The sequence below is a fragment of the Malus sylvestris genome, chromosome 11 (genome assembly GCF_916048215.2).
Source record: "Malus sylvestris chromosome 11, drMalSylv7.2, whole genome shotgun sequence".
In the NCBI taxonomy this organism is placed as follows: Eukaryota; Viridiplantae; Streptophyta; class Magnoliopsida; order Rosales; family Rosaceae; genus Malus; species Malus sylvestris.
The window spans coordinates 12,986,435-13,058,523 of record NC_062270.1 but is presented as its reverse complement, the minus strand read 5'-3'; the positions used below and the strand labels follow the sequence as shown (position 1 = coordinate 13,058,523).

General features: G+C 39.9%; 1 protein-coding gene, 1 long non-coding RNA gene and 1 pseudogene across 2 annotated transcripts; 2 read left to right on the top strand and 1 right to left on the bottom strand.

Annotated features, from left to right (window-relative positions):
* Positions 1-36,556: 36,556 nt before the first annotated feature.
* On the top strand, positions 36,557-39,996 carry LOC126590782 (uncharacterized; annotated as a pseudogene).
* Positions 39,997-58,541: 18,545 nt separating this feature from the next.
* Positions 58,542-59,967, bottom strand: LOC126589816 (uncharacterized). Its single transcript, XR_007611950.1, has 3 exons — positions 59,344-59,967; positions 59,189-59,272; positions 58,542-59,047 (listed from the first exon to the last, which is right to left on the bottom strand). It is a non-coding gene; the product is annotated as an uncharacterized LOC126589816 (long non-coding RNA).
* A 6,577-nt stretch (positions 59,968-66,544) lies between these two features.
* On the top strand, positions 66,545-68,557 carry LOC126589815 (heavy metal-associated isoprenylated plant protein 3-like). Its single transcript, XM_050255228.1, has 5 exons — positions 66,545-66,711; positions 66,807-66,993; positions 67,344-67,555; positions 67,675-67,762; positions 67,860-68,557. Exons 1-5 carry the CDS (start codon positions 66,703-66,705, stop codon positions 68,267-68,269), a joined length of 906 nt encoding a protein of 301 aa, XP_050111185.1. The 5' UTR covers positions 66,545-66,702; the 3' UTR covers positions 68,270-68,557.
* The last annotated feature ends 3,532 nt before the right edge of the window (positions 68,558-72,089 follow it).

The following is a 72,089-nucleotide window of genomic DNA, read 5'->3' as shown; positions in this document are numbered from 1 at the left end:
CATTCACTACTGACAAGGGACTATATTGCTATAAAGTCATGCCCTTCAGCCTAAAGAATGCAGGAGCAACTTATCAAAGACTGGTTAATTCAATATTCTCCGAACAGATTGGGAAGAGCATGGAAGTTTACGTTGATGATATGCTAGTCAAGAGCAAACATGCTGACCAACACATTACCAACCTATCTAAAACTTTCACCATTTTGAAGAGGTATCGAATGAGGTTGAACCCTAACAAATGTGCCTTCGACGTATGCTCTGGCAAATTCTTAGGCTTCATGATAAGCCAATGAGGCATTAAGGCTAACTCTGAGAAGATCAAAGCAATCCTCGACATGAAGGAATCGGTAACTTCAAAAGACATCCAAAGCCTTACAGGCAAGGTGGCAACCTTAACTAGGTTCATCTCTAAGGCCACAGATAGATGTGCTCCTTTCTTCAAAGCACTTAAGGGAAGTAAGAAGTATATTACATGGATTGATGAATGTGCTGAGGTATTCAAGAACCTCAAAGACTACATGAGTAAAGCCCCTCTGCTCTCCAAACCTAAAGTTGGTGACACTATCATTATCTATCTGTCGGTATCGACTTCAGCAGTAAGTTCTGTTCTCATTCGAAAGGATGGTAATGTCAAACAGCCTATCTACTACGCTAGTAAGGCCTTACAAGATGCAGAGACACGATACTCCAACATTGAGAAATTGGCTCTAGCATTGGTCATGTCTGCTCGAAAACTTCGCCCTTATTTCCAAGCACACTCCATCATCATGCTTACCAATCATCCTCTTCGACAGATACTCTAAAGTTCTGACACTTCCGGGTGAATGATCAAATGGGCGATAGCATTGGGTGAGTTTGACATCTCCTACCAACCAAAGCCAGCTGAGAAGGGCCAAGCAGTGGCATACTTCATCGCCTAAAGAAGTGGTTTCATTACCCTCGGAAGCTCAGAAAATAGAACTAATAGCCCCAACATAGAGTCTATATGTTGATGGCTCGTCCAACCAATAGGGTTGTGGAGCAAGACTAGTCTTTACGACCCCTGACAAAGTGGCGATGGAGTATGCTCTTCGTTTCAAATTCAAGGCATCCAACAATGAGGCCGAATATGAAGCCCTCCTGGCAGGCTTACGTTTAGCCAAACACCTTGGGGTTAAACGAATTGATATCTTCAGTGACTCCCAATTGGTGGTTAACCAGGTCACCAACAACTTTGACGCTAAGGATAGCTCCATGGCAACCTATTTGGCACAAACACAATTGTTGCTCAAGCACTTCCACTACCAGATCACCCAAATTCCTCGAGCGAAAAACAGTCATGCATATGCTTTAGCTCGCCTCGCCTCAGTAATGGAAGACAAGATTGGGAGAAAAATTTAGGTCAAATTGTTGGCAGCACCAAGCACCATGGCTGCGGAAGTATGCAACTTACAATAGGGGGATAGTTGGATTACCCCGATTTATAGATACCTTGCTCATGGCACTCTTCCAAATGACAAAGTCCAAGCTAAGCAGATTCGATACAAGGTTACCCATTACTTGATCATTAATGACCAACTCTACAAACGGGGTTTTAACCTACCATACCTAAGATGCCTTACGCCCGCAGAGGCGGAAACTGTCCTTTCTGGAAATACATGAAGGAGTCTGCGGAGATCATGCTGGATCTCGATCCCTAGCACACAAGGCTTTTCGCCAAGGATATTATCGGCCAACACTCCACCAAGATGTCATCAGAATATCCCGCTCATGTTATAAGTGTCAACGTTACGCAATTATTCCTCACTCCCCTCCCGAACCTCTCACTCTTATGATTAGCCCTTGGCTCTTCGCCCAATGAGGACTTGATTTTATCGGCCCAATGCCTGTAAGGAAGGGCAAGGTCCGCTATGCAATCGTTGTAGTTGATTATTTTACAAAGCGGGCCGAAGTAGAACCCTTGGCAACCATTACTGAGGTAAAAATAGAAGACTTCGTATGGAAGAACATCCTTTGCAAATTCGGCATTCCCAATACGATAGTCACTGACAACGGGTGACAGTTCGATAATAATAAGTTCAGGATGTTTTGCTCTAAGTTCAATATCAACTTATGTTTTGCCTTTCCAGCTCATCCCCAGTCTAATGGACAAGTTGAAGCCATCAACAAAATAATCAAGCGAACTTTGAAAACCAGCTTGGACAAGGCTAAAGGTTGTTGGCCAGAATTTCTACCCTAAGTTCTTTGGTCATACCGCACTTCGTATCGGACATCAACAGGAGAAACCCCATTCTCACTTGCCTTTGGTACAGAAGAAGTTGTCCCAGTTGAGCTTGAGCAAGCAACGTCCTGAGTCCAGAACTACGTGCAAAGGGAAAATGACAAATAACTTACCCTCAACTTAGATCTAGTCGAGGAACACAGAAACCAGGCTCACTTAAGAAATGTCGCCTACAAGCAGCGCATCTCTAACTACTACGACTTAAGGGTCAAACCTCGTTCTTTCAAAGTGGGGCTTTGGGTATTGAAGAAAAGATTACTCTGTGACAGAGTCCCGAGTGAATGAACACTTAGTCCAAACTGGGATGGACCGTTTGAAGTTGTTGGCATCACCATGGTTCCTACAAGCTTAGAAGCTCCGATGGCAAAACCATTGGCCATCCATGGAACGTTGATCACTTGAAGTACTATTACAAGTAAACTCACATTGTACAAGTGTTAAGCTTCAGCCGTTTGGCATCCTATGTAACGAAGACTATTTGGCATGAATTCAATAAATAGGTGATTTAGACAACTTGATCCTAATCCTTTTACATTCCTAGCAATGAAACACTCGGGTTCAAAGCTTCAACATGAATACTTCCAACATGAAACAAAGTCTTAGTATATGTCAACAAGACTATAATAATAAATGAATAGCTTCACAGTATATTCGTTCAATCATACATTCCAACATATTCATACATAAGTCAACTGTGTTTTGAAAGGGTTCAACATATTTTGTGTCATTTGACACTTGCTACAATGTGCCTAGACACCTTGCCCTTATTCTCACCAACCAGGTGATGAAATGTGAAGAAGGAACTCATCTTCATACCACCAACCAGGTGATGAAATGTACAACTCATACTCTCCTTCATGCCACAAACCAGGTGATGAAATGTACAACCCGTACTCTAATATCATTTGGCAACTTACCACTCATGCCACCAACCAGGTGAAGAATGAGCTCATCTTTATGCCACTAACCAAGTGATGAAATGTATAACCCGTACTCTCCTTCATGCCACCAACCAGGTGATGAAATGTATAACCCGTACTCTAATATCATTTGGCAACTTGCCATTCATGCCACCAACCAGGTGATGAAATGTACAACCTGTACTCTCCTTCATGCCACCAACCAGGTGAAGAATGAACTCATCTTTATGCCACCAACCATGTGATGAAATGTACAACCTGTACTCTCCTTCATGCCACCAACCAGGTGATGAAATGTACAACCCGTACTCCAATATCATTTGGCAACTTGCCATTCATGCCACCAACCAGGGGATGCCACCAACCAGGGGAAGAAGGAACTCACCTTCGTACCACCAACTAAGTGATGAAAGCAACTCACCATTCATTCTACCTACCAGACGACGAGTGGTAAAACTTGTACATGTGAACTCCTAGCATTCACAAATAATAAAAAACCCTCAAGCTTGACAACTCAACTAGGGGAGCACTTATACCCAACAAGAGTTATAGGCACCAACAAAGTCTTATTGCAAGCCAACATTAACTTCAGTGCATGGCATACGAAGATCAAGCTATTCAGCTTTCTTCCATCTGCTTCAAACATTTCCCCTCTGTAACAATGCAAACACCACAATTCTCAAAAGCTTCACACACTCTTGATCAAGACAATGTGAAGCAAAATCAATTTATGGTGACAACAAGAGCTTCATCAATGGAGGGCAACCACAATTCTCAAAAGCTTCACACACTCTTGATCAAGACAGTCTGAAGCAAAACCAATTTATGGTGCCAACAAGAGCTTCATCAAAGGAGGGAAACAATTCTCAAAAGCTTCACACACTCTTGATCAAGGCAGTGTGAAGCAAAACCAATTTATGGTGCCAACAAGAGCTTCATCAATAGAGGGCAACCATAATTCTCAAAAGCTTCACACACTCTTGATCAAGACAGTGTGAAGCAAAACCAATTTATGGTGCCAACTAGAGCTTTATCAATGGAAAGCAACCATAATTCTCAAAAGCTTCACACTCTTGATCAAGACAGTGTGAAACAAAACCAATTTATGGTGCCAACAAGAGCTTCATCAATGGAGGGTAACCACAATTCTCAAAAGCTTCACACACTCTTGATCAAGACAGTGTGAAGCAAAACCAATTTATGGTTCCAACAAAAGCTTCATCAATGGAGGGCAACTACAATTCTCAAACCTTCGAAGCAAATTCAAGACTGTTCGAAGCAAATTCAATTTATATGGTTCATCCAAACCTTCGACTACTACAAGGTATGGCTTGCATCACAATCTCTTGCTCAACAGTGTGGAAGCAAAATTTGTATATGTTGTCTCTCCCACATTTTCAAATTTCTAGATTCCCCAAAAAAAAAAAAGGGGAAATTCAACAAAAGCTTCAACTCCAAAGCTTCACCAACAAAAGCTTTATCAATGGAGGACAACTACAAATTCTCAAAAGCTTCACACTATCTTGATCAAGATAGTGTGAAGCAAAATCAATTCATGATACCCAACAAAAGCTTCACCCATAAAAGTTTCACCAACAAAAGCTTCAACTCCAAAGCTTCACCAACAAAAGCTTCATCAATGGAGGACAACTACAAATTCTCAAAAACTTCACACTATCTTGATCATGATTGTGTGAAGCAAAATCAATTCATGGTACCCAACAAAAGCTTCAACTCCAAAGCTTGACCCACAAAAGCTTCACCTACAAAGCTTCAAAACAAAAGCTTCACACTATCTTGATCAAGATAGTGTGAAGCAAAATCAATTCATGGTGCCCAACAAAGCTTCAACCTCAAAGCTTCACCTACAAAGCTTCAACACCAAAGCTTCACCTACAAAGCTTTAAAAAAAAAAAATATATATATATATATATATAATTTTTTTTTTTGAAAATTCAAAAATTCAAAAATTTGAAAATTCGAAAATTCAAAAATTCGAAAAATCGAAAAAAAATTCAAAAAAAAAATTGCTTAGGCTTCATCTTCTTTGGGCCTAACAACTTTCATAACAAATATATATGAAGAAGGAGTTTTGGGCTATCACTTAGAAAGGAAGTGCCTCATTTGTCAACTCCCTCAACCGGAGATTTGGGGGACTCCTATCATATGCTACTGTGCCTTGATACTCGGAAGTCTCACGACCACTCAGTGACTTGGATTTTTCAAGTCTCCAAACGAGAAGTTTTCCTCACTCGAGAAATTAAGGGATCACTACCTCAACCTACATGCTTCACTCACAAAGCTTCAACATACAAGCTTTAACAAAAGGGAAAATTCAAATAACTTAGTGAAGAAGGCCTTGGTGTATTTAACACAATACGTTGAAATGAAGCAAGGCTTGTTTATTGATATCTCCGATAAGTTACAAATATGTGCATATACATGAATCAAAATAAACAAACAAGAGGGAGCCTTCACAAAGGTTGCTCAGAAGAAGTCTCAGCAGTCCGCAAAGCCTCAGAAAGAAAAGGCACTAGAGGGTGATTATTCGGAGCCTCAGTACTAGGCAGACACCTAGAAAGATGAGGCACCGAAGGTTGATCATTTGGAGCTTCATTACGCAATACAACCCCAGAAGACGAAGGCAATAAATGCCTTTGGAACAAACCCACAAACCTCTGATGATTAAGTAAAATATGACCATCAGATTCCTGCAGCTGGTCGAGCTTCCTCTTCATGTTTGTAGCATAGTCATGTGCGAGCCTGTGTAACTGTTTATTCTCATGCTTGAGCCCTTTGATCTCCTATTTGAGACTTATCACTTCAGCCGTCAATGATTCAACTTGGCGGGTTCGAACAAATAGGTGTTGGGCCATATTAGACACAGAACCTGCACATTGAACACTGAGAGCCAGAGAATCCTTAACAGCCAACTCATCAACTGTTTGGAAAGTAGTCTGTTATCTTTGGGAGTGAGAATGTTCCTGGCCACCACCGCAGCGGTCATATCATTCTTCATCACAAAGTCCCCAACGATAAGAGGACCAGTAGGGGATAAGAAGGATAGGCGCCATATGTTGTCTTGAGAATGCATGAAGTTTAAGTCCAAACGACGGTCGGATGGGCCGGACATTATCAGAAATGATGAAGGAGAAATGAGGTGTAATAAATTAAGGGGAAAATTCCTACAAGCAATAACTCTCTGAATGTACTTCTTGCACACAATTGGTGCCCTTATAAAAGAAAGGGCAACAGGGTCGTTGGTTCAAAAATCGAAGATGCACCACTCTCCGGATTCCGAAAAGGCACCACTTTCCACATGCAACATCAGCTCCTCGGGTACCACAGATAACTTTGCCAAAGATCTTTGACAAAGTTTAGATACATAAATTTTGAAGATGCAGCTACCCTATTATTACCCACAAGGGTAAAGGAACAGCACCACTGCTTGATAACTAAAAAGTCTCAATGTGTGTCAACCTCCATGCTCCGTGGCAAGGTAGACTGGCAAAAATGCCCAACCTTTACTCACATTCGAGAAAACACTCCCAACAAGATTGCTTGCTCAAAAATCGAAGAAGAACCACTCTCCGAATCTCGAGAGTCAAACTCCCAACAAGATTACTTTCTCAAAAATCGAAGAGACACTGCTCTCCGAATCTCAAGAGTCAGACTCCCAACAGGATTGCTTTCTCAAAAATCGAAAATGCGCCGTTCTCTGAATCTCAAGAACCAGATCCCGATAGGATTGCTTGTTCGAAAACCGAAGAGGCACCGCTCTCCGAACTTCGAGAGCCAGATTTCCTTGGATAAAGCTTATCTGCAATCTTCACACGCAACATCAGCTTTCTTGATACCACAGACCACTTTTTCAAAGCGCTCTGACAATGTTAAAACATGTGAAGCTTGCAACTCCCACTACATTGCTATGACCAAAAAGGGTAAAGGAATAACATTATTACTTGCTCAAAAATCGAAGAGGCATCGCCCTCCGAATCTCAAGAGCCAGACTCCCAACAGAATTACTTTCTCAAAAATTGAAGAGGCACCGCTCTCCGAATCTCAAGAGCCAAACACCCAACAGGATTGCTTTCTCAAAAATCAAAGAGGCACCGTTCACCGAATCTCAAGAGCCAGATCCCGACAGGATTGCTTGTTTGAAAACCGAAGAAGCATTGCTCTCCGAACTTTGAGAGCCAGATTTTCTTAGATAAAGCTTGTCTGAAATCTTCACACGCAACATCAGCTTTCCAGATACCACATACCACTTTTTCAAATTGCTTTGACAAAGTTAAAACACGTGAAGCTTGCAGCTCCCACTACATTGCTACAACCAAGAAGGGTAAAGGAATAGCATTACTACTTATTGTTAGGGAGACTCCTATATATGTCGATCTCCATCCTACACGGACAGGCAGACCGGTAAAAATGCTCAACCCTTCCTCATATTTGAGAGGGCACTCACAACGAAGCCTCTCGAAATACTCAGCTTTCGTCCCCCCCCAATAATACCTATGCAAACCAGCCACACCAGAGCAAGAGTATCTCATATCATAAGGGTCAAAAGCAAGAGTATCCCATATCATGCTTTTTCCCTGTCTTTTCCTTTTCCTTTGTTCTTACCTGCAAGACAAGGAGAAAGAGAGCAATCAGTCAGCACTTAGAATCAAGCTTCCAATCAGGAGCTAACTGCCTGGAACCCCTTGCCTGATTACTTACCTGGCATTGCTCTCGAGTACTCATCTTCAACATCTTATGCTTCCAGAAAAGATACCACATCTGCCTGAGGAATAAATAGGGCAAGTGAGAAGGATACAAGGAAGCATGTGGAGACAAGCACAACATAACACGTGCCAATTCATCTATTACTTCGTCAACAACAAAAGTATCCCATATCATCAAGGTCGAACGCACTCTTGATTTGATGGACTTGTTTTGACCTTCAAATTCTTGAGTCAGCCTTATACTCTGGAGGAAACCAGAAAACCCTCCAGCCCAGTTCAAGAATAAGCCTGTAGTAAGTTATTTCTTCAAAAGCAAAAGTATCTCATATTATCTCTTCTCCATTTGCTTCTCCTTATCCTTGTTGCTATTTACGACACAAGGAGAATGAGAACAATCAACCGGAAGCCGAAGTCGAACCTCCGATCCAAGTTGCTTGCTTGGAAGTCTGATTGCTTACCTTGTCTGTTACCTCTTTCGGCAAATCTCCTAACTCGGTGACTTGGGGGACTCCTACTATAGGGTTTTGTATCGCACTTGACCAAGCCCGAAACTACAAGTAAGCTTCAAGTGAAATTGATACATTACCTTGTGCATCTTCATCGGTTAAAGATACCACCCCTGGATGGAGGAAAAGTACTTCTAGAGAAGATGCCACATCTACGTATGAGACAGATAAGGTAAGTGAAAATGATACCACACTTCGGTACTTAGAAGTTTCGTGATTACTCAATGGCTTAGATCTTGCAAGTCCACAACCGATGAGCTTCCCTCACTCGGGAACTTAGGGGAGCACTGTTTGTACCATACTTGACCAATTTGAAAACTACTGAGCACTGGCCAACGTTATACCGTCAAGGACTCAGAAGAGTTTCCCTCCAACCAGGAGGCCAATCACAGCGCGACACGTGTCGACATCAGAAGCCAATCATAGCGCAACATATGTCAACATCAGAAGCCAATCACAACACGACACGTGTCAATCTTCTATAAATAAAGATCATTCTCTCACAATATTTCCTAATGTTATTTGTACTAAATCATTCACCAGTACTCACTAAAGGAGAGCTTGAACCTATGTATTTGTGTAAACCTTTCACAATTAATGAGAACTCCTCTACTCCGTGGACGTAGCCAATCTGGGTGAACCACGTACATCTTATGTTTGCTACCCTGTCCCTATCCATTTACATACTTTTCCACACTAGTGACCGGAGCAATCTAGCGAAGGTCATAAACTTAACACTTTCTGTTGTACCAAAGTCCTCGCTGATTTTGTGCATCAACAAGGACAATGTTTGGTTTAAGTGTAGCAGGTAAACAAAGTGTTTTTCATTGATTTTCGTGGGATTTTACCACCTAGCACCTCTAGAGTTGTTTCTCATTGTTTTTAAGTGTTTTTAGTGTGTTTTGAAAGAAAAATAAAAAAATTTGAAAAAAAAAATTAGAAAATGTTTTGAAAAACCTAAACAGAGTCGTTTTAGAATCGTTTTTGTGTGTTTGTGTCTTAGGGTACCTTCTAACACAATAATGAGGATTTGGTTTTTAATTACATGACTGTTAAAGAAAGTTACAAACATGGGTGGAAGTTTGATGTGCTCTTTGGTTAATACTTGGTTGTAGTTGACGTTTACGAATTTACATGTAATCACAAAGAAAAAAAATTAGTTTTTGTAACATGCATGAAGGAAGGAACTCAAACTAACGCTACAACCCTAAGAGACTTGAGCCTAAACTTTGTTTGGAGAGTTATTAATCTGTGATTTCTTGTTTTCTAAGGTCGTTGCATGATCTCATTGTTTCTTTGCTTGGTTGCTACTTAGAATGCGTTTTCATCATTATAGTTCCAAATACTAGAACTCATGCCCCTTTCATTCAAAGCTTAAAATTGAGTGCATAACATATAACAAGATGAAGTTGTTTAGTAGTTACCACCAGAGCCAAAAAACCTTAATCCCTTGCATATGTTTTGTAGGTTTAACCCCTTTGAGCCTTATTTAGCCTATTTTCTTTGTTAGCCACATTATCCCTACCTAGCCTAGAATAGGACTATCCATAACCTTGTTCTTAAAGTATAGTAGAGCATGACTTAGAGGGAATTCCTTTTGAGCGACATTATTGCAGAAAACAAGTGTGGGGGAAGGTTATTTCCAACGAAAGAAGAAAAAAAGAAAAAAATCGTGACAAAGAAAAGAAAAAGAAAGGAAAAGAGTTCAAAATAAGTGAGAATGAACTCACACGTATTGGTTGTTGAAGAAAGGGTCCAAAGTGTGAATCTGGCCCTAAGTGTTTTGTGAATCTTCCCTTTGTATTTAAAGTGAATTTTTGCATTCAAAAGTGAATTCTAATTGTCAATTTCATTACTTTGCTTACTATCGCTTTAAGAACCTTTGATTATCCTAAATCTTTCTTTGTTAGCCAATACCCTAGCCTCGTTACAACCCTTAGACTTCAATCTTGATGGTTGTGTGTTCAATAATGTGGAGGCTAGGATTGGTATGAGCATATGGAATCCTTGGTTCTTGCTTCTAAGTAGTACCATTCCGTTCATGAGATCATAAATAGATGTATTAATAATTCCAAAAATTGCCTTCTTTGTTTAAAACATATGTGAGTACTAGTCTACATGTTTACATCAATCTTCTCACATATACTTAGTGTAGGGAGTGTAATCAGAAAATCTGTGTGAAAATAGAGAGTATATCCGGTGAGGAATTGATGGAATTTTTTAAGGCATGTTACTCCTTTCAAAATGTTGTTTTAATTGATTAAATGTGAGCTAGTGAATGGTGACTATAATTAAGTGTGTGCTCAAGGGTAAGGATGGCTAAAATCTATGTGAGTAGTGATTTTTAATGTGTCATGTTTCATTGGAAATCCCTGAGGCGAATGTTGGAAGGTTTAGGTTATGTTTTGCTTGTTTTATTTTGCTAGAGGACTAGCAAAAGCTAAGTGTGGGGGAATTTGATCGGAGCATATTTATACGACTTAGTTAGCTTGTTTTCTTGCATCTATATTGTTAGTTCCTAGTTATTTTAGTATTTTAAGCTATTTTCGTGTGTATGTAGCTCCAAAGGGCTAAAGTAGTAAGAAAGTGCATTTTGGAGCAGTTTTGGGCTTACAAAGGATAGCACATGCTTGGAGCAAGGTGGATGGACGAATTTGAAGATCAAAAGAGGCTAGGAATGTGCTAAAGAGATTAAGGAAATAAATTCAAAACAAGGAAGATAAGGAAGCTCAGCAAGAAAGAAGGAATGTTAACCAAGTTACCTTATTTTGTCCTAATCCTTTCCTAATCCTACACCACCTAATTTCTAGCTGCAAGGAGGATCTCTAAATATATTAGGACACTTAATTACACAGTTCTAGAAAGACAATCCCAGTCAAAGAAGGTTGCCACACCTATCCCTTTAAATTTTCTTCCTTGCCGCACAAGGAAGCACATTACCTTTCCCTTTAGGAGCTGCCGCATATCCTTTCTCTTTATTCCTAGGATTCTGACATTTATTTCTCCTTTTCCTTGTGGATTTGGGATAAAACATGTTCACCAAATTAAGTAAGGGCTTGTTTTTCTTAAACCTATAAATAAAGGCCCTTGCCGCAGCCTTTAATATCATCCATTGACTACTATTGATACTTTCAGCCATTTTTTCATACAATTCATCACTCAAACCTTCACCCACACCTTGTGCCGCAACAAAGAAGAAGAAGGATGACCCTTAGACGTGCTTGCCATTCAAGCTTGGATTGCTAGAACATTCTTAGGTGTAATCCATCTTTTGTTTTCAATGTTTAAGTTTAATTATCTTTGTTTTATGAACATGAGGAGCTAAACTCGTTTTAGCTAGAGGAGAATTCAAAAACATGAACATATTTGCAATATGAATGGATTACTTCCAGTTGTGATTTCATAAATCGTGAATGCAATTTACTTAATTACTTGATTCATAACTTATTCTTGTTTGTTGATTAAGGATGCATACTTAGTTTGCATGCATGAATTTGATGCTAGAATATAAGGGAGTTTCACCTAATTGTTATGAACTTATATTCATAAGTAGTGGAGGTTGCTAGTCACAATCGTGTTAAGTAAAGTCCTGACAGGAGTATCATGATGTTCATAGTTATGAATGCCTTGTCAATAATTATGATTTTCACAAAGCTTAATGATCTTTGATTGTATCTCTATTTGTTGTTCATGTAAGGAACTATTGAAGAATAATCTGGTTGCCGATGCGTTATCCATCCAATTCAATGACTTAAGGAAAATCTGAAGGTTAATTAGTGTTGTTCACAGTTAATCTGGGGGCGTTGAGGTTCATGGTTTATTGGAAAAGCAACTAGAAATCGATTTGTATGCAAGTGTGTCATGTGTGGAGAAGGACCCTCTAGCTAGCCAATCACCCATAATTTCCCCCAATTTCGTGCCAAACTTGTTTAAGTCATTAATCTACTTGTCTTTACTTTAAATTCGTCAAAAACCCAATCCCCTTTACTTTGTTGTGTCAAATTAGTTAGAATTTGTCCAAACTTGTGTTTTTAAATGTTTTGAGTCAAGTTAAAATTAATTTTCGTCCAAATCACCCTTTAGTGTCTAGTTTGAGTCTATTTGATTATTTTGTGTTGTTTTGAGTCTCTTTAGTTTGTTTTGAGTTCTTTAAGTGTTTTCAAGCCTAGTTTTGTGTTTTTGAGTCAGTTTTAAGTAGATTAGCAATCCCTCCTAATCCCCGGCCTGGAATGATCCTTACTTACATATTTACTACAATTGTCAATAAGAGGGTTTAATTTGAGTGCTAGTTTATAACACATCAATGCTGCATATGGAGTCTACTACTAAGGTGACCCCTAGGGTAAATCTCTATGGTAAGGCTCATTGTAATATTTAGGGTAATGGTATGTAAATCACCTTTCCCTTAATTTAAGGGAGGAGACTGATTGGGGTAATGTCTTAGGTAAGCAACACGCCTTCTTCTTTCTTGTCGGTTGCTTGATGCAGCCATCCTTTCCATCTTTTTTCCCTCTCTCTTCTCATATATACCCGAACTCACTCTTGTACAAACATACATGAAATATACATCGAAACTTTAAACCATAAAATCTACAAAAAGGGTTAGAAGTCAAGCAACCAAGTACCAACCTGTAATTGAAAATTAATACATAAAAAATGAATTAACCAAAAATTTAGAAAGATCCAAATGTAGAAGCCCAAAAACACAAAAAAAAAGATAAAAAAAAATATTGAATTGTATTACAAACTATGGATTAGATAGTGATCCTAAAACCCAAATATAACCAATAAGCATAAGTTCTATCATTAGTAAAAACCGATCGATTCATTGATTTTCAAATGAGTGATACAAGTATTGGTATACATAAGCAACATGAGGAGATAAGCCTCCAGGACGTGTAGGATTATAATGCAGAGAAACTAAAAGATAAACATTACAATTGAGAGCATTAATATCCTAATATCCAATAAACAGTAGCTTATGTTTTTAATTTTTAACACTACTCAAGTACAAAGCACTCACTGCTCTGGATTCAAAGAGAACCTCAATCACTTCTCCATAAAACATAAATTATAGCTCTTGGAATTGACTGTAGAGTATAAAGTGGTAGCTTAAACAATTATGTATGGTTCAATTTCAAAGCATCTACAAAGCCTAAAATTACTAAACCTTCTTTTCTTATTAACTTGTATAAGCAACAAGCCAGAAAGATTTTACCTTTAAACAGCAAGAAAAACAGAAGCATCCCAGAAAAATAATTTCATCCTACAAATTCACAGCAAAAAGAAATACTGAAAAATAAAAAGCAAATAGAAAACTAATTAAAAAAATCCTCCATATGTAATAAAAAATCAAGTTAAAGAATCCCCAATCACAGAATAATAAAGCCAGGCACAAATACATATAGATTTAGAAAAATCAAACCCAAATTGGAGGCTGCGGAGTGCGAATCTGTAGGTGGATGGGCTGCTGGAGAAAAGTACATCTAAATTCAAAATCAAATTTATATAAAAATAAAATAAAATTTTGAAAAAAAAAAACTTCAACCTTAGAACATTGGGAGAAAAACGGTGGTCTCGTGTGTCTGGGAGAGGAAGATTTAGGTGTCGATTTGAGTTTTGGCGGAATGGATCTCCTGGGTTCTTGAATTTTCGGTGGTGGACAGCAAGCGACGTGGAGATGAGGCCATGGACCGCGACAAAGCGATGACGAGAGGGGTTTGTTGTTTGGGTAAATAAATATGGGTATCCTGTTGGGTCATAGTGGTGTGAAAGAAACGAGCAATCTGAAAGGCAGAGAGAAAGAAAGGGGAAAGTGAAGTGGAATGATCTAGAATTTCACTTGTTTGATATTTCATTTTGGCGCTATAATTTCCCACGCATTTTTTGTTAGGTGCAGAGTGGGAAAGTTTAGGCGCGAAACTAGAAACTATTATTTACAACATATCATTCGTGCCATAAAAGGTAGGGACCCAAATATAAAAAAAAAAGTCACTTTACGACATAATGTAATGCCTTCAAAGAGAAGGAAAGTATGTTGTGTAAATTGTCAAATATGACACACAACGGTTACGCTGTAAATATTTTTATTTAACGACTTGCACAAAAGTGATGCCGTGAATGCTAGATTATGTGCAAGTATTACAACTTGAACTTTACGAATGTCGTGAATAATATCACTTCGCCAGTACCATACGCCGTATATTTCAAGTCGTAAAAGACCCAAATTGTTCTAGTGATTAGAGGACAACTAATACTAATTAGGTCGTAATTACGCGTATATAGTGGTTCACCTATAATTAGCCTACAACCACTATGGTTGTATTTGTATTGAGTATTGGAGGAGCTATTATATTTATATAGGCTTAGCAGCTTAGCAGCCATTACATAGAGAGAACGAGGAAGAGAGCTTATGGGAGTGACCTCACCGACCCCTTCAATGTGAAAGGCTTCCTTTTATAAACCCTCAAACCTTCGTAGCAAGTTCACCATGTGGCAATCCTCCTTTTGGGGCCTAAAGCACGGCCGAGCCCCTTAATTGTAGAAATTGGTGGCCCTCTCTAAGTCACCATCTCTCCATCCAGCGTTGATGGAGCTACAAGTCAATGGGTCCTCCATCAAACGGTGATCAAGTACAGGGTCAACAAATCTTCCTTCGTTAGTGACGTGGACAAAGTTGACTATTCTTCGTTAATTTATGTGCATATATGTAGCATCTACAAGCCCCCAAGTATTCGGGCAAGAGCTGCTGCATTTGTGCAAGTTAATTTATCTGAGCATTTCTGATTGGCCGACCTGATTTTGGAGGACTACCTGTGAGTATTTTGGTCGAGTGTTCGAGTTCAAATTGGTTTAGATTCTTTAGAAAAAAAGGATTACTTGTCCTAATTTATATGGAATTCAACTTATAGTATAAACTAATTTTTACCTCTTATATTTTGATAACCAGACTATATTAAGATTATAATAGGAGATTAATCATATGGATTAATTGACTATTGTTTGGGCCCAAAATATTGGTTTGGGCCGAGTTTGGAATTGTTCTCGGCCCGGAAGCGTTGCTCAGGGGCCGGCCGTGTTCTATCAGGATGGGGTAGTTGAATCCTGATACATCAAGGAGTCTTGGCAGGATGAGGATGCTAAAATTTGGGAATAAATACGGCCTAATACGGGGTTGAGTTCAAAGTCCTAATAGGAGTAGGACTGACTGAGATAAGATTGGATCAGGGCAAGGGGTCCTAATCCGAGTATAGGTTTCATTCGATCAAAAGCAGGTTTGCTACTATAAATAGAGGGAGGGGTGCATCATTCAAGCCCCTTCCAATTCAACACACAAAATTGCCCTGCGCAAACTCTCTCAATAACCTTGAGATTTTTATTTTCTTTTTCCGCCAACACATCTTCAGTTTGGATAAACAGCACTGTGAAGGCAACCAGTGATACCTTCAGTTTGGATAAACAGCACTATCGCCGTAGAACCAACCGACCGCAAAACACTTTCAATTTAGATAAACAGCACTGCGTCGAGTCTGACTGGTTATTTATCCAAGTCTCGGTCGAGAAAGACTTTTGAGTCTTTATTGGCAGAAGTCATCTCATTAGCCTTTTCGGCAAGGTGAGGTGTTACAGTCTACTAAGGCTTGGCACATTGAACGCCGAGTTGTTTTATGATTGGATACTCACAGGTAAGCTTTAGAGTTCGGCATTCTAACGGCCGAACCACATTTACCATCAAGACATTTATCTGTTTTGAGTATATGTGCCCCTATACTCTGGTGTTGATCTGGCATGCTTATACCCTTACAAATATAATCACTGAGACCGAATTCGGTGCCGACGATTTATGAACTTCGTAGAACTAGCAGCCTTGTCTTCAGGCTCTAGAACCCAAAGGCCAAGAGTGTTCCTTCCTAGGCCGTAGTCGCAAGATCAAGAAGTCAGCCGCACACTCAACGCAACATCAACACATTTTACTCCTCGACCGAGCTTGGCCGATGAGTTGGCACGCCGCGCATCAACTGTATGACGTAGTTAGCTCATTAGTTACTCGGCCTGCGTGCCACGTAGGCTTGTTAGTTTTTAGAGTCAATATTTTGGCACGCCCGGTGGGACCAAGTGTTAAAACTACGAAGTTCATGACCATCGAGATACGATCGATTAAAAAGAAAACAATCATGGGAAAATTGATGACCGATTTGCCAGTTCAAAGTTCGGGACAAAAAGTGTCACATGTGCAAAATCCCCTCGTTGCTGTGACCCATGATATAAGTGTGACACACCAAGAAAATGAATTTTATCTCGGCACCCAGCCCTGAACTACAGAAGTACCCAACCGAACCGCAGGCGTTTTCATTGAAGGGATAGTGGAAGACTGTGGTGAAGGCTTTGACCCTCCAACTACGTTATTTTTTCGAAGACGACTTGACGAGCAATCTCGGCAGGTTGAACAGACAGTTATCCAAAAAATGAACAGTTTGCTCGAGGTAATATGAAATAATGGTGAGACACACACCCAATTGCTCGAATTATTAGTTAACAGAGTCTTTGCAGGGGACCTACTAATTAGTCTTGACAATTTTCACTCAAAAATAATCTGTTATAGGCCGAAGTAGGATCTACTCGGCTCAAAACAATTGACTTGGAGAAAAAATGAGGATTAGGTAGTAGGTCAGATGGATCCAACCAGAGAGTGGAAGTAACATCCGTAGATATGATCGAGGTCTAAAAAATGATTGATTCAGCCATGAAAAAGGGGCCTAAGTTCCCGAAATTCATTCATCCATATCCAGCTTATGTGGAAAAATTCGATTATCCTAAAGGCTTCAAGATTCCAGATTTTAGCTTTTTTGCTGGAGAATCGTCTTTGTCCTCGTCGGAACATGTGGCCCGGTTCACTGCGTAATGTGGAGACATCAATAGTGATTTCCATAAATTGTGATTGTTTAACTTTTCGTTGGTGGGCTCTGAAGGGAAATAATGAGATTTATATAGGATTTCTAATGACTAGCATGCATATGCAATTCAAAATTTATATACATTTGCAACGGAAGCATGTTATCACATAATATCAAAGCTATAGTCTTGCAAATCCCCTTCAAGAAGCATAGGTTTATGTGAGATGCATCAAAACATTTTATTGAAGAACAAAGTGAAGGTGTAGTTTTATACCTCTTGATCTTGACTTGAGACCAAGGATTGACCACCTCCAAGCTCTTTGTTCTTGGAACTCCTTGAGCCTAGCTTCCCTCCTTGCTTCCTCCACCTTGCTAGAATGAGTGCTCCTTGGTTCTCCTTTAGTCTCCAAGGCTGAAGACCTCTAAAGATCCACACCCACTAGTGTAGTGAGATGGATGGAGGAATGACCAAAAGGAGAAAAGATGATTAGCTAAAATCTCCTCTTGGTGGCCAGCCTTGCAAGTTGAGAGAGAGATTGTGTTTTCTCTATTTTTGGTGAAAGTAAACTCACAAAAACCCTAATGAAACCTTTCACTAAAAGTTCCTTTTATATCTCAAAGAAAGTTAGCCAACTCCTTGACTCCCTCTCTCTCCCTTTCCCTTTATTTGGCCGGCCCCTATGTGTTGTTTGGGCTTTTGGGCTTTTATCATTTCAAGTCATCCTATGCTTGAATAAAAGGACCCAATGGGTTTGGGCCCAATGGGCCCAAATGAACCCGAACTTTTCTTTAAGCCCAAAACGATCTTTTATCGCTTTTATGATTTCTTTAGACTTTCTAATTAATCACAACACTTAATTAATCCAATTAATTATTTCCATCATCCATTAGTTGTCTCACTACAAGAGTGTATCGATGTACAATCATTTTAGGTTCTAATTAGCAAGGCAGTGAGGTGATTAGCGCCAATCCAATTGATTATATTTAATCCAATCACTTAGTGAATTAAAACTTACTTTTAATTCTCCTTCTTCTTTGACGACTACTTATTTAATCATCTAGAAAAACTCACAAGCCATGAGTGACATCTAACCATATATCATGGCTACCCAAGCTAATGTAGAGTTTGTTCGGAGATCCTATTCAGTTGGAATTACAATGTAATTCGATCCTTCTCTAAAACAATACTCTCAATCACATTATTAGGGTATGGATATATTATGTCAAACCCTTAATGTGATTATTCCATGTTATATGATTCAATTGAGTCATATAGGAACGTTTTCCATCATTACGCTGGATACTTCGGCCGAAGATTCCCGAATCATATCTTAGAGTGTTCATCCTCTCATAACGAGGATTAGAGATCCCTTGTTGATCATTCACATGCCTCTGAGAATAAATCACTGACCCCAACAATGCATAGAACACACTCAAGATGAGGTGTGGTCACGTCTCATTATCAAAATGATCAGTAACGTATCCCCAAGACAACTATGATGTCTCAGGTCAAAGGATTACTTACACTATTCCAACCATTAGAGTTACTTGTTTGATATGTGAGTAGACCTCCATGCAAGTACTCTCGTTCGATTGTGTTCAGTGAACTCATTCCCTTAATGAGCACCTACATACCTGTCTTAGTGTCACTACACGAATAGGATGAGACTTTCCATCCTTCCAATTGAAGGGGACATAGTAAGTACTGGTCTATGCAGTGTCTGTATCCCTTTGACAATCCTATGACCAGGAACCTTTTGGACATGATGGCTATGTGAAAACGGTCTATGTAGTCTAACATCATTAGATTACTTCTTCCATTGAACCAGGAACCCTTAGGACATATATCGTTTATTGAGATAGTCCTAATTAGTATCTTTGCCTTTTTTTATGTATAAGAGTCATCTATACACACATTCATTGTCCTGAAAGGTTTCTTCCAAAGATTGACTTTCAGGGCATATCTCCAACAGGCTCAGTATTCACTTGGTATATCAACCTCCCACCTAATTCCATCCAAAGTTGGGAGGAGCTAGTCGAGAAATTTCACAAGCAATTCTATCGGTCGATGATGGAAATGTCAGTTTCTTCATTGGCCAGGATGGCCCAAGCATCTGATGAGTCACCAATTGACTATCTTACAAGGTTTAAATTGGCCCGAAATTGGTACCGAGTGCCTCTACCCGAAGTCAAATTTGTTCGACTTGCTCTAAATGGGCTAGACGTGGAGTACAAAAAGAAATTCCTGGGGACAAACTTCTGAGATATGTATGAATTAGCCCAACATGTCGAGCAATATGATTATTTGCTCCGAGAGGAAAAGATCTCGAAGTCCCCATTCCGAGGGATGATATACGAAAATCCCACGGTTAGCTACGTATCGACAAAAGGCGAAGATTCCTAATACGTCAGTGTGGACGCGGTCGAGATAGTAATAAATAAACCATATGTCTGCAAGGCATTGACTCAAATTAATTCCAAGGATGCCAAAACCCACTCGGCTACTGAAGAGACGGTGAAAACATCAAAAGTTTACACTTTTGATATCACTAAGGCCGATGCAATTTTCGACCAGTTGTTAGCAAAGATTATCAAACTTTAACCAAGACATAACATTCCCAAGGCCGAAGAACTTAAAGGAAAGATGTATTGCAAGTACCATAATTCGACTAGGCATACCACGAACAACTGTGTCGTATTCCGTGCTGATATTCAAAGCTGGATTGACAAGGGCAAGCTAAACTTTCCCGAAAAATGAATGACGGTTGACGTTGATCCATTCCCTTAGGTAACAGTTGGCATGGTAGACGCTCATTTACCTAAGAACAAAGGGAAAGGGAATGGATCAACGTCAACCGTGTTGTACTGGGATAAACTCAACCTTCCCTTTCCCTTTATCAGATTCCAGTGCAGAAGAAATTGATGGGCCGATGGTTTTGTGCAGCAATTGTAGGGCACGAGTCATATTAACCGAACCAAAGTAAAAACCAACACTACGATAACCATCCAAGTATGCAGCGATACCTCCGAAGGAACTTGGTAAAGGCCAGCGCTATAAAGTGTTCGATAGGCTTGACCCTAAGGAACGGACAGACGGTCCTACCTCAAGCAGACGGCGTCTTAATTTCAACAAGCCATTTTATAACGAGGATTATTACTCGCATAATTCTAGCAGCTCGAGTTCATCGGTGAATCAAAAAAAATTCAAGCCTCCTAAGCCATGCGACCAACGTTGGTACAATTACAACTCTCCCATTGGTATGTATACTGCACTATCCAAAATTCAAAAACATCGACACCAACGGATAGATTGCATGGCTCGATGACAGGCAGCACAGGCTATTCCGGCCACTAAATGGCAGTCGAAAGAGGCAATAGGAAGCGAAGTTGATCGACAAACCCCGACCATCATGGCTGAATTACTTCAAGAGAAAAAGGCAGTTGATCGTGACTTTGAAACCACCATTGAAGAGTTCGAGAAACGCATCAAACTCCTTCTTCAGCTTGGAGAGATGAAAGCTCATTTTGATAATTTCAGAAAACAAGCCGAAAGCAAGCTTCCCCCATTACCTTCGCAAGAGCCATTAATAAAGGTTCGGCGGAACCTACACCTTCCATTCCTCAGTAAATCCTTGGAGTACATGCATAAATTTCACAAGGAACATTCTGCTAATGACATGTATGGTCTGCCTAAGGGATGGTTTGGGAGTGAGGTGCTTAAAAAAAAACACCCATGAAAAAAAGCTGTGAGGGTTTTAGGTGTTTGGTAAACTGAAAAAAATGGCTTATTTTGGAAGCTGCTGTGAGAATAAGCTGAACTCAAAGGAAAAAGCTGAAACTGCTATTTGCAGCTTTGGAAAATTGGCTTTTTTTCAAAGCACACGAAGCTACAGTGCTCCTTTAATGAAAATACCTAATATTAAACTGCTTTTTTTTCTTTTCTAAAAGCACTTTTACAAAAAAAGTTTACCAAACACTCTGCTGATTTATTTCACAGCCGCTTATTCTCACAGCACAGCCGCTTATTCTCACAACAGCTTTTTTTCAAAACACAGCAATACCAAACCAGCCCTAAGGCATGTCAAGAAGCCCTCGACCTAGAAATAACTTTCCCTGATGCTGAACAGATTATCCAGAAAACCACAGATCCAGCAATGAAAGCCAGGTTCCAGCACATACGAGAAGCTAGGGTCCTTGGCTTCAAGGTCGACCCATACACGGACATTGATATGGCCGATCTTCTTTTTTATCTTGAAGACCTTCAATATTTACGACACCACTTTAAAGTCTTTTCGGTCGTGTCTCTCTTTGATCTTACGGCTGATGAAAAAGATCAGGTGGCACATCTGCACGCCTACCTAGACACAAGGGACGCCCAAATCACCTATGAAGAACGAGCTCGTAAAGCACTGCAGGGGCAAAGTCAGACACCAAAAATGAACAGGCTCGAAGACAACAGTCAGAAGGAAGCAAGGACGGGTCACATGGCACAATAGCAAGTACCTGTTGAGGCACACGATAATTAGGCTGAGGATGTTCTAACGCACGATGCCGCAGTCCTCAATAACCTAAAAGACAACGATCAGGATCCGATGGGCCTTTCAGTCCTTGAGAACATGGAAATCAGCATGGTTCATGTTCTACCTGTTGAGTTCCAGCCAGCTAAACACTAACCAAATTTCTTGGATGGTGATGTGTTGGCTGAGGAAGCAACACAAGTTGATTTCGTCGTCACCGTCGAAGATGGGCAAACAAATAACAACGACAAACTTAAATTGGCCATATTGTTTCCCCGCTCATCCTCGGCTAAACTTCAACATTTAAAGTCGTTGTATGTCATGGCCCACATAGAAGGTTATCCAATCTCCAAAATTTTCATCGATTGTGGAACGATGGTCAACATCATGCCCAATTCCATCATGAAAGTATTACGACTATCTAACGACAAACTCATCCCATCAGGAATAACCATGAGCAGCTTCGTCGGTGACAAATCTCAAACCAAAGGAATGCTCCCTTTAGAGGTAAACATTGCAGGTCGCAATCACACAACTGCATTTTTTATCATCGACACCAAGACCGAATATAATGCTTTGCTCAGTCGGGATTGGATTTATCAAATGAATTGCATTCCTTCTTCTTTATACCAAGTTCTCATTTTTTGGGACATCAAATTGGTTGTGGTCCACCCAGCCGATAATCAGCCATTCGAAACTAACATGATTCAGGCCCGCTATTATGACGATCACGTCAGCTACATTACCCTGTAGGGTTTTAATGAAGATGGACAACCAACTTGGATCTCAGTCCAGAAAGCCATCGAGGTAGGCGATGAGACTGTACACCAGGATTCGGCAAGACTCGGCTTGGCTAGCTTAATTACCAACACTGATGACTGACGCTAAAAGAGAAAGGCGTCAGGCTACGGTTTCATCCACTATGGAACGTCTGCTGGCTCATTGGTATGTTATTTCTAAGCATCCACATTCGAGCATAAACTTAATCGAATTTTTGGCCGAGGAAGATAACGGCCCAATACTATCGTTAGATAAAGTTCAGGCAGCACCGGCCGAACTCAAAGATAGTCGGCCCCAAGTTAAGGACCCATTAGAAGAAATAAATGTTGGAACTACTGATGACCCTCGGCCGTTATTTATTAGTGCATTGTTACCCCACTCCATGAAAGTCGAACTCTGTAAATTACTCAACGAGTTTAAAGATTGTGTTGCTTGGAGTTACCATGAGATGCCGGGTCTTGATCGAACCCTTGTTGAACATGAATTACGCATCAAAGCTGGTTGTAAGCCTTTCCGCCAGCCCCCTCGTCGATTCTCGACCAAAGTACAGCTCGGCATAAAAGACTAACTAGTTCGACTTTTAAAAGTCAGGTTTATTTGAACCGCTCGATACGTCGAGTGGCTGGCTAATATAGTCCCGGTGCTAAAGAAAAATGGCGTCCTACGCATCTGTATCGATTTTTGTAATTTGAATCTGGCAACTCCTAAAGTGGAATACCATATGCCGATCTTCGATTTATTAATTGACGTCGCAGCACACCACGAGACCTTATCCTTTATGGATGGACATGCTAGTTATAACCAGATTTTCATCGCCGAAGCTGATGTCCATAAAATCGCTTTTCGTTGCCCCAGGGCACTCGACACATACGAATGGGTCATCATGCCCTTCGACCTCAAGAACTCCAGTGCCACATACCGACGAGCCATGAACACTATTTTCCATGATTTATTTGGTACCATCGTCAAAGTCTACATCGACGACGTGGTAATCAATCAGCACATCGGCAGACACATTTGGATGACATCCGTCAGGTGTTCCTGCCCATGCGCCAGCATAATCTTAAGATGAATCATGTCAAATGTGCTTTCGGCGTATGAGCCATAAATTTTTTAGGATTCCTCGTACATCATCGTGGTATTGAGGTGGACGACAACAAGGCTCATGTAATCATCAATGCTTCATCCTCAATGACTAAGAAACAACTACAATCGTTGCTCGGCAGGATTAACTTTCTCCGTCGATTTATTGATAATTCGGGCGGAAAAATGAAAGCCTTCTCCACACTTTTGAAACTTAAGAACTCCGACACCTTCGAATGGCGTGCAGAACACCAAGAGGCATTTACGCAGATCAAGGTCTCCTTAACAACTCCACCCATCCTCATCCCCTCACGACATGGTAGACCTCTTAAGCTATATATCTCGGGGGCCGAAGAATCCATCGAATGCCTTTTTGCATAAGACAATGACGCTGAGCGAAAACCGACCATTTTTTACCTTAGCCGAAATCTCAACCCACCAGAGATTAATTACTCCGGTGTTGAGAAGCTTTGTCTCGCCTTATTTTTCATTGCGTCAAAACTCAGACATTATATGCTCTCGTCAGTCACTTAGGTCATCACCTAGACCGATGTCATTCGTTACATGCTCACTCGGCCGATCATAAAGGGTCAAATTGACAAGTGAACGATGGTCCTTTCTGAGTTCAGCTTGCAATATGTGCCCCACAAAGCTGTCAAAGGTCAAGCGTTGGCTGATTTTTTGGCCCAGCACCCTTCCTCGTATGATTTCGGGGGCAACGATGTTAACATCGGCATGGTAGAAACACGTGATAATTACTGGACGATGTACTTTGATGGTTATAGTACTTCAGTCTCGGCTAACGTTGGGATTGTTATTCAATCCCCCACTCATAATCGTTGGTATTTTTCTCTTAAGCTCGATTTTGATTGTACGAATAATCAGGCCGAATACAAAGCCCTTGCCATCGGCCTCAGTGTACTACACGATTTATGGGCAACTCGTGTCCTTGTTCTTGGTGACTCCGAACTTGTTATTAATCAACTCAATGGGACTTTTCGTTGCATGAGTTGTACTCTGGCGCCCTACCACATGGTTGTCAGCTATTTGGTCGAGTCTTTTGATAGCGTTAGTTTCAAACACATTTCACGAGTTCATAACACCGATGCCGATGAATTAGCTCAAATAGCCTCCGGAGCACAACTTCTGGGGGGTAAATTAGGCAGAGAAAAACCTGTGTCACGACAAGCACACTCGGCTTTGATTAATCAGCAAGTTCTCCAACGCGATTACGTGATCCGTACACGGGTCATGTCCTTACCTTCGTTGTTGGAACGAAAGGACACCATTGAGGTTTGTGCTATTGAGGCATTACCAGACGATTGGAGAATGGCGATTATGCGATACATTGATAACCCCAACAAAAAACACGACCAACGGACAAGGGTCCATGCCACAAACTACGTATTATACCAAAATGAATTATACTAAAAGGGTAAGGACGATTTATTACTGTTATGCCTCGGACAACAAGAGGCTACCCCAAGTGATCGCAGAAGTTCACAAATGGATTTGCTAGGCTCATTAGTCCGGCCGAAAGATGCAATGGTTGCTTCACCTACATGGCTATCTTTGGCCAAGTATATTGAATGATTGCATTGAGTTCATACGAGGATGTGTACAGTGCCAAATTCATGGTCCTATACAGAAGGTCCCCGACCGAATCACTACATTCGGTCACTAAACCATGGTCGTTCAGAGGATGGGCCATGGATGTAATCAGTAAAATCACGCCGTCTTCCGGGTCCACAAAGCTGCATGGATACTTGTCACGATAGTCTACTTCACCAAATGGGTCAAAACGAAGTCATATGCCGAGTTAACGTCTAAAGAGGTTTGTAATTTCGTAGAAGAAAACATCGTGACTAGATTCGGCGTACCAGAAATAATCATAACAGATAACGGTATGATCTTCACATCCAACAAGTTTAAAGAGTATACAGTGAATTTGAAAATTCGACTTGAGCAGTCTACAGCATATTACCCGCAGGTAAATGGGCAGACCGAAGCAAGTAATAAAGTTTTGATTGGCATTCTTGAAAAAATGGTGAAAGAAAAGCTTGGTATGTGGCATCTAAAGCTAAATGAAGCGTTATGGGCCTATCGAACTTCTCTTTGGTCAGCCACTGGAACAACTTCATACGTGTTGACTAATGGACACGATGCAATGTTGTCGATCGAGCTAAGTATAAACTCGTTGCGAGTAATCGAACAAAGTAGTTTGTTCAGTGCCGAGTACAGTCAGGCCATGAGACAAGAGTTAGAAGATTTAGAAGAAGCTCGGCTTGATGCTCATAACTTATTAGTGGCATAAAAGAAGATCTCTGAACGAGCTTATAATCAACGGGTTAGACAAAAAATGTTCTACAAATGGGAGTTGGTTTGGCAAACCGTACTACCCGTAGGAATTAAAGACCCCAAGTTCGGCAAGTGGTCGCCAAATTGGGAAGGGCTATTCATTATTCATAAAGTTCTTGGCAATGAGGCATACCGTCTTAAAGATCGAATTGGTGTAATCTACAAGTTGCCAATCAATAGGAAGTTTTTAAAGAAGTATTATCCAGTCACATGGGAAATGCGAGAATAAAAGTTCATTTCAATAAATTTGAAAAAAGATGTACAAATAAAGTTGGTCGATCAGTTTACAAATAAATAGTTCTAAGGCGATGAAAGAAGAAGAGATTCGAGAACGGCCTTCAACTCCAACCACCTCACATCGCCTATGGTGACCTCGGCTTGCCGATTCCTCTTGTCCATCTTCTATTGTTCGACCCGCTTCATGCTAGCAGCGTATTCGGTTAAGCAGGATTTGCCGCTCAACTCAAAATCATTTGCAAGCTCAGAAGCAATTGCCAACCTTCGATTTTACAGTTCGGTAATTTAACGGTCAAGGTCGACCAGTGTTTCTTTCTTCATCTTCAAAACTTCGACCTTTGGACGAAGAGCTTATTGAACGGCCATTGTGACTTTCAAGTCATCTTCAGCCCGAAGAGCTTTCTTGAAAATATCGAAGTATTCTCGGGTTCGTTCCAGGGTAGAAGACACTCGAGTAATAGCTTTAATGCTCAATTGACCGTCAGCTGCAAGATCGTTCAGACATGCACCCACGGAATCAAGGCCTTAGTGTTCGATAACCTGTGAAGTCGATAGAGACAAGAGCTCCTACAGCCTAACAAGAGCATTTGATTCGGCCATCGGTATGGAGAACTCGGTTGTAGCTGCCGAAGGGTCGGCCATTCCTGAAGTATTCAAAAGAAGAGCATCGAACTCGACTTCCCATGAAGGCTGCATATGAAAAGAATTTAGCTAAAAGAAAAACATAAAAGAATATAGTAGAGAGAATTTGTTTTTAGACCTACTGAACGGAGACTTCGGCCATGTTTCCTGGTTCATTGCTCGAACCTAGAAAGCTTAATGGCCGAGCTTAGTGTTTTAGATTGCTTCTTAATTCACGCGGCCGATGAAGGTTACCTACATAAATATAGATAACGCATTTCGGCGCATAACATTTTTGGTGAAATGAATAATTGGGCACCTAACAAGTAATATTTTTTCGGTTCAGACTCATTATACTAAAGTTAACAAAAGAAAGTGATCGAGTCTTACAAAAGCTGAAGTCGCTTCTTAAGGGGGAATGTCGAGGTCTTGATCCTGTAGGTCAATTAGTGTTTCTATTGTCGCTTCAGGCACAACTTGAGGCCTTTCTCCATGATCGACTGTAGGAAGATCGACTTGGTCAGTCACCTCAACCATAGAGGGAGGCTCAACAGAAAGAGGTTTGGTTAGTCGAGGGCGACTCGTCAGCGGTGTCTCGTCGTTCTCGTCATCCTGAAATAAAAAGTTATTAGAATTTAATGAGAAAAGGGATTTATCAACAACATAATCATACCTCTTCCAAGATGATCGCTGATTGTTTTGGATTTTTAGGGAGATTTCTCCCAACCGAAGGGTTACCTCCTCCACGATTGGTGCAATGGTCGGCCCCGGAACTGTAGGCTTTTCGATCAGCAGTGCAGCAACTCGTTCGACCACAACCTCAGGGACATTAGGGACGGGTTGAATTTAGGGTGCTGGGCTAGTAAGAGTTGGTCGCTTCTCCGTCGAGGCCTAGACAACGGGAGCAGGAGGAGAGGCACTACGAGTGGTCACTCCCGTGGTTTGGCTGGAGATAACATGAATTTCCCACTCTTCCTTCTTCACCAATTTCTTGACGTGTTTTGTGGGACGAGAAGCTTCAGCTTCCGTCTCGATTTCCTGGCTAGGTCGTTTGCTCGACAGGGTTTGCGCGGCAGTTTTAGTTGTCTTGGAAGAATGGGGCAATTTTTTCTTGGTCGTAGCCGCGGCGATCATGTCCGTTAGTTTCAGTACTTGACCGCCTGAGAGAGCGAAGTCAAGTTAATAAAATAGAGTTAAGTGTTTGAAGAATAAAGGTAGAGATAGCCATATACCTTGGGTCGTCTCTTTGGATTGATGGGCGGGAATTTTTTGGTGTCGGTCGTCAAAAATTTTGTTGACCACATCTTCGCACAAAGCACCGAAGAAGTCATGAGTGTACCCTTCCCTCCAGTCGTCGAAGGTGTCAGTGCCGAGAGATTCAGAAACAGCCGGTCGGAGATGAAATTCTCTGCACCGTTCCTGGAACTTTTTCTCGGTATCTTTACACTCCCTCTCTGAAGAACTAGACAGGTGTCATTGGCTTAGGATGAAGCGGGAAGTGAGTAAAGGTACCCGGCAACCTTAGAGGTAACCGATTTGTCGAGCAGCGAAGTGGGGGTGGTAGACCTCCCAACTCACTCAACGAGCATCGCAACTAAGGGGAAGGTCACGCGCTATCACTAAATACCCCCAGTTTTGACAAAAATCAGCATCCTCATTTTCATTCCATGTTGATGATGAAAGTCTGAGGGAAAGAGGGTATTCTTGACGACGACATATCAAAAACTCATCGTCTGAGAACATCTAGGCCAAAGAAGTATTTAAAGACTTATACTGCCTGGTAAGGAAACGCCGGTAGAGAGGCCAACTGAAGGCCGAGCGCTACAATTGACTGAAAATTGGGGATCTTTGGCCGAAATGTGGAAAAATAGACCTGCAGCCAAAGTTGGAATACCTAGGGAGGTCCGTTCTGGTGCGGGTCGATCTTGTTGATGGTCGTCTCAGCCAGGCAGCATAGGAGGTTGGCAAGGATAGCTGGATTGAGCGCCAAGGAGTGACCATTAGTCAGGGCTTCAGCCACTGGCATATTTTCAACCAAGCATTTATTTGACTTGGTACAATAAATAAACTTGTTGTACCAGTATAGGAAGGCTTCATGTTCTCTTTTCTGCAGACTTTCCTCCCCTCAACCAGCAAAATGAAGGATGAGGATGTTGTAGTTGAAGAAGTTCTTGTGCAACTTCTTAACTTCTTCTTTTGAATGCTCTTAACCTTCTTGGCTTAGTGTCTTAACGGCCCGTTCATCGAATAGTACTTTAAGATCGAGATTTAAGGGGCACCCAAAAAGAGCAGCATCTACTGGGATACCCGAATGAGAGGTCTCAAGGAAGGCTAAAATGTCGATAATGGTGGAATAATAGGGCCGAAAGGAAGGATCATGGTGTTGGTGGCCGAGCACCAAAAACTCAGAGCTGCCATAAGGAGTTATTTATCCATGGCAATCTCCATGGTCGAAGTTTAATGGCGTAGTGGATGTTGAGAGCCTCCAATTCTTTGCCAAATAACTTTTCCATCCGTTCGACCTAAGTCGCCCAGGTCGCATTGGTTGAAGGCTAAGCTCTTTGAGGCTTCGTGAGGCACCACTTCGACCAATCAAACCCTTGCAGCAAGGGTGTTAGGCATTGGTCTTTGAAGAGATTTATGATGGACGATGGCACTGCATCCTTGAAAAGTGGTTGCAATATTTGATGAGTGGCACTTAAATCGCTCTCGAAGCGCAGAGTTTTGACGGCGCTTCGGTCAATGAAGTTCTTGCACTTGTTGCATTCGTCGGAGAACTTAGAGATAAAGAAGGCCATTGATGAAGACTTGAGGATTTCTGGTTTGAGAGCTTGGGGTTTTCTGGGTTTTTGAAAGCAAAATGGCAAGAATGTTTTAAGGGTTTTAGAAAGCGTAACGTACGAATAGAAAGGATTCAGGTATTTATAGGCATTTTGCAAGGAAGGTTAAACGTTTGATTTTTAAAATTAGGGATACAATTGAGCTAGAAAGTTGCTAATCATTGTGGACGTTCAGAGAATCCAGGCAAAAAGATCGAGGTTTTCACGGTTTGAGGATGCATGATTGCATGTTGCGGCGGGTTTAGTGTAAAAGAGACGTTTCGACAGTTGCACATTTTTTAGGGTCATGATTAAGGGCTGCTAGGTTAACCAAGGGACCGACATGTGGCAGGACGGTTGGGAGAATCGAGATCGTGGGATCATGTCTCATAAATACACATGGTGGTATTTCCCAAAAGGGTTCAATGTTCGTTTTATGTTGGTTTCGCTTCTTCAAGGCCGAGGCTCGAACCAAGAAGTGTAGGTCAATGACCTCAGAAGCGATGGGGCAATGTTTGGGCCCAAAATATTGGTTTGGGTCGAGTTTAGAATTGTTCTCGGCCCAGAAGTGTTGCTCAAGGGCCGGCCATGTCCTATCAAGAAGGGGTAGTTGAATCTTGATACAACAAGGAGTCTCAGCAGGATGAGGATGCTGAAATTTGGGAATGAATATGGCCTGATAAGGGGTTGAGTTCAAAGTCCTAATAGGAGTAGGACTGACCGAGATAAGATTGGATACGAGTTCAAAGTCCTATAGGTTTGATTCGATCAAAAGCAGGTTTGCTACTATAAATAAAGGGAGGAATGCATTATTCAAGCCCCCTTCAATTCAACACACAAAATTACCCTGCGCAAACTCTCTCAACAACCTTAAGATTTTTATTTTCTTTTTCCGCCAACACATCTTCAATTTAGATAAACAACACTGTGAAGGCAACCGGTGATACCTTCAGTTTGGATAAACAGCATTATCACCGTAGAACCAGCCAACCGCGAAACACCTTCAGTTTGGATAAACAGCACTGCATCGAGGCCGACTGGTTATTTATCCAAGTCTCGGTCGAGAAAGACTTTCAGGTCTTTATTAGCAAAGGTCATCTCATTAGCCTTTTCGACGATGTGAGGTGTTACGATCTACTAGGGCTCAACACATTGAACGTTGAGTTGTTTTATGATTGGATACTCATAGGTAAGCTTTAGAGTTCGGCATTCTGACGGCCAAACCACATTTACCATCAAGACATTTATCTGTTTTAAGTATCTGTGCCCCTATACTCTGGTGTCAATCTGGCGTGCTTATACCTTTACAAATATAATCACTGTGACCAAATCTGGCGCCGAAGATTTGTTAACTTCGTAGAACTAGCAACCTTGTCTTCAGGCTCTAAACCCCAAAGGCTGAGAGTGTTCCTTCCTCGGCCGCAATCGTAAGATCGAGAAGTCAGCCGCACGCTCAACGCAACATCAACACATTTTACTCCTCGGCCGAGCTTGGTCGACGAGTTGGCACGCCCCACATCAACCGAAGGACGTAGTTAGCTCATTAGTTACTCGACCTGCGCACCACGTAGGCTTGGTAGTTTTTAGGGTCAACAACTATATATATAAATGCCCTCTGTTCTCACAGATTGAGAAGATAACGTTAACTTTGAAGATTATGGCTTCATGGTTTCTTCATCAGCTGATACATGTCAAATTATTCTTACATATTTCGTAGCTCAAAATTCGATGAGCTTTTTTTTTTTTTTTATTCTAGGGGCAGTTGAATGTGAAACCGAGCTAATATCCTAGCTTACCACTGAACAATGACCTTTCCTCTTACGAATAAACAATGAACCCCGATTAGAAATAAACTAAATCAAACGAAACTACAAGAAACTTGTTCATGTGAGATTTCGGCCCTGGCACAGCTCCCCTGCGAGGTTGGCACTTTGGGTGAATGTGTTGGTGTCTGCTGGCTTTTTGCTGTTTGGTGTACTACAAGAAGAATATAAAGTTAGTTTTAAGAGGTGCCTTTGTGGGGCTTTAGGTGTAGGCCTTAAGGCTCGTAATCAAAACTAACAAAAAGCTCGGCTTGCCACTGTTATCTCAGTATAACAGATGTATAACAGATTTGGTTTAAGTCGATTACTTGTGCCCCAAGTTATTCAAACTTCTTGTCATCAAAGGATTGTCACAAATGGGTTAAGTCTACATTAAGTTCTTTTTCTTGCCTGGTAAACAAGGACTATTAGTTCATGATCTCGTATGTTCGAATGAAAGGAGTCCAGAGCCCTTTAAACCATTTGCTTGATTCCACATTGTTCTTAATGAAAACAGGTTTATTAAGTTAACCAAATCTGGATGCAAATGGGACTCTTAGGTAGAAAATAAATGGAAATAACTTGAATACATGCTAAAAAGTACATTTAGTTGACAAATCTACTAATTTAAAGGACAAACAAAGATATTCGGGCAAGATTTCACCTTGTCTGGCAAGGTTGAACTTCTTGCAACCACTTCTCTTTAAGTTTACAAAGGTTGTACACTAAAATGGATGGATGGTAAACAGGTTTTACACAAAGGAATGGATACTACCACATTAGAGAAGGTAGTAAAGCTTTTACACTAAACAAAATATGGCTTTTCTAAGGACACTGTTACTAAAAGGACTGAATCTAGGTTGATTTCAGCTTGTCTGGGCACGAACTGGCTTAAGAGCAAAGTTTGTATGTTTTTTGTTTGATTGGTTGAGTGTCCTTGTCTCAGATGCTTGCTTCCCCTTTTATAGGCAATTTGGCCCGACTGCTTTTAGCTCAGCTCTTGCCCGAAAGCTTTTGAAGGGTAGTGAGTCATCAACTTTTTACTTGTAATGCCACTAGAAAGTGTTTTTTGGCTGATTGTCAACTAGTCTCTATCACTTGTCACTTCAATCATAGGCACGTGACCAATGCCTTAGATTAGAAGGCTTCAATTTGCTCCAAGCTTCATAGCTGGGCTTCAGGCAAATTCATCTTGTTTTGGGGTCTTTGGGCCTCCTTTCAATTAAGCCCAATATTCAAATATTAACCCAAACAGAACTGTCTATACATGATCTGTTTGTCTACATTGAATAAACAATGACCCCCAAGTGTAGCGTAGAACGAATTTCGTTACACACATCCTCCCCCACTACGTTCAAGTGCTTCTCATAAAATTCGAGAGACATACCATTAGGTCCAGGAGCTTTCGCTGGATGCATTTGAAACACTGCCACATGAATTTCCTCATTAGTCACAGGTTGAACTAGAGACTCATTAGCTTATTCAAGTAAGCTCCTTAATTTTTACAAAACAATATGTCAAACTCATTTCACTCATTGTTCTATATGGACCCGCAAGTGAGCATCATTTTTTCTGTGACCTAAGTTCGCCATCACATCCAAGTCCAAATTTATAATTTCACCAAAATAATAGAGGACGCGAAGTCTGAATTTGGCCCTATAAACCAAATTAAGGTAACCACTACATGGTGTGACACATACATTAAAAAAACTTATCAATTATGGCTAATGAGTAATGAGTCAACACTTCTCATCAATTAAACTAGGGCTGGAAAAAAATAACAAAATTCTCAAAATCAAACCGAAAAAATACCAAATCAAAAATCCCAAAAAAATCGATACCTAATACTGAACCGATCCCGAAATTTCGGTATGGGAATTGATCTCAAGTTTTCAGGATTTTGGTAATCCCAAACCGAACCGAAATAAAAAAATTATATTATTTAATTTTTAAATATATATTCAGAATTTTAATAGTTGTAGGATTCGGTTGAGATTTAATCTCAACCGTTGAATACAACACAAGGATCAAAACCCCAAAGAGCTCACAACTCAATCACTCTCTCTTCATCTCTCGACTTCGATTCGACCTCACCTCGCTTAAACAACCTCACCACCCTCCTCGACCTCACCTCAGAATCTGGCCACACCTATATCACACAGACCCTCTGATCTCTCTTTATCTCTCGACTTCTCATCTCTCAGACCCTGACTATGTGGAGAAGCCTTCCTTCACAGCACTGAGGCAGAGCTATGGCCACCGGCGCCGCTCACCTCTCTGATCTCTCTCCTTCGACTTCTTCATCCAGACCATGTTGCCCTGCACACCGATTATCCCCTAAATCAGTAAATTTTGAAATTAATTTAGGGTTTGTGAAATTTATATTAGGATTTGTGAAATCTAGATTAGGGTTTGTGAAATCTAGTCTTGATTAGGCATTGTTCTTGATTTTATTAAAAATTTGCATTGTTTTAGATTAGGCATTGTTCTTCATTTTATTAAAAGTTTTGGTTGATTTTTAGTTTAGATGTCTGAAGTAATTCAATTTCTGTATTGATTTTTAGTTTAGATGTACTCTCATCTTTAAAGTGTTAATCTTTGAAGTAATTCAATTATCTGCATAATTTGCAATTTTGCATAATGGAAAAGGAAAGTATTGGTGTATTTTTACTCTCATCTCTGAAGTAATTCAATTTCCATAATGGAAAAGGAAAGTGTTGGTTGATTTTTAGTTTAATCCATTAAATTTAGATTTTTTGGAAATGTACTCTCATCTTTGAAGTGTTAATCTTTGGCAAATTTTCACAACCTGCAGTTGCACCAAAATATACAGAACATTAACGTGTGTAAAATATTCCACCTGCAATATAATTTGTGAATTGATTATCTGTATTTGTTTTAGTATGAACTCTTTTCGTATGAATTATTTGTCAAGCTTTACAATTGGAACAAGGTGGAATTGCGCCCTTCTGGCCTTATAAATTGCGGTAACAAGTAACATCATATGGTACCTGTTCGTGTGGTCGTGTTTGGAAAAAAAAAATTGCATAGAACCTAGTAGTGATGTGAACTTGAATTAGATATTTAGGTCTTCGGAAAGTCTTGTATCCAACTGTGTTATAAACTTATAAATTCATACAATTCCTTGCGTTTTCTTCTCCTGCAGTCCTGCTACTTATCTTTCTCAATCTTGCTTTATTAATAGGATTTAGATAAAGCTTGCAGATTCATACCCCAACTCTGTAAAGAAAATTCAGCCCAATAGCCCAAAAACCCAAAACTATTTCGCGACTCCCGATTTGTCCCGAAATCCCAAAACTATTTCGGGATTCCTGAAAATTTGGTTTGGGATCGGTCTTGAAATTGGGAATCCTGAAAACTTCGATTTGGGAATCGGGATGGGGTTTTCGGTTCGGTATCCCATACCGAACCAACCCTAAATTAAACAATGACCCTAAAGTCTTTCTGATAAACAAAGACACTTGTTAGTGCTAACAAATGATTGAGGATCCTCTCTGGATCCTCTTTGTGAGGATCTCGGGGATCCTTCAATTGTATCTATTTATTGTACATCGTGCGGTCAAAAATTATTTTAAAATTTTTATTTAAAATTAAACACAAATAGTATCTGACGAAAACTGATTACACGATTTACGATGAACGGATATGATTAAAGAATTCAGAGATGATCCTCATTCCTACAAATAATGCTTATATTATTTCACACGTCTTTAGGACTATTACAAAAATATCCTTGTGACCCCAAAGTATGGTTTTGTCTTTCTAATAGTACAGATAAATAGATAAAAGTTACACATTATATGGGATAAACATTATGTGGATGGAGATATACAACTATGGGATAAACATATTAACACTCATGAATAATAATATAGATGTCGTATTGAAATGAAATTGTATGCTAATATTATATTAACATTATTTCTAAAAAGTCAATGCTCCTCATCCATAAACAATCACCGCGGTGGTTAGCTTTTCCATAAACAAAGACTCTCGTTATCTTCTCTATACATTTTCATTTACATCTCAAACTAGGGAACTTTATTTTATCCTTATCATTAAAACTCAAAGTTTTCAAGCCCTTTTCATTAGTTTTCCTCTCAAACTATGATTACCATTTTTTCTTTTTCTCGTTTTTATTCTTGTCGAGTTTGTACAGATTATAGCATGCCTTTGAGTTATTCAAGTTAGCTCCTTAATTGTCACAAAATAATATGTCAAACGCATTTTTCACTAGTTGTATATGAAAAACAATAAACTGTTTTGCAAAATATTACCATTATATTTCCAGATTTGTTATATTTTTTTCATTTATAACTCAAAATCTGATTTTTTTTTTTTTCTTTTTTTTTCTTTTTCTCTTGTTTAGTCACTACAGAATATGGCATGCCTTTGAGTTTAGCATCAGCTTGTTCAAGTTAGATCCTTAATTGCTTCACTTGAATTGGCTAATAACTAGATTCTTTTTTTTTTTTTTGTCAAAATAATTAGATTCAAGTTCATTTAAACGACACATATTAGATGCTCACATAAATGGAAGCTTACATTTCCACATTTGTTGTATATTTTCATATAGAACTCCAAATTTGATTACCTTTTTTCCTTTTTTATCTTTTTTTTCTTGTTGAGTTTCTACAGATAGTGGCATGTATCCGTAAAGAAAGCTAGCTTTACCAAAAGTATATATATAAGAGGCAAATTGCAATTTCAAAACATGTTGATATCCAAGTACAAAATTATAGTTTCACCAAAATAATGGAGGATGCAAAGTCTGGCCCCACAAACCAAATTAAGGTAACTAGGACGAAAATAATGGTGTGACAATTACGCTAAAAAGCTTCTCAACTATCGCTAATGTGTAATGAGTCAACGCTCCTTATCAATTTAAAAAGAAAGACCAGTGGTGCTGAGTCTTTCCAATAAAAAAAAGACTCTTGTTAGTGCTAACAAATAATGCTTATATATTTCACAAGTCTTTAGACCTAGTCTTGAACAAAATAAATAAAGACCCACTCTTTGCTAATGCGATCCAAGTGTAGACGTTAATTAATAAATCAAAACTGAATCGCTCTCAGATTTCTTTAAATACAGGTCATGTCTCTCCTCATTTTCCACTAATCATCTCCCAGTGACGAGAAAAGAAGAAGAAAAAAGAAAGAAAAATCGCAATGGGAAACGTACGTCAATCAACTCAGCCACATCTATAACCTTGAGATCTGTCTTTAATTTCTTTGCGCTTGTGTGAGTTGTTTGTGATATGATTAATAATGCAGGGTAATCAGAACCAGAAGGAGGACCCGAACAGGTTGCGTGTGGAGTTCCCAAACGGCGCAATTGCCTCAGGCACCCCTACCATGCTTGGCAGACTCATTAATCGTGTTGCAGGTATTTTCATTGAACTTAACAACCTAAATTACCTCTTTTCTATTTGTTAGAGTATAAGTCTAGCTAGGAGTATTTTGGCCAAATGTTTGAATTTAAATTGGTTTAGAGAAGACGATTACTTGTCCGAATATATACGAAATTCAACGTAGTGTATAAATTAGTTTTTACCACTTATAATTTGATAACTAGACTATATTGGGATTATAATAGGAGATCAATCATATGGATTAATGAAGTGGATCCGGAGAGGATCCTCCTCCCCCAAATTGGACAGAGATATATTTAGAGGTGTGATATCTATACATCCCATTTTACTTCTCACACACCTTTTTAAATTTCGGCCGTCGGATCAGATGAATTGAAGAATATCAACGGACATAAATTATCAAGGGGTGTGTGAGAAGTAAAATGGGATGTGTGGATAGTACATCCCTATATTTAATATTTGAATATTCTCCTCTGAAGAATAAACAATGACCCGGATTAGAAATCAAACCAAATAAAACGAAACTACAAGGAATTGTCCATACATGATTTGTTTGTCTGCATTTTATAGGTTGAATGTTTGATATAAATAATGCTATGCTATGAAAATGTTGGAATATTATAAGTTTGTAACTCAAAAGGTCATTGGTTTCTGCGTTTAAATGCTCGATCTTCGACCATTTTATATCGACATATTATTTTATTGTATAAGGATAATTTGCACTAATTCATTTTAACTACGGAAAGGGGGATTCTTAATTTCTTCAAGTCACTTGTTTCATATCGACATATTATCAGTGACAACAACTGAGAGCACTGAACTATTATCGGGATGCCCAAATCCAATTTTGGGGATGACAATAGCGGGAAGAGAGAGGCCCTCATCAGAAATTCTACACTAAGTAGCTTGAAGAAATTAGGAATATCGTCGTGTTTAAATTTAATTTCTTGAAGAGACTTTTGTAACAAAAAGGTAAAAACCAAAAGTGTAAACGAAATGGTTATCAAATGATTTCATAGCTGTTGAATTTTACCGACTTTGTTTGTCCCCTCATGTTTTGAAGAGACTAGCCCAAAGGAGGTAGGAAAAACAGGCTCCTCCGCCAGCAAAGGATTGTGGACTTCTATACCGAGCACCTCAGGTGGTTCGACCAAAATAAAAACCACTTCATCAGGTTATTCTACTACTTCTTCCTATGCAATACTTTCTAGGCTTCGAAATAGTCTGTTGTATCATGTAAGTATATATACACACACATCGATACACTTACACAAGGGTTACGTGATTTGTACTAAGTCATACAATGAATCAACTATAATAATTAATTTGATATCCAATTCGTCTTTCAAGGGAGTCGAATTTAAAAAACACCGCTTACAAGTACAAGATAATATCACTAGAACATCAACGTAGTGGTAAGTGACAATTCTTGCTTTTTATGAATTAATTGTGACTTATATAATTAGTGGCAACAGCAGCAACGAGCAAAGAAAACACAGACGGGATGGTTAACCAGATTCAAAAGGGAGCAATTAATATGGCGCAAAATGTTCAGAAGGGAGCTGTTGAGATGGCGCAAAATGCTCCAAAGAAAGCTGTTGAGATGGCACAAAATGCTCCAAAAAAAGCTTCTGAACTAAATGAAAAATTTCGAAGGTAGTTCTTTCCAAAACCATGGGAGAAACCTGAATATCAGGCATTGTACTTCGCTAGACAATGTAAGTGAGCACTACACTCTTTAGTGCCCCATTTTTTGGATAACTACATATATAGGTTAGCAGGGGGACACACAATTTTTTTTACATACATTTTGACACCTTCTTGTGATTTATGTATCATAAATCTTTTTAATGATTGGAACAATTTATATTTCAATCTATTATTCATAGATCTTTTTTTTTTTTAAATAGACAAATCCATAACCATTAAAACATTCATTTGTAGGGAAAAAAATGAATGAATACGATTCTGTAAAGATAGATGATTAATCCAGCAATCATATAATTCCATATTTGAGTAATTTTTTCTAAAGATATATTCGATGAAAGATCTAAAAGATAGACGGTTGGATCGTTGAAATACATTATGGAGTGAGCCTTATGAAAGTATGTCAAAATTTATGTGTCTCCAGATCCTGACCCTATGCATACAATATATATATATATATTTGTCTGTGAAAATGCAACAGTTACTACAGATAAAAAAAAAAACAAGAACTTCAAATATATCTAGAAAAAAGTCTACAACACCTCTTCTGTTAAGTTATGGTGTGGAATTTATATTAGAGTAAATTTGTATATATTAATCTTTATAAATTAACTGTTATTATATTTTTATAACGACTTGGAACATGCTCTAATTGATAGCCATTCTTCTTCAATATACTGTTTTTGGGAATGAAATTCTCCCCCTCTCCTTAATAAAATTTAAATTAGTAATGTTTGTTTGTAAAATCTTAACACCAGATACTCATAACTTAGTAAGTTGGAAATTCTTACCACAGCCACAGTATAGGTAGGGTTCAATACAAACGCAGTATATCTAGAAATATAATTACTCATTTTATTTCACTTTTTATTTTTTTGTTATATCAATTTTAGTTACGGAAGATAATATGTTGTCTATACGATGCAGTTTTTAGTATTTTAAATTGTTTATTTATTGGATGAATATGTTTACTGGTTGTTGTAGATGTCCCGAAGAAAGATGCCCCACGTATTGATCCTGAAGTCTTCATCGGAAAAAAAAAATGATGAAATTAAAGAAGGCAAACCTTGCTTGCGGTCGTGCCATGGAAGTTAAACAAAGAAAGATACCATGGATTCACAAAATCAATTTATAGCTTATTTGTAGGCAAGACTGTATAATTTATTTTGGTGAGAAAACATAAAATAAAGAGGGGGATGCAAAGATTTTCCAAGAGTTCATTCATCCTAGTACTACTTTAGTCTAAACTCGTTTATTTTCAAAATCTGATGGGATCTAGTGCTTATGAGTTGGTATGATCTCATCCATCAAAACTTTGTATTTGATTCGTTTCAAGTATGAACATTTTAAAAGATAATATTTATGTCCTGACAAGTATGGAGCCAATATTTTTATCACCAATAACATTATTCGCATGTTGTTACTTTAAATATCTAACAAGATACTTTGACTATTTAATTTAGAAACTCAAAATACACTACCACTTCATTTGGTGCTCAAGCTGCATGGGCAAAATGTGGGGACGTTTCAAGTTGTTCTTACTAGTAATTAAACTCTTAGAACTCAGCAGAGGCCATGGCGATGAAGGAAGGGAGGAGGAGGGGGGGGGGGGGGGGGGTGTTGGGCCTGGCCAAAGACTAGGGGATTCCAAAATTTGGTTGTTGGGCTTGATTTGCTTCAGGTTGTAGGAGCACAGAAAGATCTATGGTTAATTTATCTCTGATTGGCAAGTTATAAAGGACACAAAGCACTGTTCTCTCACTAAAGTTACTGTACCCATATTCGTCATCAAGCCAACAGTGTTGCGCATCGTCTCGCTAGATGTGGCCTTGGTTCTAGTACTTTTTGTAAATGGTTGGGGTCCCTTCCCAATCTGATTTTGGATGCCCTCTTGGGTGATCGTTGCTATCTGTAATATGGTTTCTGTTTGACCTTGTTTTGTCGTCTTTATTAATGAAAATACTATCGATTCCTTTCAACAACAAAAAAAAACCTAATTTTTAGAGTGAAATAAAAACTTTGAAACTAACTATATTGACTAGTCAAACGTATTAGTCAACTGAGTACAGATTGTTAGGTGCTGACAAGCATATAAACCAAGCAAACTTATAATGCTAAAATAACGCAGTGTGATCTTCAGTTATGTTTTAACCTTAATTCTTGAGTTATGTTTACTTGGTTAACAAAATGTCAATACTAGCAAACCCTACAATGTTTACCATTAACAATGGTTATTTGGTCATAAAGGATGTTTTGTAAAGTATTGAACACAAGAAAGGTTTTGGCCGGAAAAAATCCACATCTGGGTTAAAAAACCGGGAAGTCTGTAAACAAAGTTTTTACAAAGACCACACAAGCTCAATTCCTAAAGCTCAGTCTACGGAGCAGCTTTACCTTTGTATATCCTTGTCTTATTCAAGATGAACTCATTTGGTCTTCAAGAGATGACAGCTCCTCTTGAGCTCTTCATCTTGTGGCACCGAGATCAACACGATCAATAATATGATGTTATGATATGCTTATGAAATGAGAACTCAAACGACCAGTTAGGTTCTCCAGTCAAACAATTGAAGAAGAACCTAACATGAATTCAAAAAATTGGTTTATGAAGGATATGAAACTTAAGGTATAGACCAACAACTTAATTATGTAAAACCATGAAAACAATGCAACCCTAATATGCAGTGACTGGGTGTTTGTGCATGAGATGGTTTTGTCGCTAAGGTTTCGGTTTGGAAGCTTAAGAGGTAGCTCTAGGCTAAAAGCACTCCTTCTCTTGAAATGTGAATAACCTAGCCAAGAGACAAATGAACCCTTAGAACCTCTTTTAATGGGATAGCTGAATGTTTCAAACAAGATGAACAAGGAGACACGTGTCCAAAGAAACTTTTTCAAATCAAGGGTGAGAAATCCACGTACGGAAAAATGTGTCAGATGGCTCATGTGGACTATCTTAATTTGCATGCCTAAACAGCTGGACAGTAGAATGAATTTCTGACTAGACAAGTACACTAAACAAAAGAAATCTGAAAAAAAAAAAAAAAAAAAAAAAAGCTTGATATGCATATGCACATGCATGAATCAAACCTTTTCTAATGATGATGGCCGGATGGCCAGTTCTTTAACAAGTTCAATCCCAATAGTAATCTCAGATCAACATTGTACCCTAACTTTAAATTATGAGCATGTATGATAGTATTTACAAATTTTGACAAGGGAAGCCAAACATTAAACTAGTACTTAACAGGAATTGCTATTAGCACTCCAAAAATCTCATTTTACAATCCTCATAACTGTATTGTACTTACTAATTATAAAAAATTTGGAGTGTAAAACGAGATTTTTGAAGTGCCAATAACAATTCCCTTTTAATGAGAAAACCCATAGTCTTTATGGGTCGATGTTTGAGATTTGGGGTTTAAGAAACTTTTTTTTTTTTTATTTTGCTTGGGTTTATAAACCCTAAACTATGGATTATGAAGAGTTCATTGATAAATTGTTGATAGATGAAGATTTTGGATGTAAAGCTCCCTAAGTATTATGGATTTTCTATGGTGCTCCGTACTCCGGATCTTCTAACACTTAGATCTTTGGTTAAAAATAAAAATAAAATAAAATAAAAATAAAAAATAACAGTCACCAGTCGAGCTATGCCCTCTTCTCTCCCCCAAAAAGCACTAAAGCTTTGAAACCCTTCTTCTCGTCGGCTCCTTACTCCGGCTTGGGGTCGGCGCCAGCTCTGTGCCCATACTCCTCCCCCTCCTCCTTTCTTCTACCCTCTGATTCTTTTCTTTCTCCCCTTCTTTCCCTGTTGTTCACCCTCCTTTATGTAACACCCTGAAAATTTTAAATACATGAATTACATATTCATCATTAGGAGTGGAAAGAATCAAGAATTTATATTAATTTATTGAGTTTAATCTTAAATTAAACTTGTTATGAAGTTTGGAATTTGGGAATTAATTATTTAAAATCCGTAGACCTTTTGAGGTCACAATTTATATCTTTGAATAGAGCCCGATCTCACAAACGCGTAGGCGCAAACCATTCATGAAACGGAGTTATAACAAAAGCGTTATTAACGTTTAAAATCAGGGCTATTTTGGTAATTTTATTTCTATTTAGAAGGCTCCAGAAATTTGGAGCCATAAGTTGTGCCACGTGTATGGCTGTGATTGAAGAGAAAAATAAATGATGGATGGTTGTGATTAAAAGAAAAGAATAGAAATAAGGAAAAGGAGGAAGGAATTGGAGGAGGGTGACCAATGGGAATAGAGAACCGGGAGGAGAAAGGAGAGAAAAGAGAACTAGAGGATCGGGACCCGGGTCTTGGTGACCCGACCCGATCGGCGCCAATACATAATTTCCGACGGGTTTTCACCCCTTTTTCCAGTGAATTACATCAAACAACCACATGGAAACCCCTCCGCGACCTTCCCTCTTCCTATTACATCTCAAAAATATAGGGATTTGGACTTTAAATCGGGAGAAACCGCACGGTGCGGTGCGGTGCGGCAGGTGTGTGTTCGAATCAACTAAATCTGAAGCAAACTACATTCATCTCCACCACAATTAGACCCCCCTTGAGGTCCCAAACAATGGTAGGGGCGGCGGAGCACCAAAGGTGACGTTTGAGGCCACCCATTTATAAGGTTTCTGACAAGTTCGAGGCAAATTGAAGCCTTTTCAGACTAAATTGGACTTGGTCGCAGGTATAAAGTTTGCTTTACTATTTGAGATCTTCATTTCTGTAATTTTTGGAAATTTTTAGGAATAGTTGAATTTCCGGCGAACGTGGGCGGCGGATCGCCACCCGCGGCAGCGCACGGCTAGGGAGCTGATATTGTGTTTTTATGCGAATTTCGTTATTCTAATTATGCTTTTGAGACCTAACTGATGTGGTTTGAATATTAATACAATTGTGGTATATGTTGGATTAAATGAATATATTCGAATTTGGTTTAAATTTTGGAAATGTGAATTACAAATGGCTTGATCCCTGTTTAGGGTACTTAGGCAGTCTAATGAGTTGTTAGATATAGCCATACAACAAGTGAGATTAAATAATTGAGAATTAATATTTAGATGGAACTTTGATCTAAGAGAAGGAAAATGTTCTAAATTGGAAGTGAAATTGTATGTTTTGGTAAATGATTAATGGTTCTGGATTACATGGGATGAAGGAAATTATTTGGAGAATGATAACTAATGATAGTGAATTCAAATGTTAATTTATAGATATGCTTTGACATTTAAGAAAATATGGATAGATTGTAAGAATTCTAATTATTGACTTAGAGGAATGTGATTAATGGAAATAAATTAACTATGATGGTAAGTTGGGCCTACTATAATTAACTCCCAAAAACATATATTTCGGGGGCGGGGTGTTACAAATGGTATCAGAGCAAATGATCTTACTCTCCAATATGCAATATTCATGAATTCCTATTGGTGTGGATTATGTTATGCATGGTGGTTGCATTAATTCACAATTTTTGTGATTAAAGTGACATTCATGTCATATATATATATATGTGTGTGTGTGTGTGTGTGTGTGTTACATATATCAATTGTATTATGATTGTGGTGCAATTTCCTTGGTAATTATGAAAGTTTTGTTAATGGGAATTGTGATTTGCGTTTATAATGCGTTATTTCTAAGTTCTTTGAGTAATGAGAAAGTTACATGAAATATATATATATATATATATATATATATATATATATATATATACAGAGAGCTTAAGGGGAGGGATCCCCATTTTTTGAAAAAAATGGGGATTAGGTGTGGGACCCACTTCACATCTAATTTAAACGATCCGAACAGTCTATTTTGTTAGTCTCGATTCATAGATCATCCTTGCAAAATATTAGCTAAATTGGAAATGTTTAAGACATTTAATTGGGTTCAAGGAAATGAACGAATACTTTGTTATATAAGAAAATATGAAATTTGATATTGATAATTAAATAGGCAAATGGTTTCGGATTGAATTGAATTTTTACAAGGATGATTTATGAATCGAGACTAACAAAATAGACGGTTCGGATCGTTAAAATTTGATGTGAAGTGGGCCCCACACCTAATCCCCATTTTTTTAAAAAAATGGGGATCCCTCCCCTTAAGCTCTCTCTCTCTCTCTCTCTCTCTCTCTCTCTCTCTCTCTCTCTCTATATATATATATATATATATATATATATTGAGAATCATCATGAAGTGAAGTGAATTGGATTGACTTTATGTTATGTATTATGAAAGAAAAAAAATTTGAACGTTAAAATGATGGTGGAATGGTGACAAGTAGAAGGAAGAATTATATTATACCTGTGCCAGTGAGAAATATTGATTTGGGTAGAAAATGTCGTGGATGTGAATTTCAGCAAAAAAGGCCCGTGGAAAGGGAGGATGTGTTATATGGGCAAAAAGAGCCCGAGGATGTGTGATTTGGGCAAAAAGACCGGTGGATGTATGAATTGGGCGAAAAATGCCCGTGGATGTGGATTTGGGCGAAATGACCCATGGAATGTAGAAAGTGGTTAAATGGGCACAAAGTGTGACAACCCGTCCCAAATTTTACATTTTTATTAATTTTAAAAGCATGAATTTACGAAAATGCCCTAGAGGTAAGGACTTTGACTTTCGTTGACCATCGGTTAGAGAGGCGTATGACTTATTCTTTTAGCTCGTAGTACTCGTTGGTACGAACGCATAGGTGAAAGCCGTTTGCGAGTCCAAATTATAACGGTATAGTTACGGACATTTGATTTTGGTTATTCAAAGTTTAGTTATAAATTATTTGAATTCCCACCTTGTGGGATGAGGACCAATTAGATTAGAGTACAAGGGACCAATCAAATAAAAGGGATCTAAGGACCAAACAACAAATGAGAAATGAGGGAAGAAGAAGAAGAAAAAAATAATAATAAAAAAATGAGGGAAGCTCAGCTTCCCGTCGACCCACACAACCCAATTTGACCTTCCATTTTCCAAGGCCGATTCCGACCAACTCCGGTGGAGTTTTTCGATGCCATCACCTCCACCTTGAAGCTCTCATTCCCTTCTACAAAACGCAACCAAGAACCACCTTTATTAACCACCATATGTGGCGGGGCAAAGCCTCGAAATCCGACGCGTCAAAAATGTGCTCCAACCACCATTTTCATTTTTCCGGCGAATCGGCAAAGCAATGGCCAATGCCACCACTTGGGCTTTGTAGCCCATCATCCCAGAAGAAAATCCCAACCAATCTTGACCTTGTTGGACCACCATAGATGACGAATCGACGCCGGGAAGCTTTAGGCACCCGCCGGCTTTGTGGGAAAATTTGACCACCTTCTGTCCACTTTTGGACTTTGTGGCAGGTATGAAAGTTGTTCCTCTCTTTGAGATCTTCATTCTTGTAAAATTTGGTAATTTTTAGAAATAGTTGAATTTTCCAGCAAGTCGAGGCGGCGCGTGGGCCGAGGTACCCCTTGACATTCCTAAGTTAAATTTGATACTCAAATTCCATATGTGAAGTCCAATTGATGAAATTTCAGTCAATTGAACCTAGTTTCATTAAGGTCCACCACTTGAAGATTATAGCAACTGACGATCTAACCATTAGATTGTCACCAAACTTTATTTCATTATAGTACGTAATATTTGAGAACCATAGAAACTTACAGATCGGGAATCCGACGTACGGATCTTCCCGAATTGGATTTGTAAGTTCATAAAATAAAATGTTGACCACTACTTGGTTTTGGAAATTGGCGGAGATCCGACCGTTGGATCATAATGAAACCTTAGGACGTTGTTATAGAAACATAATGTTGATCATTGGAAGTAACGAATCGGAAATCCGTGATGCAGATCTTCTGAATTGAATTACGTAGGGATGTTTTATGTAAATTATGTATTCTATCGGTAAGAACTCTGAGATGTGATTTGATAATTGTTCTAGGCGACGATGGTTTGTGATGTCTTGATATGCGTGCTAGGAAGTCGTAGCGCAGACCTCAAGTGAGTGGGTCTTTTCCTTTCTATCGTATATATACATATATATAGATATAGGATTGATAATTCCACAAACGGTTATAAATTGATTATTGCATATAATTACTGTGAATGCTTTGAAGTACTAATGTGAACTACGAATGGCTTGATCCCTGTTTAGGGTACGTAAGACGTTAGATGCAGCCATACCATAAATGAGACCAAATAATTGAGACAATAGCCTTGTTTGGGAAATTGTGAAATGTGAGGGACATTGGTGGAAAATGTGAGATTTAAGCTTATGATTTAGTGATGGGATGTTGGTCATAAATCATTGTGTGAAGGATCGAGAAATTGAAGTAAAGAATCGTAAGTATTGATAGTTAAATTAGTGTTTAGTTGAGCTTGTCACCAATAATTATTTCCGAAAATAAATAGTTCGGGAGTAGGGCGTTACAGCTTATGCATTTTATACCATATTATATATATATATATATGTATGTATGTATGTATATAATTGAAAATGATATGACATGGTTGAGTATTAGATTGCATCATGGTTATGTATATTACCTGCTCGTAATTTTTTTGAACGATTTGAAGTGCAAAGGTGAACACAGGACACCCAGGTAAGTTCAGGTGAGTTTATGGCATTAGTTGAAATGATGGAGTTATGGCATGACTACATGTACGTTTTAGGCAAATCTGACCTTGTTGTACAGGTTGCAATGATAGGCCACTCCAACACTGGCGTACAAGTTGCTCATGAGTCGTACATGTTATAATAGATGCAATTAGAGCTCATAAACCTGCACCCCGATGTTAGTGCTCCGGCCCATGGCCAGGGCCTAGCCTTCACCTGATCGTTCACCTCCCGCACCACAGGCTCACCTTGGATTCAAGGTAGGTGCCAGCATATCGTACATACCACATTAGGTGGTTCCGACTCATAGGTGACTTGCGATACTTTGCACAGCCTTCACATGATTGTAGCACTTGAACGTAATTATTTACACCCAGCCTATCATACACACCACTAGAGGTGGTTCTGACTCGTGTGCAGGGATATATGATGAGCTATAGGTTCAGTCGTACAGGTCATTATAGGTGACTCCGACTTATGAGTTAGCATTGTTTGATGAGATATGGATAAGTCATACAAGTCACTACAGGTGACTTCGACTTATGAGCTAGCATTGTTTGATGAGATATGGATAAGTCGTACAGGTCACTATAGGTGACTTCGACTTATGAGCTAATGACTCCGACTTATGAGCTAGCATTGATTGATGAGATATGGATAAGTCGTACAGGTCACTATAGGTGACTCCAACTTATGAACTAGCATTGATTGATGAGATATGGATAAGTCGTACAGGTCACTATAGGTGACTTCGATTTATGTGCTAATATAGATTATTGAGCACATGATTATTTATATTATTGATGAGTTGTTATGTCTTGGTATATTTATGGAATTACTGTTGATATATTTTTTATTTCACATTGATACGTGATATGATTTTCTGTAAACTATACAGGTGATGCATCGAGCGGTTATATCGTTTTAGAAGGCTTCTATTAAAAATTTTACTTCTAGGGCTACTCACCCTTGTCTTATTTTCAACCTCTAGGTTTTATTAGATAAGCTTTCTTATCGTCAAGGATTCATGGCAAATCTTAGTATCTGAGATTTTTTGCGAGGGTATGATTCTTAATCCACTCTACTGTACTTACTTATGCTTTAATGTCACGTGTGAAGTGGGTTCATTCCGCTCACCAGCACACTCTGGTTTTTAGGCACTCTTAGGTTTAAATTTATTCACATTTTTCCACATCATCATACTTTATGGCTTCGTCACCTTCCAGGCGTCAGTCAGCACAGCTTGATTCGAAGTCCTAGTGGACATCGCGGGTCGTGGTGTGTCACAAAGACCCAATGTTTCCTGAAGAAAAGCTCCTTATGTGGGCTGTGAGAATGAATTAAGCTCCTTTGTGTGGGCTGCGTGAACGGAGGAATAGTAGAAGAAAAAAAGGTGTATTGGCCAGGTATATTACAATCTTTTCCAGACTCATAGTCACTGATTGGGGTAAAAAGAAATGGTGGTGGAATCATTGTTTTGACAATGATAAGTATGGTTAGGAATTTTAAAATCTTATGGCCAACACTAATTATGGTTGGAAATTTTAAATATTTATGGATGATGTGGTAATTTACTGAATGGGAATGAAATTATAAACAGTGGTTGTGGTTTGCCCATTATATTTAGAATGGTGGGTAGACATGAATGAAATTATGAAATGAAATTTTGAGTTCGTTTAATAGATATGATTTCCCAGTTGAGTGTTTTTTTTCGTTGGATGAAAATAATTGACTAGAAAAGTTTTTAATATAAATTGTTGGTTTAGTTTGCCATTAACGAATTATGGGTGAAATTTTGATATTTTGTTAGCTACGATAGTCATGACTTGGAATTTGACATTTGATTTTGTCAATGTGAGAGAAAACAATTGGACCACTATTAGTTTAAAAGAAGAATATTGGCTATAATCAATATGATTGTGCCTATATGTGCATTGTTTGAATTTTGTTAGAGAAATATTTCGTATTATCTGCACATATGGTTAATATTAAAACGCATGCCATGTGTGTGTGATTATGGATGCCTTAAGTTCAAATACAATAGATGAACATATTCTCAAGTTCAACCAATATCATTGATTGATCGATGCATGTTTAATTTCAAGCTTTGGTTTCTTTATAATTAGGGCGTTTAGTTGTCCTTGAATAGCTTTTGGAGCTCTCTGTCTAGTTCATGCTCTCGTGTGGGTGGCCCTCCTAGAAAGAGTTCAAGAACAAATATATATTTGGTTCCCATGCCATTTATAAAACAACGGGAAGGAAAAGAAAGAAAAGAAAAGATAAGGTTTTAAATTTTGCCTTGAGTAATTAAGTAAATTGTGGAAACAAAGGAAATCAAGAAATGAGATTTTGATTTCATTCCATGGTAACAAAAAATTTCGGATCTTTATTCTATTATAGTGACAATGATTTTTGTTGGAATTTTTGCTAATGTCACCTTTAGTGGTTTGGTTTGACATTGTGATAATTCCTTAGCCACTGATGATTATAGCTAGATTTGATGGGGAAGTTTGTAATTATAATTTCGATTGGTTTGGTTACCACAGTTATAAATTTTCATTGTTGAATTGGTTGTTGCGAACCAAATTGATGACGAGCACTTATTCTCGTGGCCCTGCAATAAATAAGGTTTAGTTTTGTGGCCAATAAAGTTTAGCATATTTAAATTTTCTCTTTTAATTGATGAAATATGAAAGGTATTCTAAAAGTGCAAGTCACACATTTATTATATTTGTGGCTGCACTTTGAAGTAAAATTAAGAAGAAAAACAATTGAAAGAAAGATTTAAAAGGGTTCAAATTTTTACTATGGCCAATTTAGTTAATTGCGGAAATGAAAGGAACCATAGAAGGAGAATTTATGTGAGTGGTGTTGCGAATTTGGTTTTAATCTTCCTTCCATTAACCAGTGAGTGTGATTGAAAATTTCCAATGAATTTGGTTGAAATTTTTGATATTCGGTTTGTCAATTATAAAGTTTTGGCTTGAAATTTTGAGATTCTACTAGGTACTAATGGATGACTTAAAATTTTGATATTTAATTGACCGAAGATGGTTATGGCTGGAATTTATAATAATCATGGTTATTATGCTATTATATATCTAGCCAATGGTTGATGTGGTTTGATGTTTTGGTATATTTAGCCAACGAGAATTATGGTTTAAGGTTGATATTTATTTTGCCAATGAATGTGGCTGGGAATCTATGGGTGAGAATCTCAATTATTATTCGTTGGATGCTTATTTTGGAGCCTAAATAAAATCGTAGACTGAGATTATGATATCATTCACCATTAAAGGAATGGTGGAAATAATTCTAATTCCTTTTCATTATTCGATGGTTAAAATCTCGGGGACAAGATTTATTTTAACGGGGGGTGAATGTAACACCCTAAAATTTTTAAATACATGAATTACATATTCATCATCAGGAATATGTGGAAAGAATCGAGAATTTATATTAATTTATTGAGTTTAGTCTTAAATTAAACTAGTTATGAAGTTTGGAATTTGGGAATTAATTATTTAAAATCCGTAGACCTTTTGAGGTCACAATTTATATCTTTGAATAGAGCCCGATCTTACGAACGCGTAGGCGAAAACCGTTCATGAAACGGAGTTATAATGAAAGAGTTATTAACGTTTACAATCAAGGCTATTTTGGTAATTTTATTTCTATTTAGAAGGCTCCAGAAATCTAGAGCCATAAGTTGTGCCATGTGTATGGCTGTGATTGAAGAGAAAAATAAATGATGGATGGTTGTGATTAAAAGAAAAGAATAGAAATGAGGAAAAGGAGGAAGGAATTGGAGGAGGGTGACCAATGGGGAGAGAGAACAGGGAGGAGAAATAAGAGAAAAGAGAAACGGAGGATCGGGACCTGGGTCTTGGTGACCCTACCCGATCGGCACCCATACATAATTTCTGACGGGTTTTCACCCCTTTTTTCCAGTGAATTACATCAAACAACCACATGGAAACCCCTCCATGACCTTCCCTCTTCCTATCACATCCCAAAAATATAGGGATTTGGACTTTAAATCGGGAGAAACCACACGGTGGGGTACAAGCGGGTGTGTGTTTGAATCAACTAAATCTAAAGCAAACTACATTCATCTCCACCACCATTAGACTCCCCTTGAGGTCTAGAACAAAGCCCAAACAATGGCAAGGGCGGCGGAGCACCGGAGGTGACGTTTGAGGCCACCCATTTATAGGGTTTCCAGTGGGTTCGAGGCAAATTGGAGTCTTTCCAGACCAAATTGGATTTGGCCGCAGGTATAAAGTTTGCTCTACTATTTGAGAACTTCATTTCTATAATTTTTGGAAATTTTTAGGAATAGTTGAATTTCCGGCGAGCTGGGGCGGCCGACTGCCACTCGCGGCGGCAGGTGCGACGACGCACGACCAGGGAGCCGACATTGTGTTTTTATGCAAATTTCGTTATTCTAATTATGCTTTTGAGACCTAACTGTTGTGGTTTGAATATTAATACGATTGTGGTTTGGAAATGTGAACTAGGAATGGCTTGATCCCTGTTTAGGGTACATAGGCAGTCTAACGAGACGTTAGATGCAACCATACAACAAGTGAGATTAAATAATCGAGAATTAATATTTTGATGGAATTTTGATCTAAGAGAAGGAAATGGTTCTAAATTGGAAGTGAAATTTTATGTTTTGGTAAATGATTAATGGTTATGGATTACGTGGGATGAAGGAAATTATTTGGAGAATGATGACTAATGATAGTGAATTCAAATGTTAATTTAAAGATATGTTTTGACATTTAAGAAAATATGGATAGATTGTAAGAATTCTAATTATCGACTTAGAGGAATGTGATTAATGGAAATTGTTTGTACCATACTTGACCAATCCCGAAACTACCGAGCACCGGCCAACGCTATACTGTCAAGGACCCAGAAGAGTTCCCCTCCGACCAGGAGGCCAATCACTACTCGACACGTGTCAAGATTAGAAGCCAATCAGAGCGCAGCACGTGTCAACATCAAGAACCAATCATAACATGACACATGTCAATGTGACAAAGCTACAAGTTTTTCTATAAATATGGGTCATTCCCCCACAATATTGCCTAATGTCATTTTGTGTTAAATCATTCACAAGAACTCACTAAATTGAGAGCTTGATCCTTTGTACTTGTGTAAGCCCTTCACTACTAATAAGAACTCCTCTACTCCGTGGACGTAGCCAATCTGGGTGAACCACGTACATCCTGTGTTTGCTTCTCTGTCTCTATTCATTTACGTACTTATCCTCACTAGTGACCGAAGCAACCAAGCGAAGGTCACAAAACCTGACACTTTCTGTTGTACCAAAGTCTTCGCTGATTTTGTGCATCAACATTTGGCGCCGTCTGTGGGAAGCGACACTTATTCCTACTCTCTTCAGCTGTGTCAAGCTGGTTTCTATCATTCGTACACTTTCTTTTGACCAGGCATCCCTCTCCAACATGGGAAGCGAAGGAAGCCACAGCACACAGAATGACACCCCCCTTGCACATAGTGCGAAACAACGAAAGAAGGAAGGAAAACGAGTTCTTCTTCAAGCTAAAGTCGATGAGTTGGAAGCTCAGAACAACAAGATAGCAATAAGGAATGAGGTCCTCCAGGAGCAATATGAGAAGCTCTTCGAGACACTCCACGAAGCTAAGCAAGCTCAGACACGCGAGCTTGTTGCCCCCGTGGAAGTCAACCATCAACTGGGTGCCCTCCAACATGGAGGGTCACATGCATTCGACATAGATATCCCTGATAGGGAACAGATTACCCCTCGACTTGATAATCAACATGAGGCTTCTCTTAACCCAGTTGCTTCGACCCGAACCATGAGAAGTGGAGGGAGACACCTCTTTACTGAAGGGGCAGAAGGATCGAAAGCCGTCTTTCGCGATTGTCGGGATTTCCTGAAGCAACGTCGAGAGAATTCCATCCATATAAGCTCAAAGATTAATGACCCAAGGATTTCTGAGAGACTCGGTCCCCTGCCACGGCCCAAGCCGGCCACCAATTTGGGGAAGGGGCAACAAGTCCCAGAGAGACATGAGGGTACAGGGGACTCAGAGGTGTTCCGACAGACATACCCTGGAAGCCAGTACAGCGAGTCCAGGGAAAAATCACATGCCCTTGATCAAACCTTCCTAATTCCAAGAGGAGATGGAGATTTACGAAAGAAAGCTCCAGTGACACATAACTCCGCTCAGGACCCCCTTGTCCTACAACTTCTTGAGGAAGTAAACAAGTTGAAGGCTGAACGTCAGGCTGAAATACCTGACTGGAACCAACCCAGGCCTGGCCCTCTTACAAGGAGGATCCTCAACACCCCCCTTCAAGCAAAGACAAAGCAAAAGCTTGGCTTGCAACTTTATACTGGAAAAGAGGACCCGATTGAGCACCTTAACCTCTTTGAGTCCACCATGGCATACCGGATGCACACCGACGAAGAGCGATGTCTTCTCTTCCCCTCCACCCTCTCTAGTGGAGCTCTAAATTGGTATTGTCGTCTTACACCTGAGACGGTAGACTCATTTGAGGAATTGAGGAAACTATTTGTTTCCCAACACATTTTCCAAACCGATCGCTTGCACTCTGCAGATGACTTATACACTATCCGCCAGAAGCCAGACGAGTCATTACGTATGTATGCTGGCCGCTTCAGCCATGAATACTCCCGGTGTGCCGAGGCAGACGACAAGACTGCCCTCAAAGCCTTCACGGCAGGCCTACGTGATTGTTTCTTTAAATACATGATCAATGCCAATACTTGGAAGACTTACTCTGAGGTGATGGCGCAGGCTTATAACCATGCCTCCGCCGAGGCAAAGACATATCAGGAGAAACCCCCTACAACCATCCTTTATCAACAAGTGGGAGGTGGAAGCCAGACTCACCTAAATGAGAAGACCTCGACTTTCCAAACAGCAGTGGCACCTCCCCATGCCTTGCATAATGCTTCGCCGAATCAACAGACATATCAATTTCAAGGCAAGAGGAAGGATTTCCATCCTCACCACTCTCATTTCAGTAAAAAGAGTAAGGGACACTATCCCGATAACCAAGGGTATCGCCACAATAACGCTCGCCCCCAGGCAGTCAATGCAGTGGGTCAAACCCGCGTCAAGATACCCCCTACCCCAAAGTATGAGACATACACGCCCTTGAATGCCACATGCGCGGCCATTTACCCCAGCATAGCTCACCTGATACCAAAGCCAAAGCCGAGGCACCCAGATTACACGCCCCCGAATAACGCGGGCATGTTTTGTTGCTACCATGAGCATAACGGCCATGATAGCGAGAAATGTATCATCCTCCGTGATCGTATTGAAGCTTTGGCACGAGAAGGAAAAATTGATCAATTCCTCCTTCACCCTCAAAGGGATAACCGTAACCAACGCCAGGTGAATGTCATATATTCCATAAGCGGCGGCACACCCATATCTGAATCTTCCAATAGGGCCATGAAAAACAGTGAACGAATTCTGAGGCCTGGTCACCAAGTGTTTCACGTGGAAGACATCAGGGGAGGGAAGTATCAAAAGCCTAACTGGGATCCGATATGTTTCTACCCTGAGGAAGAAAGAGGCATCATCTACCCTCATAACGACCCATTGATCGTGGAGGCTCACATAGCCAACTTTGATGTTCGACGAATCCTCGTAGACACAGGGGCTTCGGTCAATATCATGTTTGCCGAAGCTTTCAGGGCACTCAGTGTAGCTGAACACTTGCTCGATCGCTCGATTTCTCCTCTGATAAGCTTCTCCGGTGATATCGTGCAACCCTTAGGGAGCATACATTTACCCTTTACTATTGGTACAGGCCCTTACACGGCTACCATTACCACTAACTTCCTAGTGGTTGACTGCCCAACGGCATACAATGTCATCTTTGGGCGCACAGGCATCAATGATCTCAAGGCTATGGTATCCACGCATATGTTGTTGATGAAATTTCCAACCCCCCATGGCAACGGCTACATCAGAGGAGATCAGCTTAGTGCACGATCATGTTACAACACTTCAGTTAAGCAACAACACTTGCCCGGACCCAAGGAAACCCTGTCTGTACATGACCAAGTCACAAAGACCAGCCTAGATGAAGCGAACTTGGATATTCCTGATAGCAACAATCAACCCGATGATCCTCGAGATGACTCTTTCACCCAGCAAGCCCAACCTGCTGAAGAGTTGGAGAAGGTACCTATCTCAAGAGATTATCCAGATCGCATGGTGAAGATTGGCACCACATTGTCACCACCCCTTCGGTTAGCATTGATATCTTTTTTGAAAGAGAACACTGAAGTCTTCGCCTGGTCATACGAGGACATGCCAGGCATCTCTCCCGATGTCATCTGTCATCGTTTGAGTATTGACCCCAAGATCAAGCCGGTGAGACAGAAGCGAAGATCTTATGACGCTGAACGATACGAGGCAATGAAAGCAGAAGTTGAAAAACTCAAAGGCATAGGCTTTGTCCGCGAAGTCAATTACCCGACATGGGTAGAAAATGTGGTCCTTGTTAAGAAAAATCCGACCAAAGAAAGTCTTTTGCTTCAAAAGGTCTTGTGGAGAATGTGTGTTGACTACACCGACCTAAACAAAGGGTGTCCGAAAGATAGCTTCCCTCTTCCTCTTATTGACAGACTTATAGACTCTACGGCCGGGTGTGAACTCCTGAGCTTCATGGATGCTTACTCAGGATACAACCAAATCCTCATGAACCCTTCGGATCAAGAACACACAGCCTTCACTACCGACAGATGACTATACTGCTACAAAGTCATGCCTTTCGGCCTAAAGAATGCAGGAGCGACTTATCAGAGACTAGTCAACTCAATGTTCGCCGAGCAGATTGGGAAGAGCATGGAAGTTTACGTTGATGATATGTTAGTCAAGAGCAAACATGCTGACCAACACATCACCAACCTATATGAAACTTTCACTATTTTGAAGAGGTATCGAATGAGGTTAAACCCCAACAAATGTGCCTTCGGCGTAGGCTCTGGCAAATTCTTAGGTTTCATGATTAGCCAACGAGGCATTGAAGCTAATCCCGAGAAGATCAAAGCAATCCTCGACATGAAGGAACCGGTAACTTCAAAGGACATCCAGAGCCTTACTGGCAAGGTGGCAGCCTTAACCAGGTTCATTTCTAAGGCCACAGACAAATGTGCTCCCTTTTTTAAAGCACTTAAAGGAAGTAGGAAGTACATTACATGGACTGATGAATGTGCCGAGGCATTCAAAAACCTCAAGGAGTACATGAGTAAAGCCCCTCTACTCTCCAAGCCCGAGGTAGGAGACATTCTCATTATCTACCTATCGGTATCAGCTTCAGCCGTAAGTTCCGTTCTCATTCGAAAGGATGGGAATATTGAGCGACCTGTCTACTACGCTAGCAAAGCCTTACAAGATGCGGAGACACGGTACTCTAACATTGAGAAATTGGCTCTGGCATTGGTCATGTCTGCTCGAAAACTCCGCCCTTACTTCCAAGCGCACTCCATCATCGTGCTTACCAATTATCCTCTTCGACAGATACTCCAAAGTCCTGACACTTCAGGGCGAATGATCAAATGGGCAATAGCGTTGGGTGAGTTTGACATCTCCTACCAACCAAAGCCAGCTGAGAAGGGCCAAGCAGTAGCAGATTTCATCGCCGACTTCACATATCCTGTTGACATTGCTTTTACACCTGAAGCAGTAGCTTCATTACCATCGGAAGCTCAGAAAGTAGAATCAACGACCTCAGCATGGAGTCTGTATGTTGATGGCTCATCCAACCAACAGGGCTGTGGAGCGGGACTAGTCTTGACTACGCCCGACAAAGTAGCAATGGAGTATGCTCTTCGTTTCAAATTCAAGGCATCAAACAATGAGGCCGAGTATGAAGCCCTTCTAGCAGGATTACGTTTGGCCAAACACCTCGGGGTTAAACAAATTGATATTTTCAGTGACTCCCAATTAGTGGTCAACCAGGTTACCAACAACTTTGATGCTAAGGACAGCTCCATGGCAGCATATCTTGCGCAAACACAACTTTTGCTCAAGCACTTCCACTACCAGATCACCCAAGTTCCTCGAGCGGCAAACAGTCATGCAGACGCCCTGGCTCGCCTCGCCTCAGCTGTGGAAGACAAGATTGGAAGAAAAATTCATGTCGAACTGTTGGCAACACCAAGCACCATGGCCGCAGAAGTATGCAACTTACAACGGGGGGATAGTTGGATCACCCCGATCTATAATTTCCTTGCTCATGGCACCCTCCCAAATGATAAAGTCCAGGCTAAGCAAATTCGATACAAGTCTACCCGCTATCTGATCATCAATGATCAACTCTATAAGCGAGGTTTTAGCCTGCCATACTTAAGGTGTCTTACGCCTGCCGAGGCGGAAATCGTCCTTCGGGAAATACATGAGGGAGTCTGTGGAGATCATGCTGGATCTCGGTCCCTAGCACACAAGACTTTTCGCCAAGGATATTACTGGCCAACACTCCACCAGGATGCCATCAAAGTATCCCGCTCATGTGACAAATGTCAACGATATGCGGCTATTCCTCATTCCCCTCCAGAGCCTCTTACTCCTATGATCAGCCCTTGGCCCTTCGCCCAGTGGGGACTTGATTTGATCGGCCCAATGCCGGCAGGGAAGGGCAAAGTCTGTTACGCAGTCGTTGCAGTGGACTACTTCACAAAGTGGGCCGAAGTAGAACCCTTGGCAACCATTACTGAGGCAAAGATAGAAGACTTCGTGTGGAAGAACATCCTTTGTAGATTCGGCATTCCCAATGCGATAGTCACTGACAATGGGCGACAGTTTGACAACAAGAAGTTCAGGTTGTTCTGCTCTAAGTTCAACATCAACTTATGCTTTGCCTCTCCAGCTCATCCCCAGTCTAATGGACAAGTTGAGGCCATCAACAAAATAATCAAGCGCACTTTGAAAACCAGCTTGGACAAAGCTAAAGGCTGTTGGCCAGAATTTGTACCCCAAGTTCTTTGGTCATATCGCACTTCATATCGGACTTCAACAGGAGAAACTCCATTCTCACTTGCCTTTGGCACAGAGGCGGTTGTCCCTGTTGAGCTCGAGCAAGCAACATTCCGAGTCCAGAACTACATTCAAAGTGAAAATGACAAACAACTCACCCTCAACTTGGATTTAGTCGAGGAACACAGAAACCAAGCTCACTTGAGGAATGTCGCCTACAAGCAGCGCATCTCCAACTATTATGACTCTAGGGTCAAGCCTCGTTCTTTCAAAATAGGAGACTGGGTCTTAAAGAAAAGATTACTCTGCGACAGAGTCCCGAGTGAAGGCACACTTAGTCCAAACTGGGATGGACCGTATGAAGTCATTGGCATCAGTCGCCCTGGCTCTTACACACTTAGAAGCTCCGATGGCAAGACCCTTGGCCATCCATGGAACGCTGATCACTTGAAGTACTACTACAAATAGACTCACGATGTACAAGTGTTGAGCTATAGCCGTTCGGCATCCTATGTAATGAAGGCCATTTGGCAATGAATTCAATAAAGAGGTAATTTAGCCAACTCAGCCCTCACTCTTTTACATTCATAGCAAGCGATGCCGGAACCCTTCTCAATCAGAAAGCAATCTGTCTTCCACAGTCACTACAAAACAAGCAAATGAAGACCGTGTCAAGCGCCAAAAAAAAAAAAAAAAAAAAAAAAAAAAAAAAAAAAAAAAAAACAACTTCATCCAAAAAGCTTCACCCGAAAAGCTTCACCTCCAAAGCTTCACCCACAAAGCTTCACCTAAAAAGCTTCACCCAAAAAGTTTCACCATCAAAGCTTCACCTAAAAAGCTTCACCCAAAAAGCTTCACCTAAAAAGCTTCACCCAAAAAGCTTCACCATCAAAGCTTCACCTAAAAAAGCTTCACCCAAAAAGCTTCACCTAAAAAGCTTCACCCAAAAAGCTTCACCATCAAAGCTTCACCTAAAAAGCTTCACCCAAAAAGCTTCACCTAAAAAGCTTCACCTAAAAAGCTTCACCATCAAAGCTTCACCTAAAAAAACTTCACCCAAAAAGCTTCACCCGAAAAGCTTCACCTAAAAAGCTTCACCCAAAAAGCTTCACCCGAAAAGCTTCACCTAAAAAGCTTCACCCACAAAGCTTCACCTAAAAAGCTTCACCCAACAAGCTTCACCCGAAAAGCTTCACCTCCAAAGCTTCACCCACAAAGCTTCAACACCAAAGCTTCACCTACAAAGCTTCAACACAAAACCTTGCTCCAAATAAACAAATTTTGTTCACAAAACCCAAGATGCCCTTGAACTTGTACAAAAACACTTGGGTAAACATAAACATTTTTTGTTTTACACCCACAAGGGCCCAAAATTTTCCTTCTTATTTATTCACTTATATATGTTCCCAAACATATTATAATAGATCCAACAACAAGCCAAAGTCCCAAATTTCATAATGGACAAAAGTACAAGCAATTCATCAATAATGAAGGTGCTACAAAAATTGGAATCTGCCCCAAAATAGAAATCCAACCCAAGAGACTTTTTCTCTCTCTCCCTCTTCCGCCTCCTTTCATCTATCAAATTTCTGCAACCTCTGCTCTTCTCCAATGGAGCTGAATTTTGGACACCCTATAGTTCTTGAGCATATGAACAACTTTCAAGAAGGAACCATTTCTGTTTGAGCGACGGAAATTAAAGTGTTGAAGCTCCAAACATGATAGTCGGCTTCTTGCAGATTTCGAAGCTGTTGTGATGTTTCGAAGATCTGGAAATATTTAACCGTTAGTTCATCCTGAATTTTTGATATGTTATGAAAGAGTCGATGAGGAACAACTTCAATGAAGAAAGCATACCGATCTGAACAAGAGAAAATGGAGTTTCGAAGCTCACAACAAATCTGACGGGTTGACAGACAAATAATAACCAGTCATTCATCATACCTGAATTTCTTGATTTATACAGCTCCGAGGGATCTCAAATTTGGATATGTTGTAGTTCACAAGCTGAGGAACAACTTCAATGAAGAAAGCATACCGATCTGAACAAGAGAAAATGGAGTTTCGAAGCTCACAACAAATCTGACGGGTTGACAGAAAAATAATAACCAGTCATTCATCATACCTGAGTTTCTTGAGTTATACAGCTCCGAGGGATCTCAAATTTGGATATGTTGTAGTTCACAAGCTGAGGAACAACTTCAATGAAGAAAGCATGCTGATCTGAGCAAGAGAAAATAGAGTTTCAAAGCTCACAACAAATCTGACGGGTTGACAGACAAATGATAAACAGTCACTCATCATACCTGGATTTCTGGAGTTGTACTGCTCCGATGGCTCTCCAATTTGGATATGTTGTAGTTAAGGAATTAACGAACAACTTTCATGAAGACAACTTTGTGATTCGACCTACAGATGATGGTGTTATGTTGAAAAACAATTCCGGTTGTTAGGGGAAATGAAAAACAATTCCACCAAAGAAACATCATTATGATGTTTCATCATTATGGTGTTTTCATCATTATGATGCTTTCATCATTGTGATGCTTCCATCATTGTGATGCTTCCATTATGATGTTAATGCACCAACGGTTACACCTTCTGCAATTCCACTTATTCGGGCCTAGCAACCTTCATCAACAAAATCTATGAAGAAAAAGTCCGGGGCTACCACTTAGAAAACAAAAGAATGAAGTTTTGGTACTTACGACATGGACTATTAGCAAGACACCTCATTTGTCAACTCCCTCGACTAGAGACTTGGGGGACTCCCACCATATGCTACTACGCCTTGGTACTCAAAAGTTCGTGACTACTCAGTGACTTGGATTTTTCAAGTCTCCAACCGAGAAGTTTTCCTCACTCGGGAAATTAAGGGAACACTACCTCAAACTACATGCTTCACTCACAAAGCTTCAACAATACAGGTTTCAACAAAAGCAAAAATTCAAAGAACTTTATGAAGAAGGCTTTGGTGTATTTAACACAATATGTTGAAATGAAGCAAAGCTTATTTATTAATATTTTCGATAAGCCACAAATATGTACATATACATGAGTCAAAATAAACAAACAAAAGGGAGCCTTCACAAAGGTTGCTTAGGGGAAGTCTCAGCAGTCGGTAGAGCCCCAGAAAGAGAAAGCACCGGAGGGTGGTTATCCGGAGCCTCAGTACTTGACAAAACCCCAGAAGGAGGAGGCATTGGAGGTTCATCATTTGAAGCTTCATTACCAGGTACAGCCCCAGAGGACGAAGGCAATAAATGCCTTTGGAACAAACCCACAAACCGCTGATGATCAAGTAAAACCTTACCATCAGATTCCTTCATCTGGTCAAGCTTCCTCTTCATGTTTGTAGCATAGTCATGGGCGAGCCGGTGCAACTGCTTATTCTCATGCTTGAGCCCTCTAATCTCCTGTTTGAGACTCATCACTTCAGCAGCCAATGATTCAACTTGGCGGGTTCTAGCAAATAGGCGTTGGGCCATATTAGACACAGAACCTGCACACTGAACACTAAGAGCCAGAGAGTCCTTAACAGCCAACTCATCAGACCGTTTGGAAAGTAGTCTGTTATCTTTGGGAGTGAGAAGGTTCTTGGCCACCACTGCAGCGGTCATATCATTCTTCATCACAGAATCCCCAACGGTAAGAGGACCAGTAGGGGATATGAAGGATGGGCGCCATATGTTGTCTGGAGAAGGCGTGGCTGTCTCTTCTCCAAGGTTCAAGTCAAAACGACGGTCGGAGGGTCCAGACATTTTCAAATGTGTTGAAGAAGGAAGAGGTCAGACAAATCAAGATCTTAGAAGTGCAAGAAATGAGCTTCTACTGGTAGAGATTCAAGTGTGCTGTGGAACTTAATGCCAGCCTCTATAAAAATCTGCACTCAACGAAGCTTCAGAAATCGAAGAGGCGTTTGCTTTCTCAAAAGCTGGGCTGCTCAGAGACCACGAGGGCCGATCTCAGAAATCGAAGAGGCGAATGCTTTCTCAAAAGCTGGGCTGCTCAGAGACCACGAGGGCCGATCTCAGAAATCGAAGAAGCACCTGCTTTTGCAGCCTCGTCAGCACCTGTCACATGCACAATCAGCTTTGCGGAAATTACGGGCAATCTGTCGAAGATTTCTGGTGAAGTAGAAAGCACGTGAATCTTACTGATCAATCACCGCTCTCCATATGCACCATCAACTCTTCGGGTACCACATATAACTTTGTCAAAGATCTCTGACAAAGTTTAGGCACGAGAATTTCGAAGTGCCAGCTACCCTACTATTACCCATAAGGGTAAAGGAACAGCACCACTGCTTGACAACTGGAAAGTCCCTATGTGTGTCGACCTCCGTGTTTTGTGGCAAGACAGGTTGGCAAGAACGACCAACCTTTACTCACATTCGAGAAAAGACTCCCAACATAATTACTTTCTCAAAAACCGGAGTAGCACCGCTTTCCGAATCTCGAGAGTCAGATCCTCGACGGGATTGCTTGTTCGAAAACCGAAGAGGCACAACTCTCAGAACTTCGAGAGCCAGATTTCCTTAGATAAAGCTTGTCTGTAATCTCCACACGTAATATCAGCTTTCCAGATACCACATACCACTTTTTCAAAGTGCTCTGACAAAATTAAAACACGTGAAGCTGGCAGCTCCCACTACATTGCTGTGACCAAGAAGGGTAAAGGAATAGCATTACTACTTGTTATTGGGAAATCCCTATATACATTGACCTCCCTCCTCAACGGACAGGCAAACCTGCAAAAATGCTCAACCCTTTCTCACATTCGAAAAGGCACCCTCAACATAACCTCTCGAAATACTCAGCTTTATTTCCCCCCGATAATACCTCAGCAAATAAGCCACACCAAGAACAAGAGTATCTCATATCATCAGGGTCGAAAGCAAGAGTATCCCATATCATGCTTTCTCCCTGTCTTTGTCTTTGTCCTTGTCCACACCTGCAGGACAAGGAGAAAGAGAGCAGTCAGTCGGAACCTGAAATCAAACCTCCAATTTGGAACTGACTGCCTGGAGCCTTTGCCTGGTTGCTTACTTAGCATTGCTCTCGAGTACTCATCCTCAACTGCTGTCAAGGTCACGAATTCCACCGGCAAATACCTCATGACAGTTGATCAGATTTTGGCTCTTTACACTGAAGCTGCCAAGCGTGGATGAGTCACTATGAAGGAATGTTCTGAAGGACCATTTAAATGCAAAGGTTGCACACCACTTCTGCCATGCAAAAGATTGAAGCAGAAGGTTCAACGGTGAGCTGAAACAGATCACTACAGCACGACACCTTTCCATACCACATTCATTATTCCGTCAACAGCAAAAGTATCCCATATCATCAAGGTCGAACGTACTCTAGATTTGATGGACTTGTTTTGACCCTCAAATTTTTGAGTCGGCCTTATACTCTGAAGGGCACCAGAAAACCCTCCAGCACAGTTCAAGAATAAGCCTGTGGAAAGTTACTTCTTCAAAAGCAAAAGTATCTCATATCATCTCTTATCCATTTGCTTCTCCTTATCCTGGCAGTTGAATGAGAGACAAGGAGAATGAGAACAATCAACCGGAAGCCGACGTCAAACCTCTGATCCTGGGTTGCTTACTTGGAAGTTTGACTGCTTACCTTGTCTGTCACCTCTTTCGGCAGATCTCCTAGCTCGGCGACTTGGGGGACTCCTACTATAGGGTTTGTATCACACTTGACTAAGCCCGAAACTACAACTAAGCTTCAAGTGAAATTGATACATTACCTTGTGCGTCAACATCAGCTAAGTACACCATTCCCGGATGGAGGAAAGGTACTTCCAGAGAAGGGCAGATGAAGATCAGACCACACTTCGGTACTTAGAAGTTTCGTGATTACTCAAGGGATTGGATCTTGCAAGTCCCCAACCGAGGAGTTTCCCTCACTCGGGAACTTAGGGGAGCACTGTTTGTACCATACTTGACCAATCCCGAAACTACCGAGCACCGGCCAACGCTATACTGTCAAGGACCCAGAAGAGTTCCCCTCCGACCAGGAGGCCAATCACTACTCGACACGTGTCAAGATTAGAAGCCAATCAGAGCGCAGCACGTGTCAACATCAAGAACCAATCATAACATGACACATGTCAATGTGACAAAGCTACAAGTTTTTCTATAAATATGGGTCATTCCCCCACAATATTGCCTAATGTCATTTTGTGTTAAATCATTCACAAGAACTCACTAAATTGAGAGCTTGATCCTTTGTACTTGTGTAAGCCCTTCACTACTAATAAGAACTCCTCTACTCCGTGGACGTAGCCAATCTGGGTGAACCACGTACATCCTGTGTTTGCTTCTCTGTCTCTATTCATTTACGTACTTATCCTCACTAGTGACCGAAGCAACCAAGCGAAGGTCACAAAACCTGACACTTTCTGTTGTACCAAAGTCTTCGCTGATTTTGTGCATCAACAGAAATAAATTAACTATGTTGGTAAGTTGGGCCTACTATAATTAACTCCTGAAAACATATATTTCGGGGGCAGGGTGTTACACTTTATCTCCCCCTTTCTTCCACCCTTTATTACCTCTATATCTCCCCTTCTCTCCCTCCGTTTTCCCCTACCTTCCCAGCTCCCCCTTTTCCCCCAACTCCACCCCGGTTTTCACTTCTCCAAACCACCATAGTTGGTTATTTGGATTTTCTTTTTATGCATTTAATTTTCAACTTTTTCCTTTTTTGAGCATTTTATGTCTCAGGTTGCTCTGAGCTTGGCCTTAGATGTCCATGATTTTATCTCAGATCTGGCTTTTATGTCTTGTTCCTCTCCAAATATCACTCCTCACTGTGAATTTACAACCATCTACCCTTGTTGCTCGTTTCATTGGGTGTCTCTTCCTAAGATCTCCTCCAGAGGTGCACTTTGGTGGCTTGTAGCATTTAAAGTGCATTTTGCCCTAATTGGTAGGATTATAGGAGTGCTCTCAGTGTAGGTAGCTTGCCTACCCTCATTTTTCGTGCATCTATTTGGTTCTTCGACCCTTCTTTCGGGTGATGGCAACGAATCTGCGGTGGCGGTAGTGTTGTTTGGTGAATGTGGTTGCTTTACAGTTTAAGGTCTAGGCTTTTCTGGTTGTTAGTTGCGTTGGGCTTCTCACTTTGGGCCCATTTCATTGTAATTTTCTTTTATAGAGTTGGACTTTTGCTTGGCTATTATGGACTCTCGTTTTGAGTTGTATTTACTTTGTACTAGCTTTCTCTTTTAATGAAATTTACTTTGATTGACCAAAAAAAGATGTTTGGTAAAAAAAACAAAATTTTAAAATTTTAGGGTTAAAATGCCCCTAGAAAATTTGTAGTGTACTAGTATCATGAAATGGAATGGGCCTTTTCCTATGTCCCTTGAAACCATACCTATTGGGCTGATATACATAAGTCTAACATAATTGGGTCAAGGGTAGTGTTGTACATTTCACGTCCTTCATAAGAAAAATGTTTGCATTTCACTACATGCAAAGACATTCCTATGGAGAGTTTTCTTTACATATTTATACGGTCTTTTTCACAGAGAAATTTTTGCTAACATTCACTTTACTCAAACTCCAAGGAAAAAAACGATAATTTCTTACTTTATAACGGAAGAAGAGCACCAATTGATCTTTTGACTGGATGCATGAAGATTTTTATTTTTCAATTAGCCTCTTAAGGTGATTTTATAAAATAATTGATAGTTGTTGGAGTGTTTTATCGAATTTACTCGAACCTTGTGATACGTCGAATATTTCTAATTCGGCCAAGTTACGGTATATGGCGCGGAACAGATGCATACTTTATGATGTCACACTAGTAAAGGAGAATTGTTAAATTGCAAAAAAAATTGAGTGTGACGGTCACATCGCATCACACGATTTCCGGATTACTAATCGACGTGGTATCCTTTGAGAAGTCATCAGGGTCCACTTTATAGACCCAGAGAGAAAAAGCAGCCAAATTTTAAAACCCCACATAAAGACCAAGACCAAAATGTATGGGCCTATGGGCTTTTTCCACACAATCCTTCGCGGACGACCACCAAACCGCACCTCACCTTCCTCCAAAAATACAAGGAAGTTTCGCTCCTTGTTCGCCACGCGTAAATACGAAGCCCCATTTCACACGCCCACACACGTCCGACGCACAAGACTTCAAGACATGTATGTGAAAATGCCTCAATGACATTGACCCATACATACATACATACATACATACATACACAATCATATCATAGGCAACCGCCATCGTCTCCATCACAAAATTCTACATCCAGCGTTACACTACAACAGTAACTGACCCGCAACTCTCTCGGCCTTTAAATGCCCACTACCCTCCCACCTTCTCACACTACAACGTCTCTCCCACTCTCCAATTTCTGAAAAACCAGAGGGAAGAGAAACCCGACTAATTTCTCAGTGAAAAACCAACCCTCCATGGCCAAGGTCACACTCCATTCCTCTCTCTCCCTCTCCCTCTCTATGCTTTTGGGTTTTGTGTTTCGATTAATGGGTTGGTGTTTGTTTTTGGTTTAATGCAGAAGAAGAAGGGCGGCGGCGGCGGCGACAATAACGCCGGCAACACCGCCAGCAACGACGGGGGTGAGAAGAAGAAGGGCGACGGAGGTGAGAAGAAGGAGGAAACCCCCATCACTGTAATCCTGAAGATTGACATGCACTGTGAGGGCTGCGCTACCAAGATTGTCAAATGCGTCAAAGGTTTTGCAGGTACGATAATAAATCCTTCAAAACTCATCACATTTCCTTCACGAATTCTAAATTTCCCTTCATTTTCCACACGATTTTCCTCAAAATTTTCACAGCAATGTTCATTTACTGCTTTCTGCATCTGGGTTTTTACCCAAAAATATTCATTTACTTATTTTTGCATCTGGGTTTTTACTTTTTATTTCCCACAGACGTCAGACTCACTCGTCAAACCCCAGATTTTTTTTTTTTTCAAAACAAATTCAAAGAAATTTGATTCCGAATATGCTATGTTTCCTACATTAAGGTTCGTCCAAAATTTAGATTCGAACAATTTTTTGATTTTTTGCGGCGGCGTCGTTTGGTTACAGGGGTGGAGACAGTGAAGTCAGAGAGCCAGGCGAACAAGCTGACGGTGGTCGGGAAAGTGGACCCCACCACGCTCCGGGACAAGCTCGCCGCCAAGACCAATAAGAAGGTCGACCTCGTCTCCCCCCAGCCCAAAAAGGACAACAAAGACGACGGCGGCGACGCCAAGAAAAAGCCGCCGGAGAAATCCAACGACGACAAAAAAACCAAAGAGGTGCGTACTTCCAACGGCGCACTGGTGCACTGGTTCCCCCTTTCGCTAACGTGCGCCAGCCTCAATATTTTCAATTATTTAATTTTTAATTAAATGGGTTTGTATATTTGTGTGTGCAGCCTCCGGTGACGACCGCGGTTCTGAAGCTGAACCTCCACTGCCAGGGATGCATCCAGAAGATCCACAAGACCGTCACCAAGACGAAAGGTGAGCTTATCATCTCCCACTAATTGGCAACTTTTCGCGGTAAAACGCCGCCGTTTTTGTGATTTTGGTTTGGTTTTTAACGTGGGTGACGTGGCAGGGTTCACCGAGATGAGCATCGACAAGGAGAAGGAGCTGCTGACGGTGAAGGGCTCGATGGACATGAAGGTTCTGGCCGAGAGCTTGAAGGAGAAGCTGAAGAGGTCCGTCGACATTGTCCCGCCGAAGAAAGAGAAGGAGAAGGGCGAAAATAACGGCGGAGGCGGAGGTGGCGGCGGGGATAAGAAGAAAAAGGAAGGGGAGGAGGGAAAGGAGGGTGGGAAACTTGAGGGGAACAGGATGGATTTTCCTCCGGGTCCGACCGGGTACGGGCAGCAGATTCCATACGTGATGCCATACGGGCCTGGATACGGAGCACCTGGATACCCGATTCCGCCCCCACCGATGTACATTGGCAACCCGCCGGAGATGTTCAGCGATGAGAACCCTAATGCCTGCTCAATTATGTGAAGAAATTGCTGAATTAAGAAGGGATTAGAGTTAATAAGAAGTTGATATGAAGAAGACCAAGAGAAGAAAAAACAAGAACTGTAAATAAGAGAATAGACAGGGGTAGATATGAGATAAATTTTGGTGGGGCGGGTTCGTCTCTGGACCGGTTTGGTGAGTATAAATTAGAATATGCTGCTTTTGGATTCCCTTCCGATGTTAGTTTTGGAACACTACGATTTGTTTTTGTTGTTAATCCTACGGTTGTGATCTGGTTTAGTGATATGCTATTGTTGGTTACAATTTCAAGTTTCTACTCTTCGGAAATGTTACTTCGCTCCTTTGAAATATCAAATGGAAGACTATTTAGATATAATTCTAAAAATCTTTAAACTGCTCATAAAAAACAGTACGCCTTTCAAAAAAGATAAGACACAAAGAACGGGAATTTTCAAAAGACGTTTGACGAAGTTACGAAATACTTGCTCAATCCAGCCATTCAGGTACCGCCAACGGCATAACGGGACTAAAAGTCTTGCTTACCAATTGTATACTTCTAAAAAAAAATTGCATATTTTGGGGGCAATTTTATTCTATCTACACTTTCAGATAATCGTAAGTAAATCGTAGATAGCGAAAACTTGTATAATATTAACATGGGATACAATCTTTCAGATTATAAATACAGCTGTATTTTGGCTGCTTTTTTTTTATGTTGCCAACGTGCGCGTGGCTAGACCTGTAAACAGGTCAGGTTTATTGGGTTTCAATCGGGTTGAATCCTACTGGTTAAGTTAACGGGTCATCCGAACCCAACCTGTTAAGCTAACGGGTCATCCGAACTCGACCCGTTAAGCTAACGGGTCACCCGTTAACTTTTTTTTTTTTGCATAAAGTTTATATTTTGTTGTTAAGATTTTATTGAAATTACTAAAACATCCTCAACTAACGAGTGTTAACGGGTGCTAACGGGTTAACTCAAAGTGACCCGTTATTTAACAGGTTGTTAATGGGTTCACCCGTTAGGAACCTGACCCGTTAAGCATTCATCCAAATACTAAAATTAACGGATCGAGTCGGATCAGGTTAACGGGTCAGATCCAAAATGACAGGTCTGGCTAGGTGCAAATGCGATCAGGTGCCGTTCAGTTATAATTAAGGTGGTATTAGCAGTTAATCACTCTGCATCTGGTGAGAGCGAAGGAAGCACTAAAAACAGAAGAAAATTGTTGTTAAGTGTGCGGTTTGGCTTTAGTGGTATACAAATACAACCACTTGGACAATGACATGTCATTAATGTCATTCTCAACACTTACCCTACATTTGAATTTGATTACAAATATATAAATAAAATAAACAAATATAATCATCAAGAGGATTCATAATTTCGAAATCTTAATATAAAATTAGTTTAATCTTGTCACTTAGTACGATCTAGTGGTATTCCTCTTCATTTATAAGTGACTAGTTTTAGGTTCGATTCTCGTCAAAATCGAATTTAAACCACATTATTAATAGTCATTTATCAGGTTTAACCCACTCATATACCCCTTTGATAAAGATAATATTATTTGTTCGATAAAATTAGTTTAATCTTAATTATAATATTTAGTATTTTTGGGTTGTTGAATATTCTAGTCTATAGTTGGAGGTCACAGATGGGAACACATTGGCTTAGCATTATTTATCAATTTAATAAGTTATTCTATGGTTACGATTCTTTTGATTATAATTAACAATCAATTTGGTCCTATGTGACATCCCCAGCACAATTTTAGGAGAGGGCAAAGCTTGAGGAGTACAAGTGTACAACTTTCTTTTGTTTATATATCCACGTGTACCTAACTCACTCGTTCTAATTATTTTTAAGCGGCATGTGTTACGTGTTTTGAATCAAAACTAAACAAATGCAGGTCAATCTTAAGCTAATTTTCCGAGAATTTATAAAATTTCTCTTAAACTACATACTCAATAGATGAGAATAACCCCTTAATGAAGTTTTCATCTTATTATAAAATTTAAATGATTGATGTTACTACACAAATCGGCTCAAATGATGAATTTTATAAATTTCAATTGATGAATTGATTAACTTAAAAAAAAAGTGACCATTGTTCTAAAAATACCCGCTTAGGCCCATCCTAGATGCTTAGCAGCTGGTCACTACCCCGATTAGTTCCTAGGAATAAGAAAATTAAGAAAGTACACATAGACCCGCTTAGAAGTCAGCCTAGGCCCCGCCTAGGTCGCGACTCTCACTTGGATAAAAAATTGATAACTTTCATTTTGCACTTTAATTTTTCAATAAAATGTCAAAAACTTGTTGAATACTTGGATGAACGGTCATTATATGCTTGTTTTCATGTTTTAAATATGTTCTAATACTTTATAACCCATATTTCATTTTATTTTGCAATTTATATATTCCAATACAATTATGTGTGCGTTTAAGTATAAATATACACTTATTTATACAATATATAATAAATTTACTTAAATTCACCTAAGCCCCCGTCTAGCTGCTAGGTCCCAACTCTCTGCCTAACTAGCGTTTAGAATCTTTTAGAACCTTGATAGTGACATATAAATCAAACGTTAACAAAATATCTATGAAACCAAGTGCAATATCAATCAAACGTTAACGAAACATTTATCAAACATAGTGACACATCAATTAAAAATCGACGGACCAGCTAAAAGTCTCTTTAAATTGCCACTTTAATAGTACGTAGATATTATAAACAAATGTCTCAACAAGAAGACAAATAATATCTCCAATGCGAATGCTATAAAAATTTAAGGGAATTTTAACAAAAAGCTCCCGATATTATTCACTTTAACGAAAAATCACATTTTTACACTAAAAAGTCAATCCAAGTACTATTCATTTTACCCTTTAATTTGTCCTTATCGTTAAAACTCAAAGTTTTCAAGCCCTTTTCATTAGTTTTCCTCCCTGAGATTGTAACCGTGGAGCACAAGCAGTCCATTTTCCTTGAGGACACTTTTGAATGGATAGGCCATTGGCTGAGGTGTTGTCGTGCACGTTTCAGTGAGCGTACGACGCGACCGTCTCAACGTTCCTGCGTCCAATTCATGTCGACCAATTTTGCCTATTTTCAAAGCAGTAGTGCGACTGTTTGAGTGGGACTGACTCTTCGATACCATGGACAGTCAATACTGTGGGAGGGAGGCCGCACGACACAATAATTGTTCGTCGATTTCCTATTTGAAATTTGAGAGGGTGACGACTCAATTATTCCTTTCCTCTATGAAAGTCTTTATTTTTTTTACTCAAGAAGAAATAGTTTATATTGATCAAGTTAGAGTTTGGTTTTGTTCGGTTTGGTCTCAAATCGCAACCAAACTAATGTTAACGTTACAGTCCGATTTGGTTTGATTTTAAGCAAATCAACTCAATTAATTAGTGACCGATTTAGTTGGGTGATTTCTCTATGACAAATCAAATTTTATATTGCAAATTGTTGATTAGTGGAGGAAACTTATTTTTCTTGAAAATTGAGATATTTTCAAAGAGGAATTTGATGTCAAATTAGAATTGTTATGAGATTTTGTACTTGGCAACAACTAGTGAGTATCTACGTATAAGATGGAACATACTAGTACAAAAGTGACGACCAATAAGAAGATATCAAGTATTACAAAATATATGCGATTTAGTTGTTTAGCCCGCTTTTAAATAATTTAAGCCAAACCAAACTAATTATAATTATGCTAAATTCATTTGAATACTATATTGTTATATCGTGACAACTAAATCAACGCATTTTACGAAAATCAAAGAGCTCGTTTGGATGTGCTTTTAAAATGACTGAAAACG

Excerpts from the sequence above, each read along its gene's own strand:
- LOC126589815 (XM_050255228.1), top strand. Across the intron at positions 66,994-67,343 it reads ATGCGTCAAAGGTTTTGCAG|GGGTGGAGACAGTGAAGTCA; the intron begins GTACGATAATAA and ends GTTTGGTTACAG. Across the intron at positions 67,556-67,674 it reads ACGACAAAAAAACCAAAGAG|CCTCCGGTGACGACCGCGGT; the intron begins GTGCGTACTTCC and ends TTGTGTGTGCAG.